Raw genomic sequence first — 72089 nt, 5'->3', positions numbered from 1 at the left:
TCTAATAGCTGAGTAATATTCCATTGTATACATGAACCACATCTTCTTTATCCATTCATCTTTCGTTGGACACCGAGGCTCCTTCCACAGTTTGGCTATTGTGGACATTGCTGCTATAAACATCGGGGTGCAGGTGTCCCGGTGTTTCACTGCATCTGTATCTTTGGGGTAAATCCCCAGCAGTGCAATTGCTGGGTCGTATGGCAGGTCTATTTTTAACTCTTTGAGGAACCTCCACACAGTTTTCCAGAGGGGCTGCACCAGTTCACATTCCCACCAACAGTGTAAGAGGGTTCCCTTTTCTCCGCATCCCCTCCAACATTTGTTGTTTCCTGCCTTGTTAATTTGCCCCATTCTCACCGGTGTGAGGTGGTATCTCATTGTGGTTTTGATTTGTATTTCCCTGATGGCAAGTGATGCAGAGCATTTTCTCATATGCATGTTGGCCATGTCTATGTCTTCCTCTGTGAGATTTCTGTTCATGTCTTTTGCCCATTTCAGGATTGGATTGTTTGTTTCTTTGCTGTTGAGTTTAATAAGTTCTTTATAGATCTTGGAAACTAGCCCTTTATCTGATATGTCATTTGCAAATATCTTCTCCCATTCTGTAGGTTGTCTTTTAGTTTTGTTGATTGTTTCCTTTGCTGTGCAAAAGCTTCTTATCTTGATGAAGTCCCAATAGTTCACTTTTGCTTTTGTTTCTTTTGCCTTCGTGGATGTATCTTGCAAGAAGTTACTATGGCCGAGTTCAAAAAGGGTGTTGCCTGTGTTCTCCTCTAGGATTTTGATGGAATCTTGTCTCACATTTAGATCTTTCATCCATTTTGAGTTTATCTTTGTGTATGGTGAAAGAGAGTGGTCTAGTTTCATTCTTCTGCATGTGGATGTCCAATTTTCCCAGCACCATTTATTGAAGAGACTGTCTTTCTTCCAATGGATAGTCTTTCCTCCTTTATCGAATATTAGTTGATAAACTACTACTTCTAATAGTAGTTTTCTTGACTTGTGATACTTTTGTCTCATTTTTGGAAATAGTATCATGTTGGTCTCATTGAGTAAGTTGGAAAATATTCTTTCCTCTTCAATTTTCTGGAAGGATTTGCATAGAATTAGTTCTTTGAAGCCATTTTTTTTTTTTAAGCAAATGGTCCAGTGAAGTCATTTTTGCCTAGAGTTTTCTTTATGGGAAGATTTTAAGCTAAATATTCTATTTTTTAATAGATGCAAGGCCATTCAAGTTATTGATTTCTCCTTGAGTGAGCATTGATAGCTTGTTTTTCAATGATGTTATTCATTTCATCAAATCTACCAAATCTTAGCCATCATATTATTTATGCTATTTCCTTAATATCTTTTAAATATTTTATATAGTATAGGATGATGTCACTTGCCTCATTCTGAATATTGGAATTTTTTGTCTTCACCCTTTTTTTCTGAAATTTTATTGAAATTCATCAATTTTACTGATTTTTCAAAGAACCGGTTTTTAGGTTGATTTTCTTTATTATTTTCTGTTTTGATTTCACTGATTTCCATTCTGAACTTTATTATTCCTTTTTTTCTGTTACATTTGGGTTTAATCTACTCTCTATTTTTTTTTACAGTTTTTTTTTTTTTTTTTTTTTTTTTAAGGTGAAAGCTTGGGTCACTAACTCAAGATCTTTCAGTGTTTTCTTAAGGTGGAAGCTGAGGTTATTAGCTTGAGGTTTTTTTATCTTTTCAGTGTAGGAGTTCAGTGTTATAAATTTCCCTTTTGATACAACTTTAGTGACATCCCACAATCTTTGATATGTTGTGCTTTATTTTCACTCACTTTGAAATACTTTTTAATTTCCGTTTTGATTCCTTCTTTGATCATTGGTTATTTCAAAGGGTGTCATTCAGTGTTTGTGTCTCTGGAGATTGTTCCAGATGCCTTTTTGATTTTGATTTCTAATTTGATTTCATTTTGGTCAGAGAGCATCCTTTATATGACTCAAATCTCCTTATATTTGTTGAGCTATGTTCTATGGCCCAGGATTTGGTTAATTTTGGTAAATTAATTTCTTTGTGTATTTGATAAGAACAAATGTCTTGCTGTTGGGTGAGGTGTTCTAGAAATATCAGCTGGATCCATTAGTGACTACTGCTCTTCAATTTTTCTATATCTTTGCTGATTTTCTTTCTACTTATTTTATCAATTATTGACATCTCTGACACGAATTGTGGCTTCTTCTGTTTCTCCTTGAACTTCTATCAGTATCCATGGTAGAAGTTCCTGTATTTTGAAGTTCTGCTATTAGGTGCATAAATTTTTGTGATTGCAATGTTATCTTCATGAATTGACCCCTAATTTTATAAAAAGTATGCTATTGTCGTTGATAACACTCTGTTCTGAAACCCACTTTTTCTGATACAAATAGAACCATTTCAGCTTTCTTTTAATGAGTATTAGCATGATATATTTTTCTTTGTCCTTTTACACTTAACTTCTTTGTGCCTTTTAGTTAAAGTGGATTTCTTATAGGCATCACACATTTAGGTTGTGTGTATATTTATCTACTCTTTTTATTTGTAGGTTTAGACCACTTACTTTTAAGTGATTGGGTTTTTATTTATTTTATTTTATTTTATTTTTTTTATTTTTTTGTGATTGGGTTTTTAAATGGTTGGAGTTAAATCTACCACCCTACTTGTCTTCTATTTACCCAGCCTGTTCTTTGCTCCATTTTCCTCTCTTTCTGACTTCTTTTTGGTTGATTAAAAAAAAAAAAGATTATATTTTAGCCCTTTTATTAACTTATTAGTTATAACTCTTTGTGTTTTGCCATTTTTGAGACTTCATTCTTTTGTGTAGAACCAGGTTTCTCTCTGGTGTCATCTTCCTTTTCTTTGAAGGATTTCCTTTAACATATCTTGTAGTACAGTTCTATTGAGGATGAATTTTCAGATTTTGTTTTTCTTTTCTACTCTTTTTATAGTTTACTTGTGAAAGATATTGGATCATTTGCCTTACAAAGTTTCTCATAGTCTGTATTTTGATTATTGAATTTTTGTAGAGTCATTTAATATTTTTTCTTTATTTTTCCATACACTGGTAATTACACATAGATACTTGATCAGATTCAGGCTTGATGTTTGGGCTGAATCAATTCATATGTAGTGTTGTGTATTTTTCATCAGAGGTATATGTATATGGTGCCTATGTTTATCATTTAGCAGTCATTAATTATTGTCTAGATTTATGTAATCCTAAGCCATTGCAAAATGGTACTTTAAAAATTCTATTATACCTTCTTTATTTATAAGTGAGGGTATTCCATAAACAGAACTTACCCCTTTCTACTTGGCTGTCCTGAGAAATTTATCATATAAGAAAGGCAGAACAAGTAGTTAATTCTTCTTCCTTATTTACCGGTTTTCAATATAAGGAATTACTTTTTAAACAGTCTTCCAAGGTGATCAATGAGTTGTTATTTTGCCCTACTGTTATTATTAACTCATGGGTTTAAATTAGTTTTCATTTTTGAGGAATATTTCTGATTTCTACAAGCTTCCATCCTTTTGGGATTCTTTGTAAGTCCACTAAGACTGGGATCCTATTGAGCCACTCCTAAGAAACAGCACCCAATAATAATTCTCATGGTAGACCATTCAATGTGGAATTCCAATACCACTGTATTTGAGAGTCATCTCTTTGTTTTTGGTAACATTCTAGGCATTGTGCAGCACCTAATAAAATACTATATTTTTAAATAATCTGATTTAGGTAATTCAGATGGTATAATTGTTCAAAGGAAATAAATTATGGTTAATGGAAACACTTTTATTTTTATAATCTTTGCTAGCCATATAATTTGGCTAAATGGCACTTGGATAGTTGACTTATGTAAATATAAAAAAAATGCAGGCAGCCCCGGTGGCTCAGCAGTTTAGCACCTCCTTCAGCCCAGGGCATGATCCTGGAGACTGGGGATCAAGTCCCACGTCAGGCTCCCTGCATGGAGCCTGCTTCTCCCTCTGCCTGTGTCTCTGCCTCCCTCTCTATGTCTCTTATGCATAAATAAATAAAATAATTTGCCTAATTGCTAGTGATCAAAGTTGAAACTGAAAAAAAATCCATTCATTTTAGATCATGTCATGACCTACTTTAATTAACATTTTTTTAAATTTTTATTTATTCATGATAGGCACACAGTGAGAGAGAGAGAGGCAGAGACACAGGCAGAGGGAGAAGCAGGTTCCATGCCTGACGTGGGATTCGATTCTGGATCTCCAGGATCGCACCCTGGGCCAAAGGCAGGCGCCAAACCGCTGCGCCACCCAGGGATCCCTAATTAACCTTTTGAAAGCCTGAATAGTAATGGTAATTAGATATATTTCTTTATATTTATTGTATGTACTTAATTTTCAAGTCTGGTAAGTCTTGGCAAATACAGTATTTGTGTCTCAAATTCTTGTAGTGTGTTTAATAAGTAATTTGTATCATCAGTTGCAACTAACTTTTTTTTAAATTTTTATTTATTTATGATAGTCACAGAGAGAGAGAGAGAGGCAGAGACATAGGCAGAGGGAGAAGCAGGCTCCAGGCACTGGGAGCCCGATGTGGGATTCGATCCCTGGTCTCCAGGATCGCATCCTGGGCCAAAGGCAGGTGCCAAACCGCTGCGCCACCCAGGGATCCCCAGTTGCAACTAACTTATCAACTTATGAAGCATTGCCAATTATTTATCCTGGTAAATTTTTAAAAAATTGCAATTGCCTGAACTGGTAAAACCAGAAGTAGGAAGTGAGACCAACCCTGTGTTGTTCTCTCATGAAGTTGCAAACTCCAAAACCTGTCTTCAACAATACCAATAATCTCATCTTGTGGTTGTTGGAAGAATTAAATGAGATAATATAACAGAGTGCCTAGCATATAGTAGTTCTATAAAATTTTTAGTGTCTTTTCTTATTGCTTTCATTGCACAGAACACTAATTTTCTTCCAATTACATTTTCTCAACAATTACCAAAGGAGTGGTTCACTCAACCAACAAATTCCTTTTCAGTGACTGTGCTAGTGTTAACTTGTATAATGTGTATAGTTTATAGCAGTTCTTTAAAGAGACCAGTTTTGAGTAGTTGGTTTAGATAAAAAATATATTTTCTAATGATATTATAGAATCTGTTGACAAATCACTCCTTGGTTAGTGATACATAACTTCTCTATCAAAATTATGGGGCACAGCTCTAGCCTTCCATGTGCTAAGTTACATGGACTGACTCTTTTTATTGACATATAATTGATGTATAACATTCTATTAGTTTCATATGTGCAACATAATGATTTGGTATTTGTATCAATTGTGAAATGATCACCATAAAAAGTCCAGTTAACATTCATGCATGGACTCATTCTGATAAACAGTTACACTGAAAATTTTTAAAAATCTGCAGTAAAGTTATGCTACCCTAGTATCTGTTTGTATTTAAGGTATTTGGAAACTCTAGTTTTTTCTATGACTAGAACATGGAGAAATGTTGAATAAGGGTCTAGTATTATTGTAGCGTATGTAATAAGGTTATTATATACACTAATACATGTCAGTTGATTCCGTTAGTTATGGAGCCCATAGAGATAGGACAATATCCTGTAAACTCTTCTGATCTATATTTGTTTGGGATTGGCTACCTGTCATTTGTTTTTTAAAATTGAATGTCTGATTATGAATTTGGCTAATAGTTTAGTCATTTTCTCTCCTTTCATGCAAACCCTTTGCTTTTTTTAAAAGATTTTATTTATTTATTTATGAGAGACACACACACAGAGAGAGAGAGAGAGAGAGAGAGGCGAGACACAGGCAGAGGGAGAAGCAGGCTCCATGTGGGGAGCCCAATGCGGGGCTTGATCCCAGGACTCCAGGATCACGACCTGAGCCGAAGGCAGATGCTCGACCACTGAGCCACCCAGGTGTCCTCATGCAAGCTCTTTGGACACAAATTTAATTATGCTTTCTTATGCTAATTAAAAATTTCCTTTCTAGGTTTCCTATAAACCTTTCTGGTCTCAGTAGTGTTGTGTTGATGTCTTAGAGCCCATACTTTTGCCGAACTGACATTTAGTTTTTTCAAAACGAGCTACACTGATATACTTTTCTCAACTGTTATTTTAAATGCATCTGAAATAGTATTTATAAGACCTCACATACTGCAGTCAATTAAGCTGACTGTGCTCGTTCTCCACGGGGGTTAGGCAAGTATTGATTCTCTCGATGAAGTTCTCTTTCATCCAATTGCAAGATTTGGACCAACTATTTTTTTTTTTTTTGGACCAACTATTTTTGTATTAGACAGTTTCAGGTTAGAAGGAATTAGCATCTAATCAAACTCTTTATTTATAAAGTCATGGGCAGACTTCTCTGAATTCTTCCCATAGCTACTACCTTCACTGGTCCTAGACTTGGTTATTTCTAGAATTTCCTTTTGTAGCTCCAGTCTAAAACACAAATGAACAAAGAAGTGCATGTGCACACACACCAATCACGAGATTTCTTCTGTATATTATCACATCACCCATTTTTGAGTTGAAATCTGCCTCTGTCTCTCTGCCAATCAGCCTTTAGCCCTTTAAAGCCATTTCTAGCATTTCCCTGCTGCCATGCAGAGCAGAGATCTTTGAACTAATCTCTCTTTGGAACTGGATTTTGAATGTTTTCAACAAAAGCCTGGCTCAGTTGCAATATCTTTTCCAAGTTATGCTGTTTTTTTTTTTTTCCCTTCACAATAATAGAGTGGTTTTAAGTACAGACTCCAGAGTCTGAATATTTGGGTTCGGGTCTCAGCTCTTCCAAGTACCATGATTATTACCTTCCATGCTTCAGTTTCCTAATCTGTGAAATGAGGGTAACAATAGCTTGTACCTTATAGGATTGTTGGGAGGACCGAGTGAGGTTCATATAATTGAAGCCTTCAGATTAGTGCCTGCTACATAATGCTAGCCTGATACCTGTTGACTGTTCCTATTTTCCACCAACAATCTTCTGAGTATTTTTTTCTCATCACTAGAAAGGGAATTGGGATAAAGAAGAGAGCTCCTGGACTGCCGGATTTTTACCTTCTATATCGATCTCATATTTCGTTGGGAATTCTCTCCACAACTCTTATTTACTAACTCCTTTTGTTCATCATCATGTCCTCAATGTCTAGCACTAAAGCCTGACACACAGTAGGCCTTCATCAACTTTTGCTTAATAAATGAATGGATTTTTTTCTGACTGTACTCTCTGACATTGGCCACCTCTGTCCTGGTCCTGTCACTCATTGTTTTGGCCTCATTGGATCTGGTCTGGGTGGCAATGTCCTCTTCTGATCACAGGGAAGTCCAATGCCATGCTTGCGAATCCTGCAAACTATACTTTACCAGAATGTTCTGTGTCTGCAGGTCTTCTGTGCTTAATCAGGGAAGCCCCCTTTCTAAAGAAGGATCTCTTGCTTCCTACGCAGGGTCTGACCTGAAAGCAGAGTCCCCAGTTCGGCAGTCATGACACCATCACCACCTTTATGCCCTGGAACAGCTTTCAGAATATAACTGTCAAGTCATTTCAGTTATCTTCTCTTAATAAGGAAAGGAGCCTGCATGCTCCCCAGGCTCCCCACGCTCCTCCTCTTTGTGTTCTGGCCTCAAGGGACCTGCTGGTTGACATTGGCCATGTTTTGATAAATCTTGTCATTTAGCTGCTTCCATTTCCTGAGTTTTATTTTTTTTTTTATTTTTTTTATTTTTTTTTTTACTTTTTATTTATTTGTGACAGTCACAGAGAGAGAAAGGGAGAGAGGCAGAGACACAGGCAGAGGGAGAGGCAGGCTCCATGCACCGGGAGCCCGACGTGGGATTCGATCCCGGGTCTCCAGGATCGCGCCCTGGGCCAAAGGCAGGCGCCAAACCGCTGCGCCACCCAGGGATCCCCATTTCCTGAGTTTTAATTGTTATTTTTGTTGATGTGCCCAGCACTCTTTTATCACTAGGGTAGGACCTCTTGTGACACCTTCAGCAAGTGACTTAACCACTTGGGCTTTGGCTTGCTTTTCTGCGAATCGAGAATTGGCCTATACGATCTCCTTGGTCTGTTCCAACACTAAAGTTCTATGAGTAAAAACTAAAGAGATAAATTAGGTATTTTCACCTTTTTTTTTTTTAACATTTTTTTCTACTGAAGCCTATGGAAATGTGTGGGTGAATAGAGGACAAAGTTAATGTCCTCCCACTTGGTTTTCAAGCGATTTCTGTGGTCAGGTAAGGACTGGAAATTCACCTCCACAAAGGAGACTGGCGGTTTCTCCTGGCCTGGATACTAGACATCTTCTTAAAACGTCAACCTGCTCTTTCTCCTTTTGGAGAAACTAGTATTTCCTGGCCCTTTCTCCTGGCAGTCAACACCTGGATATTGTACTATGCAATGCACATAGCAGACAGGGTGATTTTTCAAAAAGAGAATTCTTTTTTTTTGTCAGTTCCTACATCTTCCATGCTTCCTACATCTCCCAGCTTGGATTGCTCTAGCTATGTTGCCTTCATTTTAGTTTCTGGGAAACACTAAGTCTTTCTGCCCCAGGGCCTTTGCACGCCTTCCTCTCTGCCTGAGTTATTCTCTCCTGGGCATGCTCCCAGCATTCTCTTTCCTATCTTCACTGGCTCCTTCTCATTTTTCAGATCTCAGTTTAAATGTCATTCTTCAAAAGAGAGCCTTCTGTGACCACCCAGTTGAAAATAGGTCATTCCTGTAAATTCCTATCATAGACTCTAGGCGTTTCCAAAACACAGATTTAATTGTAGTTTGTAATTTGTAACTCTTTGTTCGTTTTTAAATCGATTGCCTGCTTCTGTCATGAGACTATAAGCTCTGTGATGACAGAAACCAACTATTATTTACCTGCCATTGCACACTTATGCCCAGGACATTATAGCTGCTCAGTAAATGCTTATCAAATGGATAGAAAAAAACTATCAGAGCCTCTCCAATAATGTAACCTGTGTTTTCTGTTGATTTATTAGATTTCCTGTGCTTCCTCAGCTAGAGAGATGAAAACGATTACCAGGATGAAAAGCACGTTTTATGGGGTAAGGATTTCAAGTCATTGTCTTTGAGTACTCTGTTTCTTAAAATGTGAAAAATTTCTGCCTTTATCTCTCTGCTTTATCTGCAGCTTGGAAACAAAGGAATCTACAAAGCCATCAGTGAACTGAATATTCTTCTTTCCTGGATTAAACAATTCCTGGAAAGCATTAAGTAATGCAAGGAGCCAAATGCATGGATCTGATTGCTCTTTTGGAATATAATGCGAACCACTGGAAATGCATTTGTAAGAGTGTATTTCTTTAAAAGTTTTTGTACATCTTAGATGATGCAGAACAGACTATGGGAATTTAACATAATAAAGTTTTGGAGATATGTCAGTTGTCATGAGTATGTACATTTTCTTTATTTTCAAGGAATTCTTTCATCCTGAGTGTGTTTTATTATTCCCAAGTACATTGTATAAAGTTAATTTAAAGCTGTATAATCAGAATTAACTCATATAATATTTGTGGAGGAAAAGTGACAGCTTTTAGGGATACAGTATAGTGTTATTGAGAGTTACATAGATGCTGTGTATATGATTATTATCTACTTAAGGCTTGATGATTATTAATTATGCCTGGTATGAACTTAGCTCCTAACAGATTTTCAGTGGTTTTTTTTTTTTTTAAGATTTTCTTTATTTATTCATGAGAGACACACACAGAGAGGCAGAGACACAGGCAGAGGGAGAAGCAGGCTCCCTGTGGGGAGCCCGATGTGGGACTCGATCCCGGGACCCAAACCAAAGGCAGACACTCAACTGCTGAGCCACCCAGGTGCCACAAATGTTTAGTTTAATTAAATAAACTGTTTCTTTCCCCTGGATGTCCTTTCTACGACAGCCTGCTAGAATTTCATCGAGTACAATGGGTGACAACCAGACTCGATCACACAGAACAGACATGTAAGCTAACTGGACTGGTTTACCAGGAATGCCCTTGACAGATAACCCAAGCCACAAGTTCCCAAGCTGAGATGGTGCTGGAGCTTGATAATGCTCCTTCCGGGTGCTGCACAGTTAGGAAAAGTCCATAGAGGCCAAATTAAAGCCTCAATGCAGCTCAGACTCCCCCCCAGGAAACCATCAGTGTTTAGAAGGCTTCCTTGCCCAGCTAGCCCTTCTGTTAATTGAGTAACAAGGCCTGACCTTTGTTTTTGCGTTACCTGGACCTGGCTTCTCAGGTGCAGGGTGCAAGGCATGGGTGGTTGCAGAGAGCAGGTTATGTGATGGCCAGTTGGCTTCCGCAAAGAATTCCTCGGGTCCCTGTGGCACTCGGAGAGCACCATGATTTGGTGTTCTGTGATCTGAATAGGCGGGGCTTCCTCCAAGCCTGTGTGGATTTTGTGCCTCTTCCCTACTGCTTTCCCACCACCCCGTTCCTCTTTTCAATCATATGGTGACTATTCTTTTCACTAGAGACTACCCTGTCTTGGATTATCTCATATTCCAAAATTACTTCTTTGTTTCCTGCACCTTTTCCTCTCTGCCTTTCCCACCAACACCCTGTGGTCCCACCTTTTATCTGTCTTGGTGACCCTGTTATTAGACAGATCCACGGGGAGGGAAAAGTGTGGAGAGCAGAGGGGAATGGTGAGGGGGAGACTGGAAGACTCTGTGTTCATCTGGCGCTGTTGACCTGGGCTTCCCAGGGAAGCTCCCAGGCCAGCAGTGATGGGAAGCCTACTTTGTTTGTTTGTTTATTTATTTCTATTGAAGTAGAGTTGACACCCAATGTTACACTCGTTTCAGGTGATTGGACAAGCCTGCATACTACGCTGTGCTCATCAGAGTGTAGCCGCCATCCGTGTCACCACACAGTGCTATTAGAACACCGTTGACTCTACTCTCCATGCTGTGCCTTTCATTCTTGTGACTTCCTCATTCCATAACTGGAAGCCCATATCTCCATCTCCCCTTCACCCATTTTGCCCAGCCCCCCAACCCTTTCCCTCTGACAACCATCAGGTTGTTCTCTGTATTTAGTTATAGTTCTGTCTTGGGTACCCTTCTTTCTTTCTTTCTTTCTTTCTTTCTTTCTTTCTTTCTTTCTTTCTTTCTTCTTTCTTTCTTTCTTTCTTTCTTTCTTTCTTTTTTCTTTCTTTCTTTCTCTTTCTTTCTTTCTTTCTTTTTCTTCTTTTCTTTCTTTCTTCTTTCTTTCTTCTTTTTTTAAAGATTAATTTGTTTATTTCACACTCAGAGCAAGAGCAAGAGAGTGTGAACACACATGTGAATGCGGGGAGGGGCAGGGGGGAGAGAGAGTCTTAAGGACATTCCCCACTGAGCATGGAGCCCAACGCAGGGCTTGATCTCACAACCCTGAGATCATGACCTGAGTCAAAATCAAGAGTTAGATGTTTAGCTGACTGAGCCACCTGGGTGCTCCTGTGGATCCTACTTTCTTGAGGAACATTTGAAAGAACCAAGATCCTGGGATCAAGAATATACACCCTGGCTTTGCCATGGACTTGAGAGGAGGTGATATACCCATGGGTTCTCGTCCCACTTTTAGGGCGCCATGTCTTCTAGAAAAGCCTTCACGGCTCAGTTTGACTGTGCTGCACTTCCACAGGGCCCTGGTATCAGTCTTGGTTGCAAACCATTCCTAAGCCGTTGCATTACTTCGGGACTTCAGACATCAGAGGGGCTGTGAAATAGTCACTTGCTGGTCAGCAAACTCTAGGTCCTTAGGGTTAAATTTCACTTGTGTCCTTCAATATTTTTTGGTGAATGAATTCAATGTTTTTGTTTATTTCCCCAAATCTTTGGTTTGCCCAGAACAGTCAAAAGGCTGCTAAACTCAGTCAGAAGCACTCTGGAGATGAGAAGGTCATCACCTAGTAAGAAACCAATATCCATTTGTTAGTGCCTGTTCCCAAACAAACTTTGTTCAAATGCCAAGGAAAAAGCATGATTTTAGTGTGTTTGAGTAAAGACTGGTATATTGAAAAGGCAGCTAAGAAGAGAGAAGCTGGTGTGCTTATGCATAACGAGAAAAAGTATGTGGTGGGGTCACTGGGCTCTGTATGAAGCCTTCTCTTCAGTTTACACAGGTCTTACTCTGGATTTTATCAGAATTAGAGATGGTTACGTTTTGGGAAATGGACACATAGCCCCAAACACCCACAAGATGCTCTTTGAACCCTAAAACCATTGAGCATTTATAAGTGAGATTTCTTCTGCTAGATTTTTCCTGGATCATACCTCGGAGACTAAATTTCCTATGAAAATGTGAACGTCGGCTTATGATTAGAGCTAAAGGAGTTTCATCTGCCTTTAGCACAGAGTAGGAGAGATGGAGCCTGAATACCAGGGAGCAGCACGGAATGGCAGGTAGGGCCCTCAGTACGGTTAAGAGATCTGACTAGGCCCAACTTTAGGCCTCTGCCCACATCATCAGAGGGTCACCCATACGAAGTATCAACCCCCTCCCAAGCCATCGCCTCAGCCCTCATCACTGCTCTACACCACTCCTCTCCCACTGACATGCTTGTATTGACTTGTTTATCGGCTGACTCCACCATATCAGAACAGAGGCTCTGTGGGGCAGGATGTTGTCTGTTTTGCTTCCTGGAGGATTCCCAAGCACCCATAATAGGGCCCCAATATGGGACACTACCTAAGCATGTGGTAAATGTATGGGCCCAGGAGAGAATGGATTGAGGCCTTGGTCCTGCTGTCGTTAGGATGTGTGGCCAAAGTCGGGTCACTTCACCTCTTGGGCCTCCATTTCTGGATTGGTCCTAACCGAAATGAACTACCACAGGCAATCTGTACAGATACCTGCCTAACGGGGGACTGAGATGGTCCCTTCCTCCAGCTACCCTGCCTGCCCCCTCTGGGTCTCTCACACCCTCTTCTCTTCCCACCTACCTCCAGGACCCCAAAGTCCTGGAGCCCCAGTTGGCCTGGTTAATTTCTTCTGATCTTTCCAGATCTCATCAAACATTACTTGGCTGCTACTGGTTTCATATGTGCTTTACATCTTTCCAGAACCTACCATAGCCATAACTCTTCTGTGCATCTGTTTCTCTCAGTAGACCCTCTCTGGTTCACTGCAGTTCTATCCAGACCGTGACGCATTAGTAGTAAGTGCCTGATAAATGTTTGTGGCCTGAATTTTCAGTAAGTAAAATACTGAATTGAATGAGATAGTCTCCACGGTGTCTTCTGACTGGCATATCTCCTGCCGTAATTTTTACTGGTTGGTGTGAATCTTGAGGGATGTAACACTACAGCGCTTCTCCACCTGAGTCCCTTCAGAGTACCTGTGCTATTATTTGCAGACCAATGGATTTAAATCAACTTACTTTTTTGCTTGCCCCCTATAAAAGGGGTAACTGTAAATAAATACTCTTAAAGTAAGTTGCTTAAACAGATACAGTTTTTTAGAGATTTTATTTATTTGAGAGAAAGAGAGAGAGAGAGAGCATGGATGCTCATGCAGGGGGAGAGGGAGGAGGAGGGCAGAGGGAGAAGCAGGGAGCCCCACTCAGGGCTCAACCCCAGGACCCTGGATCAGGACCCAAGGCCAAGGCAGACGCCTAACCTACCGGACCACCCAGAGGCCCCTTCATAAGACAGACACATTGTTCTCTAAGGTACGTTCATTTGCATACCGTGTAGAATCATCTTGCAAACCCTGGGCGGAACGGGTCTTACACATTGGGAAACACTGCATTATAATGAATTTCCACTGTCTCATTCTGGTCCGACTTAGCAATTAGAACTCGATCATTGGAACCTACCCACAGATACCAGCGTAGAAAACAAGTCAAGCCACGATGCTCAGGTTTCAAACTGGTTTCAGAGTTCCTGTCATTGTTTCCAGAGCTGGAGGGACGAAAGTCCCTCACCCAGTCAGTCATTCCGCGGCGCCTATGACTGAGGCTCTGGATGGAGGGACGGCAGCCTGGGCCGCGGCCTTCCCTCTGCGGCCTTGGGAGGGCAGCGCCTGCCCCGGGGGCAAAGCTGAGGGCCCGGGGTTCACTGCCCTTCCTCCCGGGGAAGCTTCTGGAGAGGTCAGATGTGTGTGGAGCTGTAGGAACGAAAAGTGAAAGCTCAGTCAGGCTGAATAGAACATCCCCAGAGCAGCCTGGAGCTGTGCTGTGAGGTTACTGCACCTCAGCAGGAGTCCTGGGCTGGCAGTCTTTGACCTGGGCCGGGGGTCACTGAACCCAAACGAAAAGCAATCAGTTCCAGGAAGGTTGATGGAATGAACACCATCTGCTTGTCTCATGGTCACGGCTGAGGTAACAATGATAGGGAAAACTCAGTTCCTCTGGCAAGTCAGGATCTGGGAAGGGAGAGGAGCCCACGGTGAGGTGCCAGCAAAATGGAGACACATACAAAGTGCAGAGGGCTGGAGGCAGGACGCACTGCCCTGAGGAGGTGAAGCCTGAGGTGATTTACCCTGTGGGACTCCACTCTTCCAGCAGGCCTTCCCTGCCTGAGTCCCTCGTCCAGGCCCCCACTCCCAGGCTGCACCCCTCGCACCCCATCCTTGCAGAATAGCAGTTGGCACCTCAGACTGTAATGTTTTGTTTACCTGCTTCTCGCTCTTTCGAAGGCACAGACTGAGTTTTATTCAGCAGTGAGTCCTCCCTACTTGACATGGGGCTTGTCATGGAACAGGCATTCAGGAAGTGTTTTTGGAATGAAATATTGAGGGAAAACCACAGGGACAGTGAGCCTGCAGAGAGGAAATGGATCCGGGAGCTATTTAGGAGATAAAATGGACAGAACGTGGACATCAATGGGCTGGGGTTGGGGAATCAGTATTGAGGAAGTCGTCTAGGATGACTCTCGGGTTTTATTTATTTCTACAGATTTGTAGAAAATGGCGACTCAGAAAAACGCATCGTAATGAGCCTCTGGCATTGCTTTTTGGCTAAATGCAGAAATGCTTTGAGATTTGGAATTCATGGAGCATAGACTCTTATAATTTGAAAGGACCAATTAGACCACATTGTCTGATTTTGCATCTTTTACCAGAACTTTCTTTATAACACTGTTCTCATGTAGCATATGCTTGAGTACTTGCATTTAAGGTGGACAAAATACTGGCTGGAAAAATATCTCTATCTCTAAATAATCCTGCCTGTTAGAAATTTGTTTAGATTGGTCTGAAATCCTCTTGAAACTTGTCATCTATTTTCCTAGTTGTTTGAGGTTTCGAGTATTTCTGTCCCATCTTCCATGGGACAGGTGGATTATTTAGGAGGCATGCTGGGGAAGAGGAGGCTCTCTGCCCCTTCCTCTTAAAGGTTCAGGCTGGACATCACCTGCACCCTGCGTGTGCACAGACCTGGGCCAGAACTTACAGGGTCACATCCAGGTCCAAGGGAGGTAGAAAATACCATCTGCATTTGGGGCAGCCATGCAGCCAGCTAAATCATAGGTTTTTATCTTGTGAGAGCAAGGGGGAAAATGAACATTAGGTGACACACCCAGTTACGAAATACTTGCAAACAGCAATCATTTCCTCTTGTTTCCACTTCAGCTTCCTCATCTCTTCCCACGTAACCTCTTTTCCAGGCATCATGGCTTCACATTTCCCCACCTGTTTTCCAGTGGCAGGGTTTTGGGTGCTTTCAAAACCTGGGACTTATTCTCTTCCAAATGCATTCCCAACTGTTCTTAATGAATCCCTGTTGGGTTCTTGGGCCATGTTTTCTCACAATCATTCTCTCCCTTTTCTTTTTTATGTTTTGTAATGGTTTTTAAAAATTATAAAAATAATATATGTTTGTTGTAGAATTGAAATAGCATCTAGCCAGACATATAAAGAAATTCATCCCCTCTCTCTGCCTTGGTACCTGCACCTTCCCAGTGAGCGAATGATAGTGGTTTGCTAGCTTTTGCCATAGTTTTTCTATTTTGTCAACAACAAAAAATATATATACACATACCTTTCATTTTTTTAGAATTACAGATGGTTTCACATTGTTTATTGCACCCTTCAACTTTTTTCACTCAACACATCAAGGAGATATATATATATATATATATATATATATATATATATATATACACACACACACACAAGCTTTGGAAAGAAATTCATTTTAATAGCTATAAAATATTCCATAGAGTGAGTCTAGCATAATTTATTCAACTATTCCAGTTTGCTATTTTGGTTTTTATTTCATACATAACAGGCTGTAATGAGCATTCATATCCTATGCTTTTGTTTTTACAGGAATGCTTTCCAGAAGCAGGATTGCAGGATCACAAGATATGTTAAATATTGCCAAATTATTTCTTATAATTCTTATATTGCTCATTTCCCCCACATTCTAGCACTGGATATTATCAGTATTTTTCCATTTTTGCTAGCCTGATGGTTGAAAATAGCATCACGTTGTTACAGCTTGTATTTCCCTGACAACTTGTCAGATTGATCATTTTTTCATATGTATCCTCCATTTACATTTTTCTTTTTTCTGAGATATATACCCCCAAATGTCCTATGGTTTATTTACTTAATGATAAGTTTGAAATCTCACCCAAGTCTAACTACAAATGGTATATTGTGATTGGTTTTAACATTTCAAATAGTTTAATAGAGAGAAGATGCCTGGGATAATACATTGTGCTTTCTCTTTACTCATATAAGGTCCACTCTGCTCAGTAAGAGGTTGCTGTGCAGTGGCTTCTCCTCATACCCCCAGGTGAGATTGGGGAGGTGTTGTACCCCAGCTCTTTGCTGCTCCGGGTGTTTGAGGGAGAGCGAGAAGCCCAGCTATAAACTCAGGTGTTTGCATCTGCTGTGGGAAGTAGAGATGGGGACTGAGAATCCTTTAAGGAGAAGGAGACTCCTCTTGCCTATTCTGCTCCAATCCAAAGCTTCCTCCAACTCTTTCTGCTCCTTGCTCTTCAAAATTAGACAACCCATAATCCCAGGCGATTTAGGATAGATCAAGCTTGTCCCATTTTCTCAAGAGTGAACTCTGATGCACTCCTAGCAGCCTTTGAGGACCAGGGATGGTGTAGTGGTGTCCTCTGGAACCTCACTCCTCCCCTTGCATTGAATGTCTTCATGCATCATTGGATTTAAGCTTTTCGCTAATTGGAAAAATTCTTCATAAATAAAGGTAGCTTTCACAGAAAAAAGTGTCTAAGGGAAGGGGCCCTCCTCACCTCCTACCATGACACTCCGCATCCTTTTCCCCCCTCTCCGTAGCATGTATCACTTTTAACATACTCTACAAATAACTTCCATATTATTTTTATTTAGTGTCACCTGCTCTCTCAACTAGAATTTCAGTTTCACTACAGGAGAGACTTTTGTATGATTCTTTTGCAATTGTGTCTCCAGTAGTTAACCAGTGCCTTGTCCAAGTAGGTGCTCAATAAACTGCTGCTGAATGAATAAAGGAGTGAGTGAATGGTGTATTCAGAGATAAAGAGAAAGAGCCAAAGGAGCCCTGTTGCCAAAAAATGCTGAAAATCCTAACCATGGCTGAGTCCTAACCTTACCCTCTATGAGAAGATAGAAACTCCAGCAAGAGAGTGGGTGAAACAGCTTCCCGAGCATGTGGTTGCATTTCTTTTAAACAGAACTGTTCTCAGAGCAGTTGATCTGAAATGAGGCTCTGGTGATTTTCTATTTTCCATTTACCCATATCATTTATGATTTAGTCCTGCCCAGTGTAGATCGATCTTAGAGTAACTTAAACTGAGAAGGTAGATTTGCGGCTTAGATACGGACAGCTACGAGTGACAGCAGCCTTTGCATGGTGAGATAATCTCTTGACTCTTCGGTACTGGTGAGAAAGCATTCTCTTCATAGAAACCAGGTCCCTGTAGCACTTTCTAGCCATGGCGATTTTGAAATTCTGGTGAGAATGTCATGCAAAGTATAAGCTAGAGTGGATGTTGGAGTGCTAGCTTTTCATCCATATATCATGCGTCCCTAGTCACAGCGACAGGTACAGACCTCTGGAATAAGCCCATGATCCAAGAAGGTCCAGTCAGAGTGAATTTCAGGATTCTCTGCTTGGTGGGGGGGGCGGGGAGAGTCTTTTTCCTCCTCCTCCTCCTCCTCTTCTTTCTTCTTCTTCTTCTTCTTCTTCTTCTTCTTCTTCTTCTTCTTCTTCTTCTTCTTTTTTGTCTTTCTCTTCTTGATGAGCCTTAACCTTGACAGGATATAGGCTGAACTATTGCAGTCAAATTGCCACCATGAGGACAGAGCCTGGCTGAGAGTCAAGCTAACGCTCCAATCGCCTACATTCTGGAAATCCACATTCCCCTGGGGTTCTTTCTACCTCACTTGGATCCTGCTTCTCCGTCCCTCAAGTGAGTTTCTATCTGAAAATGACAAATTGGAGGACCCCAGGGCTTGGTCTTGGGGCCTCCTCTAATCCTTGTTGGAGATTGCTATGAGATACAGCCAATGGCTTGAGATACTGTCTGTGTGCCGATGACCCCAGCGATGTCTCCAGGCTGACCTGTCCCCTGAAAGACCGTGCTCACACATCCAGCTGTGTACTTGCATTTCCATGCAAGGCAGCTCAAAGAGAATGTCAAAAGCAAAAATTGTGTTTCCTCTTCTAAAATCAGTTCTTCCTTTGGTCTTTGGCAACTTGGAAATATCAGACAGAAGGACATCATGGTTGGGCACACAGACCCCGGAGCCAATAGAGCCTGCGTTCAAATATTGGCTGAAGTTTAAAAGCTGAATAAGCTTAATCTCTCTATCCCTCCCTTCCCTCATCCATACCATATGAGTGATGGAAATAGTATATATTTTTATTTAGTGTTGCTTGTGAGGATTACAGGAAATAATATGTGTAATGCAGTTAGAGCCATGACTGGCACATAAAAACTATAAAGCATGAGTTATTATTATTATATGATAAATCATCACCTGATCAATTACTAAAGCCAACAATCTGGGGTTATCCTTGACTTCTTCTCTTTCCTCATACCCCAAACCAAATTTATCAGCATGTCCTTTTTTTAAATTTTTTTTTAAATTTTTATTTAGTTATGATAGTCACAGAGAGAGAAAGAGAGGCAGAGACAGAGGCAGAGGGAGAAGCAGGCTCCATGCACTGGGAGCCCCATGTGGGATTCGATCCCGGGTCTTCAGGATCGCGCCCTGGGCCAAAGGCAGGCGCCAAACCGCTGCGCCACCCAGGGATCCCAGCATGTCCTTTTAGTTCTACCTTTCTAACATACTCCAAACCCCCCATTAGTATACCGTGGCCTAGATGTCACTGGCATGTCCGCAAAAGCCCCCCAACTGACTGGTCTCATTGTCTCCACTCACCTCCTGCCCCCAAATCCAGCGTTGTTACAGCTTTCAGAGAGAACTTAAAAAGCGTAAGCCAAAGCATATACCTTCCTGTGTGGTAGCTTTCAGTGGCTTCCCTAGCACAAGAACAAACTATATTACCTGCCCTTGAAGGTCCTGCACAAATTGTCTGGCCTTTCTCACTGACCTCATCTCTTGGCTGACCTGCCTGTTTCTGAAACATTCAAGGTCACTGTCTGGGGTCCTTCTTCTTGCTACCTCCTTTCCCTGGAGTGCCCTCCTCCAGGTGTCTGCACAGCTGGCTCCTTTCATTCAGGTCTCAGCTCAAGTGTTCCTTCTGTCCAGATTCGATCCTGAATATCTCCACAAGAACCGAGGTCTTATCCAGATGGTTTAGGACTCTACCTACCTACTGATTGTTGGCCTCTATCTTATTTTTACCCCCATTCCTGGCCTAGTTAGATTCCTCCTTTGGATTCTTCTTGCTGCCATGATGCTTGCAAAATGCTTATGCTGTGCCACTGAACACACCATATTGTGACTTTTGACTCCCTTGTCCAGCTCTCTTACCCCACCAAGAGCTCAGGATTATAAACAACAACAAAAACCAAAAACCCAAGCTAAATAAAAAGAGTAGGGACTATGCCTCATTAGTCTTTGTATTGTCAACATCTAATGAGAGCATAGAACATAGGAGGGGCTCAAAAAGTTATAAGAATGAATGATTGAAGCATTGTTTATTACGTGGGGCAAAGATTTTGACAAGTTCATCAGACTTAAAAGAGACATGATCTGTTCTCTTTTAAAAAGTAATAATCCTCACAATAAAAGATGTTTTTGGGAAAATGGTTCTTGCTGTTAAACTCGTCACTTTGTGGCAGAAGAGTTCACTGGAGAACATAGGGACATGACATAGATTTGCTTTATCTATATTTTTTGAGTAGATGGTTGATCTTTTAGATAGCTGTCTACTTCCTTTAGTCATTTATGCTTCTCCACTCAGCAATGTCCAAAGGTGTAGTAATAGAAGAATGTTTTAATAGTTTCAGAACATTTTTTTTTTGAAGTCTGGGTCCAGTCTGGAAAAGATCATCACTTATTTTTAGCAGTTTCTGTTCTTAAAGCATGAAACAGGTCTGTTTCTGTTGGTACCGAATTTATTTTATGGCTTCTCTACTTTCCCTACAACAATGCTTTCTAAATTCTGACACACTGGGTGATCTTCAGAAGCGTATTGTGTGTGGCCACCTGGTTAGATGCATGGTCTACTATGAGGCTCTCTGCTGATCGATCTGCAGCTGGGTGATGATACAGATGTATAGCACCATGGAACATGGTGACTTACAGAGCACTCTGAGCACAGTATCTTGTTATCCTGAAATTACCCCATGGCACAGCAGGAGCATTTTCCAAATTGTTAGCCTGACATTCAGAGTTCATCATCAGGCCCTGTCTTCTCACCAGTCCTAATGCTAAGTTCAGCATGCAGCAGTTGTGTATTGTTGAATAGGCAACTGAATGAGTTTACAAATCCATCACCCACCATTCCTTGACATGTATGCTTCCCTTGAGATTGGTCCATTTTTCAAAAAAGCCCCTCCCCCCACCATATAAGATCAGCTTTTTCTGCTTTTAGGATCTCATATATGCTATTTTGTCCACCTGCTATGCCCTCTTGACCCTTCCATTTCTAGCCGAATTCTATGTTTTCTTCATGATCCTTTCCGATCTATAAAATCTCCTGCAGCTACATTAGCCCACAGTGGTTATTCTCTACCAGTTAACTTTCTGATGTTATCAATGATTGGCTATAAATATATCTTGAACTTTCATATGTACCTGGCTTTATTGATATAATTTCCAATTCTGCTGACTTATTCTAATATCACTTTCTGAGCGTTTACATAAATATGGCTATGTTGCTTTTTTAAAAAATTCCAACACTGATTTGTTTTACTTGTTATATGTCAGGCTCTGTTTTACAAGTTAAACAGGTGAAAATACTGTTCTAGTTGGGGAATACAAACAATAAACAAATAGAGAAGTAAATAATAGAGGCAACCTATAGAATCGGAGAAGATATTTGCAAAGAACATACATGTTAGGGGTTAATATCTAAAATATATAAAGAATTCGCACAACTCAGTAGCAGAAAAACAATACAATTTAAAAATTGGCAAAGAAGTTGAATAGATATTTTTCCAAAGAAGATACACAAATGCCTAATAAGTACATGAAAAGGTACTCAACATCAGCAATCATCAGGAAAATGCAAATCCACAACACAACCAGATATCACCTCACACCTTTGAGGATGGCTATTGTCAAAAAAAAAAACAAAAAAATATCACAAGTGCTGGGGAGGATGTGGAGAAATTGGAAGCTTTGTATTCTGTTGGTGGGAATGCAAAATGTGCAGCTTCTGTGGAAACAGTATGGAATCTTCTCAGAAAACTATAGATCAGACTACTATATGATGTAGTAATCCCATTTCTGTGTATATATCCAAAGGAACTTAAATCAGGATCTCAAAGCGATAACACTTCTAAGTTCATTGCTGCATGTTCACAATAGCCAGGATATGGAAACAATCTAAATATCCATTAATGAACATAAATGAATGGATAAAGAATGGATGATGAATGGATAAAGAAAATGTGGTATATACATACAATGGAACACCATTCAACCATGAGATAAAAAAAAACCCTGCCATATGCAACAACTGGATGAATTTGGAGGACACTATGATAAGAAAAATAAACCAGTCATAGAAGGACAAATACTGCATGATTTCACTTACATGAGATATCTAAAATTGTCAGAAAAATTTTTTAAATTGTCAAATTTGTAGTAGCAGGAAATAGAATGGTGGTTGCTAGGGGCTGAAGGAAGGAGGAAAATGAGGAGTTGCTGTCTTGTGTGTATAAAGTTTCAGTTATACAAGGTGAATAAATTCTAGAAATCTGCCATATGACCTTGTGCCTACAGTTTACAATACTGTACTGTACACTTAAAAATGTGTTGAGGGTAAATATCATGTTAAATATTCTTGCTGCAAAAAAAGTACGTTTAGAGTATGTCGGATGATGACAACTGTTAAGAACAGTAAAGGTGGGAAGGGGATCAGGGACAGAAGCAGGGTGGGAGGTTGGTTCTTTTTAAAAGGTACAGTCAGGAAAAGGCTCATCGATGAGCTACCATTTTTGCACGGATTTGAAGGATCCTCCCAATGACTGAGAAGTAGACAGTAAAGGTATTACCGATTTTGTGTTTTTGAGGATTTAGAAATGGAGGATGGAATATTTCAACAAGATCATGTGTTATTATGAAATAGACTAAAACTATAACCTACAAGACCTCACATTTCTCTAAGCTGCCTTTTGTACTTTAGTTTTTCTCAGGTCAGTATGTCAGTTATCTGATGAATTGTAATAAACAACAGAAGTGATTTCTTAACTGGAAAACTATGTTGTCTTGATTGACCAAACTATTTTTCTATGTGTGTAGTGAATGTGTTTTCTAAATCAAAAATTGGGAAACAAACTGAAAAGTTCTAAAATGCTTACAGGGACAATGGGAACAAGTAACTGAAGTTGACACCAAATCAAGAATTTGAGGCCACCATAATCGTACAGATCACAAAGCTGTTCCTTGCTACAAAAAAAAAGAGCAAATAAGACGCCAGTATTTCTCAATCTATTTCATGGAATATTAGCATTTACTCAACATATTAATGTATGCTTTTTTAACTTACAAAAGCGTTTTTTTATTTACAAGTTTGGGAAAATGATGCAAACTGTGTATTTCCTCTCTGGGGTTAGATCTTACAATGGAATATTAAAGACTTGGAGGGTTTCTACATTAAAACGACTCCTTAACTTTGTTTCAACTGTTTCCAGAAGTTGTTTGACCCAAGAATATGTTCATTTTATCAATCAGTAACACTTTGTGTCTTTGTTTCATAGAAAATAATTTGAGGAACACTGATCCACACAAAATGATAATCTTGAGATGAAGCAGAGCTAGAAAAGATTTAGTACTTCTGATCTAACTCTAGATGTCACTCAAGGAAAACAAGAAAAGGATTAAAACTGATTTGCTTTGTTTCTTAAGTAAGATATAGAAGCCAATTTGTTTTTCCTTTACATTAGGAAAAGAGTATGCAGTTCTCACTTCAAATTCTTTCTCTGGATCTCTTTCCTCAACATATGATTCTGCAGAAAGCTCTCTTCTTACAAAAAGAAACTTGCCCCATTCTCACTGTCAACCTCAAGCCACAGCTCTATCATTCTTTTTCCATTGATAGCTAACTTTCCTTCAAGAGGACAGTCTATGGCTGTCCTCTGCTTCTTCAATAGCCATTCACTACACACACCTCTACAAACATCCATCCATCTGTCCATCCATCCATCCATCCATCTATCCATCTATCCATCCATTGGTCCATACAACAAATAGTTATCTGTGCCAGACACAGTTTTAGGCACAAACAACAAAACAGTCTCTACCATCATTGGGCTTATACTCTTTTAATGGGAAATAGCAAATAAACACAAGTATATAATAAGTTGAATGATGATACCCACAGAGTAAAAAAAAAAAGCAAGGTAAGGGTGGTGAGTGGGGAAGGATGAAGATAAATGCTGGTAAGTGTCTTTGCTACAGTGAATAGTCCCATCAACACAGAACCAGTGGAATTAACCGGCTATGGAGATTCATTCAGAGAGTCCAATCATATTGAAGCTCATAAATTTTTAATCAGTAATCAAAAGAAGGAATATTATCCCTTCCTGAAGTGAATGATCAAGATTGTAAAACCAGCTACTATTGTAGTCATCTTGTTACCATGAAGATATTTAGCCTAAGAATGCAGCCAATAAGAGGAAGCCAAAATTTAGAGAATCACAAAGAAATGCAGCTGGCTTCTAAATTAAATGATGCCCCAAACCTGCCATATGTTTTAGTCGAGTGTTATAATTAATCCCCTCCATTGTTTCAGGCCAGTTTGAATAGAATAGTTTGTTACCTGCAACCAAAATCTTCCTGACTCTACAGTTTAGATTTCAAGTCTCACAGACATGGGATCTGTGGGCCTGGATACAATTTTGGGAATTCAAAGTTATTCTTAGAGATTCCTTTCTCATCCCTATTTCTGTGTCACTTCCCTCTCTTTGGACAGTGATGATGTTCCATCAATGCCCAGGTGCCAGTTTCTAAGGCCCTCTGGCTGCTTACAACTATTATCAGCTTAGGGGCTGTGACCCAGATAGCCATGGAGCCTGGGCTACATATGTCCCAGGAGACAACTTTGGAAGTCTCAATGGGCTGTCAGGGCTAGCTGTGGGGCCACCGCAGCATACTTGGGCAAGCTGTTGCTGAAAGCACATATCATCTTCGTAGCACTCCAGAATCCTCTGGGGCAGTGAATGATCTGGCAGCCAGGCACTGCTTCTTACAAGCACCATCTGCTATCCACACTAGATCTTCTTGGCTAGCCTTTTCCCTGATGGGATAGCCAGGGAGAACTTTTCAAAGTGCACATTACTATCATGACATCCACCTCCCTTACCCTTTAGAGGTTTGGGGAATCATTTAATTAAAGCCTTCAATGGCTTTTCCTTGCTTCTGTTATAATAAGAAAGCTCTATAAAATGGTCTCCAGGAGGGCTGGCATTAAGATGAGGCCAGAGGAGCATCTGGTATGTAAATTTGAAGGAAGAACTCACTTTCAGCATTGTGCAAATGGTACTTGCCCGATCCCGAGCATGAGTATCTTTTTACATTTTACACCCCATCCGCTCATTCTGGCCCTGGCTTCCAGGGTATTGTGTGTTCTCATTCAACTCCATCTTGCAACACTGTTCCCTGAAATGTTCTTGCTCTTAGTCCCTTAGAGTCTCAATTCCCTTTTGTCAGGAACATTTGTGAAGGTCAGAGCTGAAACACAGAACTTTGGCGTCAGCCTGTCAGAATGGAGAGTGGCTTGGAAACTACTGGCATATACCTATTAATGTGTGCAAGCATTAGCCCTGGGAGCTTTCACATTCTGTTCTCTTTCTGTGAAACACATTTATTTCTTCTTTAAATTTCTATTTTTTAATTTTTATTTTAAACATTTTTAAAAATTTATTTATTAATGAGAGATACAGAGAGAGAGGGGGGAGGCAGAGACACAGGCAGAGGGAGAAGCAGGCTTTGTGCAGGGAGCCCGATGTGGGACTCGATCCCGGGTCTCCAGGATCAGGCCCTGGGCTGAAGGTGGAGCTAAACCGCTGAGCCACCAGGGCTGCCTGGCCAGGTGCTACTTTAAACACTTCATAAATATCAACCTATATAATCAACATAATAATACCATTATTTTACCCATTTTACAGATGAGGGAACTGAAGCACAGAGTATAAATAGAGTACACAAGGTCACAGAGTAGCTGGCCAGCAACGATTATTAGCATCTTGGATTCTAGCTTCAGGTTCATGCTCTTCACCGGCCCACTGAGCCTTAGCAACCTCTCTCTCTGATCAGAAAAGAGTAGATCAGAATATTAAGTTTCTAGACAAGGCCTTTGTTCTTTAAGAAGCTGTGTCACTAGAAAGGCCAAAACAGAAACATAATGAATGAAAAGGGAAATTAATGTAATTTCACAAATAACTAAGTAATTTTTATTGTTCTCTGGACTTCTAATGCAAAATTTCTTACACCTAATCTTGTATTTTGTTAATATCTTAGCCGGATAGAAGGCGACCCATGAATTACACCTCTGTGTCCTCAAATACAAGACCTAAGAAATACAGATAATCCAAAAGAAGAACTTCTCTTTCTTTTTGGAATGGTAGCAAGAAACAAAGGTATAACTGCAGAAAACTTTCCAAATATATATGAAGGACCTGAATTTGTAAATAAATATGGTCCAGTCAAAATAGAGGTAGTTAACTGATCTGAGGTTGATGACCAATTTTGTAAATACCAAGATAGGCAATGTCATAAAGAATAATCAATGGGTCTTATTGCATCAAATTTAAAGAATTGTACTAAAAAACCTCCTTTCAGCAAATTTAAAAGATAAGAACCATATTGGAAAAGATTCTTTTACAAATCATGACAAAGATTTAATATCTTTAATACATAAAAATTTCTTCTCAACCAGTAGGTATAAACAGTGGAATAGATAAATGACATGAGCCTAAAAGGATTTTCTATTCAAAAAATAGCACGTAGGGATGTGTATCAGTTTTTTTATGGTCACAAAATCCTGTGTAACAAACATCCACCATCATTCATAAACACTCATTTGGATCTTAAGTCTACAAGCCATTTGGGGTCCACTGACCAAGGTTTGACTTATCTAGATGGTATTTTTGATGTTGGCTTGGCTCTGCTTTCAGTATCTGTCTCTTTATCTGAGGATCTAAGAAGACGAATATAAAAATGTGAGGTCTCTTAATATCTAAGCTGTTGAGTTTCAGGCTCAGAACTGCCAAATGGCATGTCCTTTTTATGTGATTGACCACTGCAAGTCAAGTCCAAAGACAAGTGGCAGGGCAATATTTCTGTCCTCTTTAGTGGGAAGAATGTTAAAATCCCACGACAAAAGGTGTTGATGAAAGATAGGATGAAGAATTGGGGCCAATAACATTAATTACAATAAGAAATAACAGTTTGGAAGCTGCTTCTAAGAAGTAAGCTGTGAACAAGGAGTAGACATCAATGACTTGCTTTCATTTGCAAGGGCTGCAGAGCACGTGCTGGAGGAGAGTACTGGAGGGCGGGGATGGTGTGGGTGGCCTGCATTCTGAGGGGTAGTCACATTTGACAGGGATACGAAGTATCAATTCACTATAGGGTTTTAAAGAGAACTTTAATGCAACATTGCTTTGAAGTTATTGGAACATTAGTGAGATCTTGTCTTAAGGCCACCAAAATAAATTCTTGATTAGGTGAATCTTGGATAGGATGGGTTAATTTTCCAGACCCTTCTCTCATGTGAAAATAAGAGTAACTCCCAAAGGAAATAGGACGCAAGCATCTCTTGACAGAGTTTTATAATCTGCAGTAGTTATACTTGGATTAATAGGGGAATTTTCATTGACTGGGCCCTGGTTAATCACACCATGGGCTACTGGCATGGCTGAAACCTTCCTTCGTGGAGCAAATAACAATGACAAGTTCACCGATGTAGAGGACAGAGAGAACAATCTCACTGAGCTTTGATTTTTGAAGTTCCGTGTGAGGACTGTCTTTTGATAACGCTGTGTAACAATGCCCAAATCTCAGTGTCTTAAAACAGTGCCTTGTTCGTAGGCCTCTGAGTCAGTTACCAGCTGCTGCTCTGGTTTCAGATACACTCCACACATTTCATTGTGCAACCAACAGGCATGTCCTTCTAACGGCGGGTGATGGAAGCACAAGAAGCCGAGCCCAATAAATCACAGAAGTATATTTTTAAGCTTCTGTTTGCATAATGTCTGTTAAAGTTCTTTCTATTGGACAAATTTAGTTATATGGCCAACATCACTATGGCAGAAAAATAAATTCCACCCAATCTGGTCATCATGATACAGCAAAGAGGCAAAGATTAATGATTCTAATGTAATGACAAAGTGAAGAATTGATGTAATAATCTACTCTACTGTGAGGGCTTTACTGAGCTGCTGGAGTTTATATCCACTCACCTTCATATGATGAGACTAGCCCATGATGTGTAATCCCTTGGTGGCTTGGATGATAGTTCTTACTTTGATTCGTTGTGCCAGCACCATCTGTGAACCTTGCTATGGTTGTCCTGTCTGCCACCAATGTGCCAGAGTTGTCCAGCCAGTTGTGACCTTGGGGAAGGCATTGCCCACGAAGCCAGAGGACCATTGTCTTACCGAGACTATAACTCTGCCCTTACCCTCAAGACAGGGATTCAGGTTCCAGGTAATAAGATATTCTCAATTTTAGAACAGAGACCAGTTTTGGGGAAATGAATCAATAAGAAGTTGTAGCCCACAAAGCCTTAATTTTTACCCAGTATTATTTGTAAGGATAAAAATCACAGGAATTATTGCCATGGTAATGTGTTGGTACTTTCTCTTGTAGCTTCCTCTCCTGATACAGCAACTTACTTGAGGAGAGCAGGTGTCCGTGAATCTTAATCTCTTAGAGACCTGCAGTTTCACTCATCTCTAAGAGGAGAAGAGATTTGGGGGAGGGAGAAGTGATGTGGAGTCAGCTGTGCTCTGCCTTCTGTAGCATCTTTTGAAGTGGTGAAGTGATGAGTTAGTATTTATATATTTAGAAATATTAGATACCATCTGCTGCCAATGATGACCCTGGTGTCCTGGAAATTCTAGATTTCTCTAGACAGTGATCATCTCTGAGCCGACTAAGGGGGATATCTTTGAATGTTCTGAGGTTGTGCTACTACATCATTTCTATCCAGGGAATCTGGGTCATAACCCCACTTCTGACTGTCCAGATTTTTATTTTATTTTATTTTTTATTTTTAATTTATTTTTAATTTTTTTATTGGAGTTCAATTTGCCAACATATAGCATAACACCCAGTGCTCATCCCGCCAAGTGCCACCTCAGTGCCCATCACCCCGTCACTCCAACCCCCTGCCCACTTCCCCTTCCATTACCCCTTGTTCATTTCCCAGAGTTAGGTGTCTCTCATGTTTTGTCACCCTCACTGATATTTTCACTCATTTTCTCTCCTTTCCCTTTGTTCCCTTTCACTAATTTTTATATTCCCCAAATGAATGAGACCATATGTTTGTCCTTCTCCGATTGGCTTATTTCACTCAGCATAATACCCTCCAGTTACATCCACGTCAAAGCAAATGGTAGGTATTTGTCGTTTCTAATGGCTGAGGAATATTCCATTGGGTACATAGACCACATCTTCTTTATCCATTAATCTTTCAATGGACACCGAGGCTCCTTCCACAGTTTGGCTATTGTGCTGTCCAGATTTTTAGTTTGAAGAGGTACTCAATTCATTGGCTACCTCAAAGTCTCTGATATTGGTTCTTTTCCCTAGTTGTCTGTTCATTTTCAATGCACTATTTGTTTATGCAGCATATATTTATTGAGTGCTTATCACATGCTAGGTATTATTTTAATACTGGGGAACAGCCATGAAAAGAGACAGTACCCCCTACCTCAGGTGCTTACAATCTACTGGAGAAGCAAAAAACAAACAAGCAAGCAAACAAACAGCAACAACAACTACACAAATAATTTCAGAATGTGGTAAGTGCTATGAAGGAATTACCAGGGTAGTATGATACCCATAACTGGCTGAGGTGGGTGGGTACGCAGGGGGTTATTTTAGAAAGGGTGCTCAGGGCAGATTTCTGAAACAAAACAACATTGATATTCCAGCTGAGACTTGGAGGATCAAAGTTGAGACAGCCATCTGAGTTGCTGAGCAGAGGGAGCAGAGGGACCCTAGGCAGAGGAAACAGCAAGTACAAAGACTTTGAAGAGGGAAAGGTTGTGGAGTGTTCAAGAAGCAGAAAAGGGGTGAGGGCAGCCGGTACATAATAAATGAGAATGGGACAAACGGGGCTGGAGGAGCATGCAGGAATCAGATCATGGAGAACTGGGAGGATCGGCTGAGGACTTAACATTTTTTTTGCAGAGTAAAAGACATCTCCGAATGGTTTTCTTTCTATGAATATTTTCATCTCTTTACTATAATATTTTGAAACTTGCAAAAAAGGTAGAGAGACTATTATAAAAATATTTAAAAGAAAACAGACAAACTTTAATATACTTAGCATTCAGCTTTAAAAAGCCTCAACATCTGGCTCTTGGTTTATCTGTATTTCCCACTTTCCACCTCAGATTATTTTATCTTATTATTTTGTTTTGTTTTGTTTTGTTTTATTTTATTTTATTTATTTTTTTATTTTATTTTATTTATGAGAGACACACAGAGAGAGGCAGAGACACAGGCAGAGGGAGAAGCAGGCTCCATGCACCGGGAGCCCGACATGGGATTTGATCCCGGGTCTCCAGGATCGTGCCCTGGGCCAAAGGCAGGCGCCAAACCACTGTGCCACCCAGGGATCCCCCCACCCCAGATTATTTTAAAGGAAATTCCAGATATCATAGTTTTTATCTGAAAATATTTCAATCTGCCTAAGAAATAAGGACTCTTAAAAAAACAACTGGAATATTACTATTCCATAAAAAATTGTCATCAATTTATTAATATAATAAAAATTGAAAATCTCATCAATGTCTTTTTTATAGTTGGCTTGTTTGAATCAGAATCTTAAACACATGGTTAGATATATTTCCTAGATCTATAATGGTACCCACATGCTTCTCTTTCTCTTTCTCTCTCTCAACACCTATTTTTTGAAGAAACCAGATCATTTGTCCTATAGAATTTTTCACTTTTGCCCTTTGCTGCTGGCATCCCCATGGTGACGTTTAACTGCCTACCTTCCCCAGGATTTCCTGTAAACTGGTAATTAGATGTGGGGGCATAACCAGATTCAGTTTCAAGTTTTTGGCAAAAATACTTGATGGTGGTGCCTATTGCATCATTCAGAAAGCACATAATGCCTTATTGTTTCTCTTTCTTGATATTAAGTTAGATCAGTGGTTTCAGGTGTTGTCAGCCAGATAAAATCATTATGATCAGAAGAGTGGAAAGCCATGATTTATACTGTAGAGATCACTCTGGCTACTAAGAGGCAAAATGACTGTGGGCAGGGATGGTAACACGAATATTTAACAACCTGTTTGACATGGGTTTTGATCAGCCACAGTGGCCTACAGACATCCCCTCAGCCTCCTTGTAGGTGCGGAAGCTTGGGAAGCAATAGGAAAGCATTTGCAGTGGTGCAGGTGAGAGATGGTGGCAATATGGCCCAAAAAGGAGGCAGTGGAGATGGACAGAAGGCTGGATTCAGGGAGCTCTGGAAGGATCTAGGGGTGCCTGATGTGCGGGCAGTCATTTCTTCCTAGCAACTGTGTACTCAAGGGACTCCTAATTCGAGCCCCATGTGACTTATTGTTACTGTGTTTGCCATCCCTGTCCCAGAGCAAAGCCTCATCCTAGAAACAAAAATGTTCATCCTCATGGTGTTTTTGAGATAGATACCAAGTGGGTAGAAGAACAGAAGAATCAGCATACCATTAATGGAGAGAAAAAAAATCGATTGGATTTCTCTTCAAAGAAAAAGAAAAACATTTAAGAAAGCAACATATTAATATGATAGGTGCTGTGTTGAGGAGATTAAAGGGAGAAAACTTAATAAATATATAGAAACTCACTCTAGTGTTTGCTCATTTGTATTATTGAGGCAAAGTAAATATCATAAGTGTAAAATTCACTGATGACAAGTCTCAGGTTGCTGCTTCCTGCTTAGCTCATCTCCTAATGAAAAAATGGTGTGTGTCACCATAGTGACTTTAACCACAAGTGAAGAACTAAGTTCTATTTCCTAGACAAAAGTCGAAGAGCCAATGTTATTCACTTTTTTTTTTCTGTTCATGTGTAACATCTTGGGAATGGCCAATGACACTTTCCTACTGAGAAAGAAAATTTTCACGGTAGTGGTAACCACAGGTTCGGATGATTCCTCACATTACTACATTAGTAATATCTTTTGTTCTACACTCCACACAAGGGAAAAAAGTGCGGAGAGCAAAACCACAACCTCAGCTGTCGGTGGAAATGATAGTTAATGGCATCTTGCCGCTGCATCAGAGGGCCAATTCCTGGTAGAGAAGATTCTCTTGAATGAGGTTTCCAAATCAATGGATAAGAGTGAGCTGTGGCAAAAGTGAAGTGATCCAATTGCTTATCACACTTTAAATATAGATTGATTTTGGGGGGGAGTATCATAAATCTGCTTATAAATAAGCATGTACATATAAATTATAGAAATAAACATATATGTGAATCCTAAATAACTCAGTAAAGTCCTAGGTGTAGGATCAATTGTGCTTTCCAAAAATTATTTCAAATATTTCCTTTTTTTTCCCTTTTTTTTTTTTTTTTGGTGGGGTATTTTGTTCTTATACATTTATACATTGTCCAAGTTTTCCTGGGAACACAGCAAGTTTGCCACCAGTATGGAGAAGCACACTTGCCTTTGTGGCAGGTGGCTCTCGGGGTGGACACATCACCAGCGTCGGACCTGGTGTGACCTGGCCAAGAACACAAAACTCAGTCACATCTGGGGTGTGAACAAGTTATGGCAGAAACAATTTTGGGCCTCAACATATCAATTTTGAAATCTAAAAGCCTGTATTGGAGAGTTTAGTTCATGTCCTTAGGCGGCCTCTCTTTCTAAGAAGGCCTTCCTCCTAGGACTTCATCTGTAGGTATTAATGAGATGTGACATCCTCTTCCCTAGGTAGTCCAGAAGGAGCCGAGAGCTCCTGCTCCTCTGGGAAATAAGACCATGGTTTCCTCAACTTCCATATAACCGTTTGCAAGAATGAAGAGGGGACCCATATCTCTGTGTTCTTGGTACGATCCTCAATGTTGCCAGCCTCTCTGCCCCTCAGGCTGTGAGACCACCAGGGATAATCACCTGGTGCTCTTTATCACTGTGTAAGACTGATGCACAGGAAGCCAGGACTCCCAGGTCACCTGTCACCCTCAGAATTTCATGTCCATACTGGCTCTTACCTCCTTTTCTCCGACCTCATCTCCAACTTTTGACCCTTCTAGTGCGTCCTCTGAACTCACTGCTAGTTGCCAGAAAAATCCCTTGTATCTTTAACTCTGTCCCTGAACTTCACCTTCTTCTGTAACTGACCTGACTCTCCCCTGGTGACCTGGCTTCCTTGCAGCCTTCTCTAGATATGGCTGTTTTCTCTCCTTTTCTTCTCAGACCCTGAGGCATGGAGGTGAAGGGGGCTTAGGTGCCCTTTTGGATTTATAAGCCCCCAGGGTTTCTGTAAAGGGAAGTTTGAAGAACCTGCAAGAAGGAAATGCATCCACACCATTTTCCCTAAAACCTATTAGCTTCTTCTAAGTATCAGATCATCAGACTCTGTCACCCACTAGTCCTCTGATGCTCATCATATACTGATCTTTCAGTCACTCTTCCTCATTCTAGAAATATTCTCTCTACAGGTTCATTGTCATTCTGTCCAGCAGCCCCCCTAACACAAACTTCAATGTTCATATAGATGGTACTTAAACATACTGGTCTCTCAATTCTACGAACCCCCTCCTACCTAGATGTTACCTTTGATCCTACCTTAGCCAAGTGTTTCTCATGGGCAGACTCCACATTATAAAATAACAATGGAGCCCCCACTCCCACATTATCTAAATTTTATAAATCCTACTCTATGACTTCCCAGCTTATCCCCTCTAGATCCCACTCTAGCAATTACTCAACTTCAATGAGATTGAAAACCCATTAATACTAGCATCTTTTCATTGTCCTTCACCTCCTTTATTTCTTTACTTCTCTCATATTTCTTCCATCATTTGCTCGTCTCTTCTTACATCATATTATCCTGGCAAAAACCTCAGATTATAGGGGAAATATTTATATAGAACTTGCATCAGAAACTAAAGTTTTCAATAATAATATGCCATTATTATATTTGCCAATAATGCCATTATTATTATTATAATCACCATCAGCAGCAGCAGCAGCAACATCTTAGCGCACTCTGTGCCCGGCAGAGCTCTAAATGCTTTAAAACCATCAACATGTTTGTTCTTCATAATAACTCATCTAATGAGATAGGTGCTATTAACTTGCCTATTTTAAAATTGAAGAAAGGAAGGTCCTGAGAGGTTAAGTAAGTAACCAAAGTCACATAACGAATGAGTAGTGGAATTAGGACCTAAACCACTGTTCACTGGCTCTACTGTCTGGGCTCCTAACTCCTATCCCATACTGCCTCCCAATTTGGGATTCACTCAGTAAAAAATATAAATCAAGTCAAAACCAAAAAAGAAAAGAAAAAGTAGATGTGTTTATGTAAGAATGTTAAGTGCTATCCATGTAGGGAACCAGCACTCCAAGTACTTCTAGCAGATTCCCTGAAGGTGGCTTTCTGGAGTTACCTTTATGTGTCGCCAGCATGAAATGCTCTACAAACTCATTGTGCAGCTCTTAGGATGATTTTTCTACTTCTCTATTTCCCTCCAATTATAGGGATGGATTTTTCCCCCCTACACTTGTTAAAATTGCTCCATGAATATGACACTTCTGTTCTCTCTCTGCCCTCTCACTCATTGTGCCCTGGGGGCTGGAGTGTCTCATCTGACTTGGGAGGACAAACAGAGCAAATATATCCCAAATTCTTTCTCTTCTCTCTTCTTTTCCTCCTGGGAGTGAACTCCTGTGGGGAACACAAGTTCTGTTCTGCTCTCCCAGGGGCTTGGAGGTGGTGTCCATCCTACGTAGCAATGCTGGCTGGCTAATCTGTAGCTCTGAGGTTTAATTTTAGGATTTCCACTTACCTAGAGGTTCTAGCCACATTCACTATTATTGGCTCAATCAGCAAAAAGGTAATATTTTGCTTTTCCATTTGTTCCCTCTTTTGTCATATATATTTAAAAGATTCATTTATTTATTTTAGAGCAAGAGTAAGAGAGAGAGCAGAGAGGGGCAGAGGGAGAGAGAAATTCTAAGCAAACTCCCTGCTGAGCACTGAGCCGAGGACAGGGTAGGATGGGGGGATTGATCTTACTACCCTGAGATCACAACCTGAGCCAAAACCAAGAGTCAGATGCTTAACTGACTGCACTAACAGTGGCCCCACTTTTGTTTAATTTTTTAACTGGCAGAGAACTAGGAGGAAAAGAGAGATGCTACTTGTTGGGTGTTAGTGGACTCCAAAATTCACTCACCTTATAGCCAAAATATAGCTTTTCCTTCTTACAGTTTCTTCCCTTTACTAGATCCCTGGGGGCTTATAAATCCAAAAAAGTAGTTGCACAATAAAGTGGCTCTGAATGACCATTTCTTCTACTGCTGCTTGGTATCACTGATGAAGAGCGACCCTATGCTGCATGAAGGCAAGGCCACTGAAGCAGTCCAAGACAGATGATTTCAGTCTCCCTGTGATGAGCTACCCAAGCTGTCCCAACTTCAGTTCCCAACCTTGCTGCTCTTAAAGTTCCGTTCTTTCAGTCTCCACACCAGGCCACCTCCCAGGTTCCCCCCTGGTCCAGGAGCACTTCCTCAGAACTGATTCCAGCATCTGTGCCTTCAGGCACAGAATCACCCTCCTCTGCCATGAGATCCATTTCAGGGCTATGGAAGCTTTTCCTTATTAAATTATCAAAATGCAAAGATCTGCTATTTGCTTAATTTTTGTCGTTCTGTGTTATGGTGATATTTGCCCTATGCTGATTCTCTGTGACTGCTTGATCATCTACAAAATGGGATAAAAATAGTACCTACTTCACAGGATTGTCAGAAGATTAATGATTTAGTATATGCAACCGGTATATATGTGACAATATCATTACAATTTCTTTTTAGAGAAGAGAGGATGTTCCTACTACTTTATAAGTAATTGGCAGGGGACTGTAATTGACCATAATTGGCCATCCTCTTGGGGAACTGAGTAGAGATGATGCCAGCACCAAGAAGGGAAAATACAGGAGAGGAGGATTTGGGAGGATAGACTATGTTTGAGGTGATTTCCTGGAAGACAACTTCAGTAAGCTCAGGTGAGTGTATGTTCCCTGCTCACAGCTGCCCCCTTTCATGGAGATCCACCAGGCATCTGGCAGCCATGTTATTTATTTATTTATTTATTTTTCCAGGTATAACAGGAAAACAGAAGCCACTTTAGATATTTCACATACACAAGATTTTAAGAAGGGAATTAGAGTTTGATTCAATCAATGTTTTTGGGAACTATGGTCAGGCAAGCTGCCACTGACAATGTCAGCCTATAGTACTGAGCTGTGTGGTTTTTAAGACCAATCTTGAAGGAGCTATGAATCATAAGAACCTTGAGAGGCTTCTATGGATCACATCAGTCTGTGGAAGTGATGTAGGAAATTCTCAGGAAGCTTGCCCAGAAGCTACTTTGAACATCTTATCTGTCTATGTGCCTGCCTCTAGAGAATAATGGCCTTCCCTCTCTTCTACCTTTTGAATCTTGTGCATGTGCCTTAATTGGCCCACTCTAACCAGGGAATATACGTAGAACAGGATTCTGGGAAATGTAGTTTCTGGCTTTAATGCATCACAGAGGAGTGAGACTTTAGAATGCATACGGGTTCTGCAAGGCTGATGGCAGGTGATGTCCCTACTATTTTATAAAAGCTAATTGGTAAAGGACTATAATTGACTGTAATTGGCTGTCTTCTTGGGGGACTGAATAGAGATGATGCCAACATCATTGAAGAGAACACATAGGAGGCTTGGATGGATCACTTAATTACTTTGGAAATCCTGATTTATGATTTGGGGTCTCTGCCTCTGGCTGGAACCACAGGACAAGTAAAAACTCCAGAGCTGCGAGGTGGCCACCATTTGTCCTGTGAGGAGAGAAGCAGACAAATATGCATTTTTGTGGAAGAGAAAGAATGATTCAAATGTGCACAGAAAAGCGGAGATGAAAACTCATATAGCCTATGGTCAGAGAAAGCAAGAATGAGTTAACAGGTCTCTTGAACTATGGTTGAACTTTCAGCCTTGGATTCTCTTTGCAAAACCTGGGTCCTTAGAATAAATTTCTATTTATTTATTTATTTATTTATTTATTTATTTATTTATTTATTTATTCATGTAGGACAGAGAGAGAGAGAGAGGCAGAGACACAGGCAGAGGGAGAAGCAGGCTTCATGCAGGGAGCCTGATCTGGGACTCGATCCCGGGTCTCCAGGATCAGGCCCTGGACTGCAGGCGGTGCTAAACCTCTAAGCCACCCGGGCTGCCCAATTATCTTTTAAAAAATATTTAATTTAAATTTAATTTTGTTGCTTAAGGTAGCTCAAGATGGTCTTCTAATCCTTCTACATAAAAGACTTAAGCAAGATAGCATCCTATCAGTGGTGTCCACATGGAAGTAGGATGGGTGGATCGGAGGTTTAGGAGAGAGTTTTCTGCTGGGGGTAAATTGAGGAGCCCTGGGGCATACAGAACTAGCAAAACTGTAAGAATAGAGGAGCTCAGACAATGGCTTCTTTATTCAAAGGTAAGTGACAATGTGGATATCAAAAGACTTGTAAATGGATCTTTAAAATATTTTAGTGCTAGTACAGAAAAAAAGATAGTCTGTTCCATGAATAAATGAATGGAAGTGTAGTGTGAGATAAAGTCGGAAGGATAGATATTATGAATAAACAGATTTTACTTAACAAATACTAAGATTAAAGTGTGTTTACCTGCGAGAGTGCTTTTCAAGCCTTGATTTTTGGCATGCTCTTGATAATGAAAAAGTCTAATTTATTTTTTGTTCTGAGAATGCTGTGCATTTTTATGGTACTAGGTTATAAAACTTAAAAATTAACAATTAAATTTTAGTATGTACTATCTTGAAAGCAATATTTTATGTGCTTTTTATCTTAGGAAGTAGATACATTCCTATGTTCAAAAAACAGAAATTTCAAGGCTCTAATAACCTATTTTGTCTACATGCTGATGCTGAAATAGATCCTGAGTTAACAGGATATAAGTAACTAAGTTTAAAATAGCCACTTGTTCTGAGGTAATTTGTAAATTGAATGTATGTGATAGACACCAATTATTTGTTTGTCGTCATCTTTCCTTATCCTATAGAACCTGGCTTATGTTGTATACATGACCCATTGAGGATCACCGTTTTTTAAAAAAGATTAATTTATTTGAGAGAGAATGAGAGCGCTCGCTAGTTTGTATGAGCCAGGGAGAAAGGCAGAGAGAGAGAGAGAGAGAGAGAGGGAGAATCTCAAGCAGAGTCCCCACTGAGCGTGGAGCCAAAGAACAGCCATCCCAGGACCCTGGGGTCATGACCTGAGCTGAAATCAAGAGCCAGATGCTTAACTGACTGAGCCACCCACATGCCCTAAGGATCATCATATTTTTATATGACTCTATGGTTAATTAATTGTTTCTGGAGTGAGTGCTTGACTCAGGTTTTCTCTTGGATTTTTCTGGATGACTGTGGAACCTCCTAATTGGTCTCTCAGTTTCTACATACTTCACTAGAGCCTAATTTCCTGATTATGTTAAAACATATGTCGTATCATTTTACTCTTTTGATCAAAACCCAACACAGACTATCCTATTACCCCTAGAATAAAATCCAAAATTTTTTCTCTAGCTACATGCTGTGACCCCTGGCTATTTCCCTTCATGTCCAGCCACCTCACCTTTCATGCTATAACTCAACTCTGGTTAAAAAGGTTTGTCCTCAACCCTGGAGGACATTATGTCAGTGAAATAATCCAGACACAGAAAGACCAGTACTGCATGATCTCACCTATATGTGGAATAATACATTTTTAAAAATACAAACTCCTAATGACAGAGAGTAGACTGGTGGTTAACTAAAATTGGAGTATGAGGAGGAAGGGGATAGAGAGAGAGAAAAAAAAGGAAAGTAGAAGTTTGGTTGCCAGGAGCTGATCCATATCAGGTTATGGGTAGTTATCATTTTATGGGTACAAATTTTAGTTTTGCAAGATGAAGAGTTCTGGAGGTGGATAGTGGTGATGGTTTCGCAACACCACTGGTTGTACTCAAAGCTGCTGTTAAGCATTTACACTAAAAAACGCTTAGGATAGTAAATTTTATGTCATGTATATTTTACCATTACAAAAAACATAAGACAGCACTATCTCCTTTTCCTACTTTAGTTTTTCAAACAATAATCCCCTCCTGACATTATATTGCACAGCTATGTGTTTATGTATTGTCGATCTCCTCCACTAGAATACAAGATCCATGGGACAGGGGTTTAGTTTCTTTTCTTCTTATTGCTCATCCGCAGTGCCTAGAATGATTAGACATCAATGAGTATTCGATGAATTGGTTTCAACGTTTCAAAGTGGAATTAAAAGAGAAAGTCTATTTTAGGGGACAAAATTCTGTGAAATATGAAGCTTTGGAGGAATGTCTTGACAAACAGGTTTCCCTCCAAGTGAAGGAAGGAAACTGCCACTATTACCCCCCCCCCAAAAAAAAAGGATATAATGGAAATAGAAAAATACTATTAGGGAATAAATTAAAGGAGTGTTAAGAGAATTTGCCATTGTAGATGCGGCCAGTGCCTTGCCCGTGTCCTCTCAGGAGGCTCCCTTCCCACTTGCCCACTGCATTGAACCATAACAAGTTACTCCTGAGGGCTTCTTTGGAAGTGCCAGGAGGGCAATGTTCCTGGGTAAGAGGAAGAGAGTTGGAAAATAAATACCCACGCTTCCTTGCCTGTTGGGTAGGACAACTTCAAGGTGTGTTCTATGCCTCACCCAGAGAGGTCTTTTTGGGGGTTGAGTCCCAGTCGTCCACAGTGGCTCCTGTTTGTAAACCCCCTCCCTCCATGGACTTCCTCCCACTTCTGAGTCATGCAGATGCTCCCTGCCCATTGCTTCAGGCATTAGCACCCAAATGACCTTGGCTCAGCTCTGTCTCTGATGTCACTCAACTTAATATAGTCTTCATATATTAAAAATCCCCATTGAACATGAACAAATAAATTAAAAATGAAGAAATGTAAAAATACAACTTATTGTAAATCAGTTTACAACTGAAAAAAATGAAACTAAAATAAAAATAGTGAACACACATCATTCTTACTATATGCCCAGCATTGTTCCAAGAGCTTCATGTGTAGCTTTCTGATTTTCACAGAAACCCCATGAGGTAGATGCTATTATTATCAGCTAAATTCAGAGAAATTAAAGAACGTCCCCACATTTACAGTAGCTGGTAAAAGATGGAGCCAAGATTCACATGTAGTCCTGCTTCTATGTCTGTGCTGTTAGCCATGATACTATATTGAAGAGATCATTTTTAAGAATAAATGTTCATGGACAGCCCGAGTGGCTCAGTGGTTTAGCGCCGCCTTCGGCCCAGGGTGTGATTCTGGAGTCCCAGGATCGAGTTCCATGTTGGGTCCCCTGCGTGGGGCCTGCTTCTCCCTCTGCCTTTGTCTTTGCCTGTCAATCTCTATCTCTCTGTATCTCTCATGAATAAAAAATAAAATAAAATAAAATAAAATAAAATAAAATAAATGTTCATGAATGTCATGCTATTATGCAAGTATTATGTACAATTAAATTGCCTATATATAGGATATATATATATATATAATATTGAAAACTAATGACATTTAAGATCACTATAATCTCAAGGAAGAGAGGGTCCTCATATACGTAGGAGAAGTTATGACATGAACACTTTCCTTATGTCCCATGCAAGTTCATAAGTGTGGTTTGTCATAAGCATGTAAGCAGCCCCTGAGGTTGGGGTGATATAGCTCTTATGAAACAGTGAGCAGGCATAGTATAAAGCTACAACTCAGCATGTATGATGAGGTATCACCCTATTACCTAGATGGCCTTGGCACTAAACTGCAGCTAAAAAATCGAGATGGCTTCAGGCTTGCAGTCCTGGCTAAGTGACCTTGCCGACTCTGTCCTCCAGGCTTGATGGTCAAGACCCACTGGACACTCATGCAGGGCACAGAGGGGACACTGACATAGGCAAGGAGACTAAGATACAGAGTAGACCTCCTGGGACCTTAACATCTGGTGAATGAGGCAGGGATATAAGGATAAGTTGACATCTTTTTTTCTTTTTTTATGAGAAAAGCTTCAGGTGACCTTATCCAGAGCGTTCAGCTTCATCTGGATTGACACACGTTTGCACAGTGTCTCTTCCTTGCCTGAGCCGTTGCAGCTGTGGCAGCCGGTGTGACTACCTCAGAAGAGGGAAGATGCAAAACAAACTCTTGAAGCCCTGGGAGCTCTGCAGGTGTTTTGCTTAACGTTCTTCAAATGAGAGGAAGTCAAACAGCCTCCTGCCTCAGTGACAGAGAACGCTGCCCTGCCACACCGTCGCCTTTGCCCTCTTGCAGAGGTTGAAGTGTCTATGAGTGGGCCAGACGCTGTGCTAGAGGGAGAGGAAGTCGAGGGGGATGAGAGCAATTTCCTTCTTTCTTGGGTGACCCACAGGAAACAGAGGGGAAGTCGGGTCGAAATGGCTTAACACCTCTGTCCTGGGAAATCCTATCAGGTGACTGAAAAGAAAACTTAACTCGCCAAGTCACTGCTCTTCACCAAGAGATGGAAGGCACCTTGGGGGAAACCCCCGACCACAGGTCTGTAGAACCGAGAGAGGCTGGCATTGCCGACAAGAAGACTAGAAAAGTACTTCTTCATGTTCACCCTGGAGTGACACATATTTCCATCTTGAGTCTTTTCACTTTCCTAATGGAAGTATAGACTGAATGTGATATGTCATTTAGATTTCCCCTCTTGTGACTGGTTTGGCTGGGTTTTTTGTTTTTCGTTTTAGGAAGAAGACAATCGGAGAGAATGCAGGGTGTGTGTGTGTATTTTAAAGGTTTCCTAATGAAAGCACAAATGCAACCAGCATACCAGTCATGATCAATGACTCTAATTAGCAAATGATGTCTCTAATTTTCAAGAAGTGCAAATCATATATCATTCAGTTTGAGGATGCTGAACCTTAATTATAGACATTGACAAATGCTTAGAGCTGTCTGGAGCAATAAATCTGCTATAATTAGAAAAGAAGCAAGATTATCTGAAGAAGAAAGAGGATAAGGACTTCATTTCATTGATGTTTCTTTTAGAAATGAAAAGAATGGACAGAACCTTTAAATGTTAGTCACCTCGGATCCTTTGTGGAATGAGGGAAACTAAAGTTAAAATGAGCAAGCAAACAAGTAAACAAAATATAGGAAGAAAACAAGAAAAATATAGGAAGTAAAGGTGCAAAATTTAAAAATTCAGTGAGTAGCAAATAAACACAATGGCCTTAGAGACTTTTCCGATTGGAAAAGTCTTGGGGTGCCTGGGTGGCTCAGTAGGTTGGGTGTCCAACTCTTGATTTTGGTTCAGGTGATGATCTCTGGGTGATGAGATCAAGCCCCAATTCAGGCTCTGCAGTCAGCAAAGGGTTTGCTTGAGCTCCTCTCTCTCCTTCTCCCTCTGTCCCTCCCTCTGCTTGCTCTATCTCTCTAAATAAAAAAAAATTTAAATATTTTAAAATAAACAAAGAAAAAGTCTTAAGAAGGTGATCCTCAGAGGGAAGTATATGCACAAACATACTTCAATGTGAACAGTAAATAGGAAGTCAGGTTTAGGAGCAATATAAGTCTGAGCACACAGTGACAGCATTTGCTTTAAAGCCTTTAAAATACATTTAAAATTTTATTTTAAAATATGAAATACACCTATGTGTTTATTTAGGTGAAAACTGGGGTCAAGGTATGGGGCTTCAGGAGCTGTATTAGTCAAAGTAATTTTTTTTTAATTCATTTATGATAGTCACACACACAGAGAGAGAGAGAGAGAGAGAGAGAGAGAGGCAGAGACACAGGCAGAGGGAGAAGCAGGCTCCATGCAGAGAGCCCGACGTGGGATTCGATCCCGGGTCTCCAGGATCGCACCCTGGGCCAAAGGCAGGCGCTAAACTGCTGCGCCACCCAGGGATCCCCCTAGTCAAAGTAATTTGAATGCCTCCAAAATGTATTAATGGCCAAAACCTAATAGAAGTTTTTTCTTTGTCATGTAATGTCCAAAATGAACATATCAGGGAAGCAGGTATCTTTCCTCTCAGGAGCACCAGGATCCTTTCTTTCTGTGGTTCCACCACCTTCAAGACTTACACTGGGAGGTCACCGTGCATATTTGTCTCAAGGGGGGAAACAGAGACGGAACAAAGAAGAATGCACTTAGAGGGTGGCAAACACCACTTCCACTCACACTCCAGGGGCTAGAACTCAGCTCTGTGTATACACACTATGGCCAAGAAAGCTGGGAAATCTGCTGTGTCAGGAAGGAAAAAAATAGGCTTGGTGAACATCAGGTCAGTCTCTGACCCCAAAGTCTTCCCAAATGGAATGTGCACAAGCTGATTCAGTAGTGAGCCGTTACTGCAGTGATGAACCTCTTTGTTCTGTTCATGTGTTAAAAGGTCCAGGGATTGTCCTACAATGTTAAAAAGAAAGACATTTCAAAATTCCACTGAAGGTTATACCATTCCATGAGGTCCTCTGAAAGTTCCTAGAGAGGTCATCCTTCCTCTTGTGGCAACCAAACATCTCTCCCCTTCCTAACGGCACTCTTGTTTCCCTTTGGAGAGTCTGGTCACCCTCCATAGGTGTAGTCAGGCTGGCAAGTCTGGGTTTCCTATACTCTCATGAAACCCAAAGGGGTACCTGGGAAATCACTCTATCAGATTTTCTCCCTTCTCATCACTGTAGGATTGACTGTCAAGGGGCAGCCAACTGACCCAAGATGAGCCAATGGGTCCCACTTCTCCGGGGCTAAGGTTTGAAATGAAGATAGGAACAAAAGCTTTGGAGTTTCCTGATTCATTCCTTCATGGTGCCCTGAAGAAGGGTGGAGTAGTTTCTGGGGCTGAAATGTGGGCTCGCGAGGTAGAGTTTACCTGTTTTACACGTGGTTCCTCAGCTTTGTTGTCTACCCGTGAGCTCCTCCATGTACCTTCAATAAATGAGATATTTTAAGTAAAATTAGTCAGATTTGTTTTTTAATAGGTGTGAACAAAGATCCCTGAATGATATAATATTGACTGTGTCACATTTTCAGGACCAACTGAGGGGGCAGCAGGCATCCTGTGATGGAGTGATGGCTTGTTTGTAGCAGAGTGGCTAACGGCAAAGCAGAGGATTCAGCTGCCCTTAGCTTTGTCCCTTATTAGCTCGGCGACCTTGGATGAGTTGGTTAGCTTCTCTAAAAGCCTCGCTTTTGTCCTCTATAGAATGAAAATAAATCAGTCTTTCTTAGATGATTGTCTTAATCAAGTGAGATGATGTGCATAACGTACTTACCTTGGGTAGCCATTACTTACTATGAGGTGCCATTATTTTAACTGGCAGAAATATTTCTCAACACAAACTCTCCTCTCTTCGTTTAATTTCCCTGAAGCTAAATACAGATGTACTGAGATTTTTTGCCCTTTGCTGTCTTCACACTGAGGTTAGAAGCCTTCAATTTACGTGTTGTTTTGACTTACAATGGCCTCAGCTAATTTGAGAAATATTATAACATGTACGTGAGGCTCACCCCAAGTAACCACAACAAAGTAGCAGTAATGACTACATATATCACTTAAACAATATTTTAAAAATATTCTCTGCTTTTATCAAAGTAATACACGTAGAGGCATTGCTGTCTTAACACATCCTATTTTGAAAACTTCATGTCCTGCAAAATCTCTACAAATAACAGGGCTTATGGGGACAAGTAGGTTTGGGACAGGCGATTTAATACCTCCCCAGCTTTACAATCAGAGTATTAACAAAAACAAAAATTCTAACCAAAACACAAAGATCGTTAAATCTCTAGAGAAGCTTCCACCTATCATCACAGTGAATCAGTTCTTGGTAGCCGTAAACTCTGGCTTTTGAGATGTAGGAGCTGAGGACCTTTTGCTAGAAAGCACTTTTATCCCAAGCAAAATCCATTTGGGGTGCAGCCATTTTAATTCATCCACTGTTAGTAAATAGGAGGAAATATCTTTTCAGTTTCCCCACCTGTCCTTGCTGCTTCCCAGAGAATGGAAAGTTAACAGTTCTTGAATCCGTGGGACCAATCACCCCCTGTCCTAACATAAAACACTTGTGTAATTTTTGACTTTTTTCTTTAAGATCTTCATATCACAAAGGCTTTCTTGTAATGGTGAGAAAAGTTGTACTTAATTGCCTTTTCCCCTAAAACTGGGAAAAAACCCAAGATGAACCAAAGTGAATTTCACATTTTATCAACATTATTTCTTACTTACCAATTGGGTATGAGGCAATCACGTATATGATTATATATGTTATTTTTACATTTTATATATGATTGTATTATATTATACGTCTCATATATGATAGATAATGTTATAGCAGAATGAACTGTGTAAAAAGAAAATAAACCAAACAAACAAGTAGTGTTAACCCAGTAATGGATTAATCTTGTCCAAAGAGAGAGGTGGCTTTTGCCTTCAGTGGCTGGGTGGTAACCTCTAAGTCCTGCTTGATGAGTATCATTGTTTATCTGGGGCCATGTCCAGATAAATGCTATGCTAAAAATGTGATTTGTGTTGGGGAGCTTGGGCCACAAAGTATCACCTTTGACCTCTGGAAGGGCTGGGATGGAAGGTCAGTCATGCAGGTAGTCAACTATGTCTATAAAAGCCCCAATGTAAGTGTTGACACAAAGGCTTGAGTGTCTTCCCTGGTTGACAAAACTCCATGCATACTGTCACATATCATTACCAGGAAGAGTGTGTACTCATCATGCCTCCACTGGGAGAAGACAAATGGCAGCTCTGAGCAGGGAACTATCCTGGACCCTGCCCTATGTGCCTCTTCCCTCTGCTGGTTTTAATCTGTATTAAAATTTTCCTTTTAATAAACATAGCCTTTTGCATAATAAACCATGAATACAATGCCTCTTCTGTGCTCTGTGAGTCCTTTTAGCAAACTGTTGAAACTGAGGCTGGTCTTGGGGACTCCGAAACCTAGCAACGGCTATAAAGCTTATAACAAAGTTTTAAATTCATTTCCGAAATGCACTTCTCTAAGGTAATAAGTTTCAGTTCATTTAGCTCAGTTCTTAGATCAATTTCTACTATATCACTAAACATTTTTTACATTGAATTTTCCCCATTTTTAGATAGCATCAATATACTTCCTTCTATAGAAAACTATGATTGACTTATTTTGCGTATATTTAGCCTCCCCCTCCCCTATCTTTCCTTCATAGCTATTTTACATTTTTTTGGAGTTAAGTTTGATTATTATGATTAGTTAAATATTGTTCACAATATTTGTTGTACGTTTTTGTATCTGTTTCTTGTATGATATTGGTTTTTCTTAGGGTTAATAATTGGTGTTATTGGGTTGGTTTTCTCAGCTTTCCACATGCCTCTCACTAATTCACCATCTTCCAGCCCTGATCTCTGACAGGAATCAAATTTTTCTATAGTATAGGCAAACTATAATACCTTAATTACTTTTTTAAAAAGATTTTTTTATTTGTTTACTTGAGAGAGATTGAGAGAACACACGAGAGAGCACAAGCATGGGGAGTAGCAGAGAGAGAGGGAGAAGCAGGCTTTCCACTGATCAGGGAGCCTGACATGGGGCTTGATTCCAGGACCCTGAGATCATGACCTGAGCTGAAAGCAGACACTTATCCAGCTGAGTCACCCAGGTGCCCCTTAATTACTTTTTTCTTGGATGACATCCTCTGGTTCTCCTTGGTCCTTTAGTTTCGACCAGTGCTGGTTGCTCTGTAGGCCTGCTGCACGACTATCTTCTTGGGACTACCTTTGTAACTTGCTGGAAAATCTCCAATTTCCTGTGTTGGATTCTCTGTTTCTTGGATCTCAAGTCTTCTTCCTTGATTGATTTTTCATTTTGGTTAAACGTTTTCTCAACTTTCTCAAAACCCTTCATGAGAAAGGGTACATGGGAAATAAAGCTATGAGAGCTTAAATGAATTAAAAAATGTCCTCATCCTAATAGTTGATCAATAGTTTGGCTGAGTATAAAATTCTACTCTGGACATTACTTATTCAGATTTAATCAGATATTTTTTTTTTCAGATTTAATCAGATATTTAAAGGTAAAGCTCCATCAACCTTTAGCTTCCAAAATTGCTATTGAGAAATTAGATGACATTCTACTTCCTCATCCTTTGTATGTGACCTGCTTTTCTTTCTTGAACTTTGAGGATCTTCTCTATATCCAAGATTCTCTGAAATCTAATAATGTAGCCTGGAGTCTATCTGTTTTTATCCACTTTGCTGGGAATTCATTAGGCTTTTCATTTTGGAAGCTAATGTTTTTTAGCTTGGAAAATTTTCTTAAAGAATATCCTTCACAATTTTCTTCCTTTAGTGTTTTCCTGTCTCTTTCTGGAGCTCCTATTACTTAGGTGTTGAACTTCCTGAATCAGCTCTTTAGTTTTCCTAATTTTCTTTGTATTTTTCCAGTTCTCAGTCATTTTGCTCTTTCTTGAGGAATTCTTCAACTTTATCTTATAGCTGTTCTATTGCTTTTTAAACTTCTGTTGCAATAGTTTTAAATTCTAAAAGGTCATTGTTCTCTGTTATTTCACGAATCTTCTCTTACTTTTTGATATTTTCTCTTCATTTTTTAAAAACTCAGCTTTGTCTCTTTTTCCTCTGAGTTTATTGGTTTTTTTTTTTTTCTTTTTGGAACTTTGTCTTGACCCTACAGGGTTTTCCGAAGTGCTTTGTGGTCATATATGTTTTTGTGCTTAATAAGAAGGTCCCAATTATTGGAATGGGTACCTTATATGCGTAGCTAGAGCTTCCTGACTTACAAGCATCCTAGCAGGGTGATACTTGAAACTGTTATGTTTTTCATTAGGGGAAACCCTAGCTGTCAGTATGTCTTTTCCTTTGGGCTAGACAGTTTTCTTAAAGACAAATCTTTAGTTATTTGCCTGGCAGTTACTCAGTTACTTGCCACACTGGAGAAATCCAAAGTTGAAGTTTGTTATCACGTGCTCAACCTCTTTCCAGCTTTTATAACTTTATTGACATTTCTCATCTGCTGGTATCTAGTTCTTCCTGTCTTTGACTTTATAGACTTTTTATTACTTTATTATTATTATTATTATTATTATTGTTATTGGCATTCTGAAAGAAGGTAGAAATAGCATATGTATTTGATCTTCCATGTTTCATCTCCATAAAACATATGATCTCCACCATCACTGTAGCAAGGGAAGAGAGAACTAGAAGTCTTCCCAGGGGTTCAGCCTTCAGCCCAGAAATAACACACATTACTTAGACTTAACTTTCCTGGCTGGCCAGGAAAAGTTACAAGATCCCATTTAACTGGAAGAGGCTGTGAAGTGTCCTGTGTGTCAGGAAGAAGACTAGATTTGGGTATTGGAAGATGGTAGTAAGGTTGACCAACATTTATCCAGCTCTTACTATACGTCAGGCATTACACTACTACACATATTGATCTAATTTATACTCATGATATCATTCAAGAGAGTTACAATTTATATCACCTTTTTATATATGAGGAAACTGAAGCACAGAGATTAAGTAACTCGTTTCAAGTTAACAGATAGTGAGGAGCAAAGTTATGACTGAACACAAAAGCCTGACTCCAGAGCCTTTGGATTTAAACACTGCATTATTTTTTCTCATATTTAATTAATCCACATTAGTTTATTGAGGAATAATTTTATGCCAGACACTGTGATAAGTATATAGAAAAAATATGAAAGAATCTGCATAAAAATGTTAACAGCATTTACTTATGGATAGTAAAATCATAGATGATTTTTTTCTTGTGCTCTCCTGGATTGTCTGGGTTTTTATTTAAAAGATCCCATTAATTTTATAAGCCATGAAAAAGTATCCATTTAAAAACTTATAGATGGAAATTTGGTTCAGGTACTTCATGAATTGGTTCAAGGATTAAGGGCACAGTAATAATAACTTTTCAAACTCTGGCTTAAAATACTTATTATTTATTAAATGGCTATAGATTCAGAATTCCTCCTCCACATAGCCTGAGGAAAATCTAAATCTACTGTTCGGAACTTTTATGATGGCAGAGAGGTTTATCTCTTTTGGAAAAATGCACGTTTTCAAAGCTTAGTGCCATTTTAGGGACTACCTGGAGGACAACTCACTTTGTGGGATTATTGGGAAAAGAAGCACATGGCCTTTAGGATTAACTACAAACTGTGAAGGGTTATTCCTTATCTGACCTTACAAATTCTATGTATCTTTCAAATCTTAGTTCAAATTCAAAGCTTAAATTCAGAACATGAGTTACTAATGAACTTCCTCAACTTTTCCATCATTCAGACAATTACTTCTCTTTAAATCCCTAAGTCTGTTGGAGCTTATACCTCATGCACCTTAGTTCTTAGTAGTCTTAACAAAAGTAGTTCTTTGTTAAATCATAGTTAAATCATAGTCATAGAAAAATAGAATGTTAGAAATGGAAGAAAACATGGTTCATTGGGTCCAACTCTTCTTCCAAAGATGATATAACTGACAAATAAGGCATAAGTAAAGTCTTTGCTTAAAATTCCACCTCATACTAGTAGCATATCTAGAATTTGCTAGACCAGAATTTGAGACTCCTTCCTATTAGGCCAAAGATCTTTCCCCTATATTGCTTCATGTGTTGTAATGATTTTCTCTACTACTAATGTTCTTGGAGGAAGAGATAGGAAATGTGTTTCACTTCTTTGTAATTTGAAAGAATTCATCTATCAAATCTAGGTAAGAGGCATGGCAACAAGCAAACCTTAGCTCCAAGAAGGGAAATAGATAATGAAGCATTAATGAATTAGCATTAATTGTGTAGATTTTTAGACCTGTGTAGATTTCAGTGAAGAGGATTCAGAGGTCATGCTTAAACCTTGACATAGAAAAGAATGCCATGACCAACTAATGATATCGGCCATAGATACAGGAAGAGAGAATGCAGTGCATATGTCAGCCATGGCATAATAACCCGTCGTCTTGTACTGTATGAACCCCTCAGGAAGGAGGCACATGGAGAAAAGAAGGATATGGATACATACTCAGTATCCAGGATGGAGGAATCAATCTTAGTTACCAATGGGGTGACATATGCTCCTGCTAGATTGTCTCATTGTTAACTTCTTTGTAACCCCTAAAACTCTAGGCATATAGTAGGTGCTCAATAAGGACTTACTAATAGATTGAAATTAGGATATAAACAAATATTTTCACAGCAGAGTTGTCCCATCTTTCTTTGATTTCCCTATGCCAGTCATGGTTTTTGGCACTTAATAGGTGCTTTAAAATTCTTGATGTAATAGCAACATGACCTTCTAAGCATGGCCTTAATCTCTAGGTTATCAATGTAAAATCCCACCTGACTTAAAATTGAGAATATTGTGAGCTGATGTCTCTATTACGTTAGCGTCTTCTATATTCAAAGTTGCCTAGACACCATGAAAGAAAAAGGGGGATTCAGAAAACTCTAACATATGGGATTTTATGAGTCAAATTGCGGGGAAAATCTGACTCCGCATGGACTTCCATTCTGTATGTCTTTCTTCTTCCGTAGGTTCACTTTGCGTGATGTCAGGAGTTCCAGGAGCCAAAATAGTGTGGGGGCATAGATCCAATATTGACTCATACTCGGTGGAAGAAATCTACACCAAAGTCTGGATGAAATAATTTGGTTGTAGGTGCTAGGGATATGTCTGCTGATCACAGAGGAAAAAGGGTAACCAAAGTGTAAGTTTTGTCTTACCATTACCTACTCAGTTAAGAATGAGGATTGCATGAGATACGATCAAAAATTTTGCTGACGCCTAATGCATAATCATAGCCAGTTTTCAGAAAGAAAGTCTAGCTGAAAAGAAAAAAGAAAGTTTTCAGCCCCTTCGTTTTAGTAATATGGTCACACTTGGGCTCCTGGTGGGTTTGTAAAACTTTTAAAGGGTATCTTGGTGGTGAATTATTCTGCAGTCTCAGTGTTGGCTGAACCAACGAGGTGTGAAACCTCTAGTTTGCATGTGTAACATAAGGTGTTTTACAGGCAGAAAAGAGAAAAATGTCTTCTTTGGTAAAGTTGACAAGACAGGAAAAGATCACAAAAGGAAATACTATTGTAGTGACAACATTCTGAACCAAAGAATCATATGTTGAAAGATGAACATCTAATAGAATGTGATTCAATTCTAGCCTGAGATACAGGACCAGTAACATAATTTGTAGAAACCAGTGTGAAATGAAAATGTAGCGCCTTGGTAAAAAATTATTAGGAATTTAAAAAAGTAACGAAAGAGCATTTAAATTAAAGGTAGGCTGTTCCAAGTTCAGGATCTTGATAGACTGTGTTTCATGTCCATGAAACTGGGCCTGATGGGATGTCTGATAATTTTATTTGATTTGTTTTTTTAAAGATTTTATTTATTTATTTGAGAGAGAGGATGAGAGCATGAGTGGGATGGAGGGGAGAGGAGCAGAGGAGAGGGAGAAGCAGGCTCCCCATTGAGTGGGGAGCCCGATCTGGGGCTGGATCCCAGAACCTTGAAATCATGACCCGAGTCAAGGGCAGATACTTAACCAACTGAGCCACCCAGGTCCCCTAACTGAGAATCTTAAAACTTTTATTTACAGTCTTACTACTTTTTAAGAAATTAAACAATGACTATTATCTCACATATTCTATGGGAAAAAAAATCCCAGAAACAAAAGACTGATAGGATACAATTATTTGAATCACATATCTAACACAGTTATAGACATATACAATAATCTTAATGGATATTGATTGATTGGAACAGGTAGGTTAAGGAAAAGATCTTGGGTCTAGACTTGGCTCTACTTATCCAGTTGAAGGAATTTTCTTTTTCAGTTGAATGAATGTAAGCACATCGCTTTGTTTTTCTAGGTCTTGATTTATAAATCTAAAAAGTAAGGGAATAGACCATAGATAATCTCCCCTAATTCCATAATTCTGTACTGTGCTTGGTCATGTCATCAAATTATTAGAGCTTAGATTTTAGTCATGTAGTTATTAATCCTAAACATCTGGCCATATTGTAAACATATTAGTCATAATATATCTATAATTTTGAAGAGGCATACCCAATTTACAAATACTCAGATAATGTATAATTCCCAGTTATGGACCCTACTGTTCTTAACTCCTCACCCCATATTTCAGTGGATAAATCAAGGGATGGGCAAGACCAATCTTTCTTTTTTTTAATTTTTTTCAGCATATTAATCTTTTATTTTATTTTATTTGTAAATTTATTTTTTATTGGTGTTCAATTTGCCAACATATAGGATAACACCCAGTGCTCATCCCATCAAGTGCCCCCCTCAGTGCCCATCACCCAGTCATCCCCACCCCCCGCCCACCTCCCCTTCCCCAAGACCAATCTTTATTCCTTTTCAGAAAGTTGGGAATATTCCTTCCAGTACCTAAAAGTTTGGCTGTTGGTTTCCTAGATGGTGGTGAGTGTCTGCAGTGTTTCAAGGTTCTGAGGAGTCTTTCTTGCCACTATGGCACTGTGTGAGCACAATATCTGGGCTGCATTTTTTTTTCTTGAGGAGAGCTACAGTAGAGCTTTGCGATCAGCACTGTAATTTCCACACTTTTCACTTGTTTAACATGAGGCTTTTGTCCCACATACAGGTTCTGATCTTGTTTATTCTTCGGGAAGATAGCCCCTCAAAGAGTTTTCTGGCCTTTTATACATAACATAATAGATGAGATTGTCCCAGTAAGCAGGAGTTGGCTAAAGAAGCATAGTCTCATGTTTCCAACATTGACCATAAGTCCCATTTAATTAAAACCCAGTTTCCTACAGATTAGGTCAGCATTATGTTTAGAACTTGAGGGAAAAGAACTCAGAGTAGACCTTCAAGGAAGCATTTAGATTCACATTTATTGAGAGCTGTCTATGGGTACATCTCCATGTTAAGGTGCTTTTAGAGAACAAAAGGTTACAGAAGTAATACAACAATTTTTGGTTTTAAGGAACTTGATCTAACAAGGGAGGTAATACCTGAGTAACTCTGAGAACGAAGAGCCAGGGCTCTTAAAAAAAGTATGAAGCAAGTGTGAGGCCTGAATGGAGGATATGAAGCTAATTTTAATAAGGAAAATTTGGGAGAACTTATGGAGATAATGGTTTTTAGACTGGGCTTGGATAGACGGGTACCACTCTGGGGGGCAGATAAAGGGGAAGGGAATCAAGGCCTAAGAAATAGCGTAAACCAAAGTTTAGAGTGTATTCTTTTTAGGAATGACTGGTCATCTAACCTGCCTAAATAACAATAGAGAATTTTCATTGGGTGCTTACTGCATGCCAGGCAAAATTCTTAGCACTTCATATATATCATGAGATTTAACTTTTAGCTAAAGTCTGGAAGCAGATACTAGTATCAGTCCCATTTTAAAGATAGGGAAACTGAATCATAGGAGAGTTAGGATGCTTCCTCAGAATCACATAGCCAGATAGTAACGGAGCCAGGATTCAAGTCTGTATCCATAACAAAATATTCCAGTGTATACAGAGCGCAGGATGAAGTGCAAGGTGGGCTGGAACCAAAGAGTAGAGGGCCCTTCTGTACCATCCTGAAGTGTTTTACTTCATAAATGAATTAATGAAGGAGAAAGAATCCTACTTTTTCTGTTTCTTTCTTTCTTTCTTTCTTTCTTTCTTTCTTTCTTTCTTTCTTTCTTTCTTTTCTTTCTTTCTTTCTTTCTTTCTTTCTTTCTTTTTTTTGTATGTGGAAGGAAAAGAAATAAAAAAGAAAATAAAAACTTCTCCATTTTTAATGGCCATTTGGAACAATTGATCATCTGAGCTTCGCTGTTCAATATGATAGCCTCTAGCCACATGTGGCTATTGAGCATTTGAAATATGACTAGTCCAAATTAAGGTGTGCTGTAGGTATAAAATGCATGCTGGATTTCTAGGATTTAGTATGACAAAGAAAGGTAAAATTATCTTATTAGTAATTTTGTGTGTTGATACATATTAAAATATTTTGGATATAGTGGTTTAAATGCAATATGTTTTTAAAATTATTTTTACCTGTTTCTTTTTACTTTTCTTCTTCTTTTTTAATCTGTTTAGCTTACATTGTATTTCTGTTAGGCAGTGTTGGTCCAGGGCAATGCAAAGTTGTGGTAGATATTTTACTGACCAACTTTGATGAAGGACTTCCTTACCACCTTGGTCTTTTAACCACATTCTTTCCTTGCTTTTTGATCATTTGCAAGAAAAATCTTAAAAGGCATCCCCTTTTTGAAGGTTTGAGTTCCCTTAGAATTTCCTTTTTTACTTACTTCTGACCACAAACAAATTATCAATGTGCTCTATGGATGAGGACTCAACAATTTACAAAGGCAAAGGATGGAGGTGCAAAAAAAATGTTTCCAATCCCTGAATGGTGTGAAGTAAAAGTGCTTTCAAAGGATCCCACAAGAATGGCACAGAGGGGCATAATGGGTCTGTCTCATCGTCAAAAGACCCAAGGAGTTGAAAGGAAACTCTAACTACAACACCAAAATGCCACAAAACCATAGTTATTAATACAAACTAGCATCTCTGCCTATCTGTCACCATCTCAGCTAAAAAAAACTTGTGAAAATACGTAATCCTGAGGACTTCAATTAGGTATAAATACCAGCAGCAGAAGGAGATGCAGTACATTTTTCTGATTGTCTACAGGTTGGCTATTAGAAAAGAAAGATCAGCTGAGTCCTTTGGACCTGATCAACTTCATCCAGGAGCTACTGACTTCAACTACTTCGGCCTAACTCTCTGAAACGATGAATTATACAAGCTATATCTTAGCTTTTCAGCTTTGCGTGATTTTGTGTTCTTCTGGCTGTAACTGTCAGGCCATGTTTTTTAAAGAAATAGAAAACCTAAAGGAATATTTTGTAAGTATGATCTTTTAATAACATTTTCTGTGGTTGAAATGACTGAACGTTGACATAGAGTGGTCTCTCTGATACGTTGCCATCTCTAGGCCATAGTCATCTTGAGAAGACTTGGTGTTTTTTTGACTATTTACCAGATGCGTTCTTTTTGAACTACATGATCTGGATATTGCTTTTACTCTCTGCTCAACTTGCTATAGAGACTTAGGGGACATTCACGAATCTTCTAAAAGATGGGAATAGTATGGGTATAGATGTTGATAGTTTTGTGGTGAGAATCCATTCAACTGTGAATCCATAACTGTAGTTATGCATAGTGAAACAATGATTACCTATTAATTTCTGATTTCTTGGAATACTAGGGTGGTGCTAAATAAAAGGTCAGGATAGGCATTAGATGTGGCAATCTGAAATAATCAATTAAGAATGTGAGATCCTTCAAGTTTTAGCTTAAAAAATTATATTTTTTTTCCAAAAAGTAGTTTTAAAGTTCTAATGCCCCATCTACATTATCTATGAATTACTCTTGAATTCAGTTACTTGCTGAGATTTCATAAAAGTTAAAATCTGGCTTATATAAAAATTTTTGTCTGTTTTGTTTTATGAGCTTTTAAAATGTTATTTATGGTGAATTAAAATAATTTTTGCATTTAAATATTTTATAATTTATCCAAAATGTAGCTATTATAATTGTAGCTGTTATTTTCAAGCATTCACAAGCTATTTTATTTTCACATCATCAAGCCACACTCACACTTGCACACACACACATTTGGAACTATTTTTTAAGGCTGATAAAATACCGTATAGGAGGGCATGAGTAGATGTTATGGAGACGAGGACCATAAGGGGGCAGTATTTTATAGTGAGATGATTTTGTTGATTTTTTTTTTTTTTTTTTTTTTTTTACTAGGCTTGAAAATACTTCCTTTTCCTTACTATCATTATTTGGGAAGTATCACCAGCCTTGTTGAGTTCATTTGTAATATTGCAGCTTAAGGGATACACTAGAAAGCTAAAATAGCATGTTGGTCTTTAGTTATATCCAACATAACAGCTTAACTAAATAGGGTTGAAAAGAACATGAGCCAATATTGTCAGCCATGAAACTTGAAGTACATTTTTAGGGAAATTAATGGACTAATTGTAAGCCATTTTTCTTTCTTTCTTTCTTTTTTTAGAATGCAAGTAATCCAGATGTATCGGACGGTGGGTCTCTTTTCGTAGATATTTTGAAGAAATGGAGAGAGGTAAGCTGAATATTTCCATTTAGCTGATTTTCTTGTTGCTTATTCTCTGATGCGTGAATTTGCAGCAACCTCTCTTTGTGCTCTTTTCTTCCAAGGAGAGTGACAAAACAATCATTCAGAGCCAAATTGTCTCTTTCTACTTGAAACTGTTTGACAACTTTAAAGATAACCAGATCATTCAAAGGAGCATGGATACCATCAAGGAAGACATGCTTGGCAAGTTCTTAAATAGCAGCACCAGTAAGAGGGAGGACTTCCTTAAGCTGATTCAAATTCCTGTGAGTTGGTCTTAATTCTTTCTTTAGTTTCATTGTAGAGGCTCTTTCAAAATATTGAATTTCCAGAAAGTAAATCAAGCTACTGGGTACAGTTGTTAAAACTCTTAAACGAATCCATGGCTAAAACTCCTTAGTAATTCCATTTGTGCTTTTGGGTGATTTTGCCAAGTATGGAAATCATTTTATTTTGTGATTTGGGGAAATGCTGGCATTGTGTCTACTGTACAGGGACAGGTGAATGGATACATCCAGTGAGGAGGTAGTAGTCAAGGAGCCGAGGGGAGTATTGAGAAGCACTTCTCTCATTGTTCCTGGTTTGTGTGGTGGAAATTCTGCTTCAGATGGAAAGAACAGGGGTGTTGGGAATGGAGAGGATTTGTGCCTTCCTCCCAGCTTGTCCACCAAGGAATCTGGTGACTTCAGATGAATCACAGGCTTGGCCATGGCTCAATTTCCTCATCCTGAAAGGAACCTTTGGGGTTCACTCTAATTTCTATAGTATCCTTTGCTCTAAAACCGTACAATGCCATGGATAGAAAAAGAGAAAGAGATAGCAAAAAAAACTCTGGCCTTTGAAAAGGCACTAGGTGCATTCTCTTTCTAGACTCTGGTCAATCTCTCAGATGGTACAGCCCAAGTGGCAGCAAGAGTGTTTTCAGAGGAAAAAATAGAATTTATACCTTTTGAAGAAATTATTCTCTCAGCTTTTGGATACTAAACTATCCTAGCTGGAGAAATCCTTAGGTTCTCCAGCGTTATCTCATGAAACTGCCTAGAGTTGTTAAAGTTATGGCTTCCAGAAGCTGAAAGACCTTTGAAGCATAAAAATAAATCACATTTTCCAAAATTTTATCTAGGAGACAAAGGCCCCTAGATTCCTTTGGGTTTGGTTGTGATGTACAAGATTTGAATGAGAAAGGGCAGGGTCCTGTGATGACTTGGTCCTCTCAGGTTTTGTGGCAGCTGTCACTCTTCCTGGGCTTGTCTCTCATCCCTTTCAGATGAAATAAATGCGTGTTCTTCAGGATTTCTCTAGCCCCGAGTATATTAAATGGTACAAAAGTGGCCCTAGGCACATCTCTTAGTTTCTTGGTGATACTTGGAACACTGGAAAGTAAAGTTTATCACTGGCAAAACCACAGATGGTAGAAACTTTTTCCTACTCTGCTTTAGCTGGGTCTTGAAAAAGACCTCTGGGTCTCATCCTTTTGGAAGCTCCACGCCTCCTGCTTCACAATGTGGTTTTCAGTAGGCTCTCAACCATTGTCTCCTTTGGCTCAATTGCTAATATTTAAGAATGTTATGCTTTTTAATAATCTGTCCTGAAGCCTAGAATCCCTCTAGTCATTCTCAGAAGTATAGCAAGGTGGCCGCAAGGTGGCCGCCGCAGTGTTTCCAATATTAGAAAGAAACAGTGGCAGAACCAAGAAGAAAGTAAATGGTCCCCATTTCATTAAAAGTGAATTGACCTACATGGTCCTGTGGTTAGAGTGAGGAAATAGTTCAGTTTGCCAGGATAGAAAGATGCAGGGAAATTTGCTGTAATTCCTAATTTTAAAAGTTTATGTCAGTAATTGATTATTGGCATATAAATATGATTAGTGTTTATTTTTAATCCCATTGTGGAAATGATGAAACTGACCAAATTTGAGGGAAATGAAAAATTACAGTATTCATCTGTCTTAGACTTGGTGTTTACAAAGTACTGAACCTCTGTTGGTGGTTCTCAAACTTTGGTGAGTAACAGAATTGCCTGGGGAGCTTAGTGACCACACAACTGCCTGGGTCTTCTCTGACTTCATGCCTCTGGGTCTCTGAGTTCTTCATTAGGTCTCCAGGTTATTGTGCAACACACCAAAGGTGAGAATCGTTGACCTATAGTAACTCATTTGATACTTACTGCAAAGACTAAAGTACAAGGTGGGTAGAATTGTTAGGGAGCCTAGAAATAATTGTTCAGATGAGAAAACAAGGTTCAGAGAGGTTAAGTGACTGGTTCAAAGTCAGAGTTATTTCACACACAGGATTCAAACCCCTATATTTTGCCACTCCACTTCAAGGCTCTTTTTACAGTTTTGGTAAGTCTGGCAGTAAATTTAAGGATATATTATGTACTCCATCGTATTACAGCATGACTAGCAATTTAATTATAATTTTAGTCTTAATACGTGAAGAAACCACCATTGTATATTAAGATAATATATTGCCAATGAAAATCACTTGTTTTGAAGGAATACTTCCATTTTCATGATATTAACAGCATAATATCCTGGTGGCTTGTGTGCCTGGCATTAATTTTGCTGCTTTCTTTCTCAATAGGTGAACGATCTGCAGGTCCAGCGCAAGGCGATAAATGAACTCATCAAAGTGATGAATGATCTCTCACCAAGATCCAACCTAAGGAAGCGGAAAAGGAGTCAGAATCTGTTTCGAGGCCGCAGAGCATCGAAATAATGGTCATCCTGCCTGCAATATTTGAATTTTTAAATCTAAATCTATTTATTAATATTTAATATTTTACATTATTTATATGAAGAATATATTTTTAGACTCATCAATCAAAGTATTTATAATAGCAACTTTTATGTAATGAAAATGACTATTAATATATGTATTATTTATAATTCCTGTATCCTGTGGCTATTTCATTCAACCCCTTCTCGCCACTCCCCCCCACCCGAACCTCTTCCTTTTTTTTTTTTCCTGACCGACTAGGCAAGACTGTGATTTCAAGGCTTAATCTCAGGGACCAAGTAGGCAGCCAACTTAAGTAAGATCCTGTGGGTTGTGCATTTATTTCACTTGATACAATGAGCACTTATAAGTGAAATGATGCATTCCAGTTGCTGCCTACTTGGGAACATGTCTGCATGATGAGCCACTGCTCTAGAGGCATGTCAGACGCCACTTGAATGTGTCAGGTGATATGACTTGTGTCCTGATTAACACATAGCATTTCTTCTCATGCCTGGTGCTTCAGAATACCACTGACAACTATGACTGTACCCAATGGAAAACAATTAATTTGTTTAGTTCATCAATATTTAATATATATGAATAAAGTATAATTTCATAATGATTCATGCTGTGTCAAACTTTTTCTGGGGTAAATGAACTATATACTCTAATGAGTTAGTAGGAAGAAAGTCATTTTTTAGCTGTGGAAATCTTAGAATTGAATGAAGTCCCAAATGTGGTATTTCTCTCCACTGGCAGTTTGTTGGCTTCCACTGCTTCATCTGACAGCTGTTTGAACTATATTTCCAAAATATAAATTTAATTACGTTACCATTTACTTCAGTGAGTCTGCCATGGAAAGTAGTCCAAATTATTTAGCTTGGCACACAGAGATTTATGTCTACCACTTGCTCAACTCCCTATTTCTTTACCTAAGAATCCCCTATCTCCTCTGACTACCTTGGGCAAGCACCTCTGCATATGGAATAGTGAGTGTGAGCTCTAAGGAGAGCTCAGAATCTTGGTCCCACCATTATAGGTAGTATAACTTTTAATGAATTCCAAGCTCCAGTTTACTCATGTGATAAAGAATAATGGTGCCTTCCTCATAATATTATGGTGCAAGTTCATCCTTTTGCTCAAGAAATATTTATTGGAGCAACTACTATGTGCCTGATCATGTTCTAGGCACTTGATATACCATCATGAATAAAAGAGACAAAAATCCCTTCTGCCCTTGGAAAATTTAAAATTTTAGTAAGAGGAAGACAGATAATAAACCAAATAAAATGTTGGTAAATTTCATGGTATGTTAGAAGGTGTTAGGTGCTATGCAAAAAAAAAGTCAAGCAAGATGGGAGAACTGGGAAAACTGTGAATAAGAACAAGTGAGTGGGCTAGATGTTTAAATGGAGTGATTATAGTTTACTTTATTGAAGAGATGACATTTGAGGAAGCACTTATAAGAGGTAAGGGAGATAGACATTTGGATTCCAGGCAAGGGGAACATCCTCGCAAAGCCTCTAATGTGGAGATTTGCCTTGTATGGTAAAAGAAAAGCCAGCAGACCAGTGTATCGGAGCAGCATAAGTCAAGAATAACTTTTCTTTTTTTTTGCAACTGAAAAAATGAAGCTGTTATCAACTGAGATGAGGAAATGAGTGAGCAGGTTTGGGGAGGAAAGCCAGAAGTTCACTTTTGAATATAAAGTTTAAGGTGTCCATTAGAATTCTAAGTGGAGGTACTGAGAAGGCAACTGGCTAGAGCAGTCTGGAGTTGAGTGAGAACTCTGGACAATTGACATGAATTTGGGAGTGGAGGCATGCAGACCTAATACCATCTGGACTTCTGCAAGTCATGAGTTTACAGAGTAAAGAGAAAGAGTGCAAGGATTGAGTCTCCAAGCATGCCATCAGTAGGAGGCTAAGGAGAGCCCTGTTAAGGAGACTGAAAAGAAATGGTCAGTGAAATAAGAGGATAATCTAAAAAGTGAGACATTCGGAAAGCCAAATGAAGAAAGTGTTTCAGGAATAAACTTTAGCAAGTGCAGAGAGGTCTATTCAGATGAGGACTGAGGACTGACCCCTGGATTCAGCAACACGGAGGCCACTGCTGATCTTTGACAAGAGCAGTTCTGATGTAGGGTGAGGTCAAAAGCCTGATTGCAAGGGGATTAAGAGACATTAGAGTTGACAAACATGAATAACTCTTCTTAGGAGGTTTGCTGCAAAGGAGAGCAAAGGAAAGTGTAGCTGTCAAGATAAGAGCGATCAAAAGAAGTCTTAAATTTTTTGGTTGTTGTTCTTGATGGGAGAAGAAACTGCATGTCTATGCATTGATGGAAATGGTCTAAGGAAAAAATAATAGATGATATAGGGCAGAGAGGAGAACTGCAGAACTGGTTCCAGGAGAACTGCAGAGTGGTTCCAGGACTAAGTAAGAGAAGTCAACTGAGGACACAGGAGGCACTGGCTTTATGCAGGTGCATAGAAAGTTTTTTGTTATTATAGGTGAGAAGGTAGATTATGCAGATTCTGATGTTGGCAGGTGGCTAAATGTGATGGTGAGAAGTTTTAGAAATTTTAGTTAGTTGTTTAAAGTTTTCTCAGTGAAAAAGGGGACTAGAGTTCACAGAGGAAGTATTGGGGGCTTGGGAGGAGCAGAAGAATGAACAGATCAAGGGAGTGCAACATGGATTGCCAGGTAGCTTTAAGGGCCTGTTGGAGGTCCACAGTCCATGAAGTTAAGGGACATCAATTGGTGTAATTGTTTTTCTTCACCTATATAGAACTGTGGGTGAAGATGCACAATAGGCAGAGAGTTCCATCCAGCAGACTTAATTTGGCCAAGGAAGTAGCACAGAGAAAGAGAAGACAAGGAGGTCATGGGATAGTAAATTGGTGGTAAACCGAGCTGGTTAAAGCGGGGAAGGAATATATCCATGCTGCTGATGGAGGGTGAAGAAACAATTAAAAAGAAAGGATATCTGCTCTACCTCCAGGCCCCAAAAGATGAGAGAGAGAAAACCAGCCATCATTTAAAGGGGATTATAGGGAAGCACTGTCCTTAGGGGGACTCAGTTTATCTTTTGAGCATGAGACAGTTGAGGTGTGATGGATTTAAAGTTGGTGCTAGACTGTGAATTCTAGAAGTGAGTAGGGATAGGAGAGGAGGTCATAAAAGAGAATGTACATAAGGATGTGTTGTGAGTCTTAGACTTCTTATGATTACTGACATAAACAAGAATAATGGATATAACGAGATGAGTTTCCTTGTTTTGGTGGTAAGCTTGTGAGCATCAAGGACAGAAAGGGGTAGGTGCCTGCGCTTCCTTCTCAACTATTTCACTTAACTTTTCACAACAGTAGGAAATAGTAACTAGTTAAGTGAAGTAGTTCATGTAAAGGGCTCAGTTTAATCCTCGATAATAATCAGTGGTCATTATTTTGATTATTGGGTAGCCAAGTAACAGTGGATGAGACTTGATTCCCAAATTTTCAATCTTGATGAGGCAAGATTGAAAATAAATTGGTCTGCTCTTGGCACAGCTGCAACTGATATGAACTGCTGTTGGTGTCTCCACTCATTAGTACTTAAGATTGATCAATGCAAAATGTATGATATCTACAGATGGAGAACTGCTGTGAAATTATCTTGTTTGGACCATAGAAGCAGGCCATACCTCTGTGGAAAGGGAGAAATTCCAACCATCCATTTTCTTGAGAAGTGATGAATCATGAAATGGGAAATGAAGCCCCAGGAGGTGGGCCATGGTTTAGGGCACCATAAGCCATTCCCCTCTCTGAGGTTGGTGTTAGTTTGGTACAGGCTTTGAGACTATATTAGGTGATGTGATGGAGGCTGGGAATGAGACAAAGAAGATGCTGGAAGAGAACTTGAGTTGGCCTACACAGTGGTTTTAAACTATTCTCTATATGGCATGTTTCTTCCATTATGTGTATACCTAGTCTAAGAAGTACTATGGGGTTTCGAGAAGGGAGAGCCTGTGCTTTAGACTAAAGTTTGTGCCAGTAGGGGCAGTCATCTCCTTTAGCTCATGAGCAGCAGGGGCAGTTGTCAAGACCTGAAATGGGGGAACCCTCTTGTACAAAGTCCCACCCTTAGTGACTCCCTGAAATAGCTAATATACTTTTTCTTCCTATTCTCCTCACTCTTCCTACCCCTTCCCATCCTGAACAATATAATCCTAAAGCAATTAGGTGCATCGGAGTAAAGCAGGCATCTACCGTTGTCTACCACGGGAAATTAAATTCCAAGTAAGATGAGAAGGGTGTACATGCAGAGAAAAAAATCTGGTGTGGGTGAGATTAGAGACTAAGAAGAATATGGATAATGTTCAAGGGATAAGAAGTATATTACTTTTCTCTTGCTGTCGTGATAAATGATAATAAACTTAGTTGCTTAAAATAATGCACATTTGTTGTCTTATTATTTCGGATTGCTCAGCTAGTGGCCTCCTCTTCTTCCTTCAAAGCCAGCGGCTTAGCATTTTCTAATCTCTAGCTCTCTCTTATTCTGACACTCTACCTCCCTCTTTTAATGGCCTTTGTGATGACATTTGGACCACTTAGATAATTCAGGATAATGTCTCCATCTCAAGATTTTTGCTTTATCCTATCTGAAAATGTCCTTTTGCTATCTAAATAACATTAAAAAATGCCAGGAATTAGGACACAAACATCTTTGCGTGTGTGTGTGTAGGGGATGGTGGTGGTGGTGGTGGTGGTTATTCAGCCTACAAAGGGAGGCAACACAAACTATAGCACAGTGACATAATTAATAATGGGATAAATTGAAAGCTGTTGCTACATGATAGGATGCAATGAAAGGAACACAGCATATCTTCTGTGGTATCTCTGTGAAATATGTATAACCTATTCTAATCATGAGAAAACAGGGCAGCCCGGGGGGCTCAGCGATTTAGCTCTGTCTTTGGCCCAGGTTGTGATCCTGGAGACCCGAGATCGAGTCCCACGTCAAGCACCCTTCATGGAGCCTGCTTCTCCCTCTGCCTGTGTCCCTGCCTCTCTCTCTCTCTGTGTGTGTGTGTGTGTCTCATGAATAAATAAATAAAATCTTTTTTTATTTTATTTTTATTTTTATTTTTATTTTTTAAATCTTTAAAAAATAAAACATTATACAACACAAATTGAGGAATATTCTACAAAATAACTGGCTGGAAATCTTCCAAGTATCAAGGTTATGTAAATTAACAGTATAGGGAGGACCAAGAAGCAGTTTTCTGTTGAAATGGATTATACAGATATGACAGCTAAATGCAATGCACATTCTAGACTAGATCTGTTAGGTATAAAAAGCATTTTTAGAACAACTGGTGAAACTTGAATGAGGTCTGAGGATGAGACGGTGGTAATACATCATTTTAAACTTCGTGCTTTGGGGCAGCCCTGGTGGCGCAGCGGTTTAGCGCCGCCTGCAGCCCAGGGTGTGATCCTGGAGACCCTGGATCGAGTCCCACGTCAGGCTCTCTACATGGAGGCTGCTTCTCCTTCTGCCTGTGTCTCTGCCTTCTCTCTCTCTCTCTGCATCTCTATGAATAAATAAATAAATAATCTTAAAAAATAAAAAAAAAATAAACTTCCTGCTTTGGATGGTTGCATCATGGTTATGTAGGAAATGTCTTTGTATGGGTAACGTACACTAAAGTATTCAAAGGTGATAGGGCATCAAGTATTCAAAGGTGATAGGGCATCATCAGGTGAAGAACTCACTCTGACATGATTTAGGGAACAGAAAGCTTTTCTAACTCTTTTGTTAGTTGGTGATTGTTTCAAAACAAAAAATATGAAAAAAAAAAAAACCCAATGAGATTATTTCAGAGCCACAAGCTGAAAATTCTTGAGTTACTCTGTTACAAGCATACTAGAAAACTTAGAATTCCCAGGTATACATGTGACAAATTGAATTTTCCAAAGATGACCACACCAATACTCCACCCCCATGCTATTCGTAGAAGGGGACTGACATTTTTCCCACTGAGAGGTGAGGTATATGTGTCTCTCCTAAGTACTGGGGCATGAACTTGTTGGAGTGGAGTGGAGGGGAATGGAGTGTATGGAGGGGAGTGTACGGAAGTGATGTTTTATGACTTCTAAGTCTAGAATGTAACTTTCCTCTGGCTTCTCCCCCCACCGTCCCATGAGACATTTGCCCATTTGCCTTGGGAACCCACCATCATGCTGAGAAATTCAGGCTGCATGGGGAAGCCATGTGAAGATGTTCCAGCCACCAGTCCCAGTGAGGCTTCTAGTTAGCACCATCATCAACACCAGACATATGTGTGAATAAGCCTTCAAAAGATTCTAGCTCTAAACATTTGAATTTTCTAGCCGAGTCCTCAGACACCAAGATGTTTGTGATTAAAAAAAAACAAAAACAAACAACAATCATGGCAGACTTCCAGTTTCAGTTCTGACATATAAAGAGCTTGGAAATTATTACTCCAGTCCTTAGAATAAGAAAAGCTGAGCAATTGAAAAATCTATGACTTTTCTTGGGCCCATCAGAGAACTGAATTTGTAGGATAACCTGCTGCCACAAAATCAGGAGGGAAAGGCAAATCCTGAGAGCCACAGCCAATATCTGCTTATAGGAGGCAGAAAACACTGGAACCATCAATTGGTGACAACACTTAAATCGTTAGAGGCAGAGTGTTAGACTAACTGAGAGAGTAACTCCTGACGACTGATGTTTTAAAGCCCCCTGCCCCCAGTTTCATGGGTTCCTATGAACCTCCTCAGATTCTCATGGTGGAGCTCTGAGAAAGATTTTCTGTGGCTCCAGCAGGGAGAAGGGAAAGAGAAATCCTAGTCACATGTGTCCAGAAACAACGGCCTTCTCTCTAGGGGAAAAGACCTTACCAGAATCTTATAAGAGAGCCACGGAGGATGCTCCTCTGACTCCAGCTTCCTCTGGTCTTCCTGTCTCACCTAAAGCTGTGTAAGAAGAAGCACATGTGAGGATCACAGTCCTAAGACACAGTCCCACTAAAACACTGAGATTTAATGGGAAGATCACAGAACACCCTCCCATTTCCCCACACCTCACTGCATACTATTAAGGCTCTGGTAATATTAATGGATCACAATTAAAGAGCTTGTATGACACAGACTCACTCTGAGAAATGGTACTTAGGGAAACACTAAAGAAAGACAAAAGCAAAAACATTAGATGCATTCAAAACCTTTGGCATGCCAAAAGGAAGGCAAAAAACACAAGTTGAAGAGATAAAGCAAGTGTCAGAACCGGACTCAGATATGAGATATGACACAGATCTCGAAATTATCGGGCAGGACATTTAAAACAACTACAATTAATATGTTAAGAACTCTAGTGGATGAAGTAGACAATATGCAAGAACAGATTGGTAATGTCAGCAAAGAAATGAAAATTCTAAGAAAGAATCAAAAGGAAATGCTATAAATAAAAAGCATAGAAACAGAAATGAAGAAAGCCTTTGATGGCCTCATTACTAGATTCAACACAGCCAAAGAAAGAATCAGTGAGCTTGGAGATGAGTAAATAGAAACATCCCAACCCAAAATGCAAAGAGAACAAAAAAAAAAAAAAAAAAAAAAAAGGAAAAAATTCACTCCAGAATGAAACATCTAAGAACTGGGGGACAATTTCAAAAGATGTGACAAAATTGCAGATCTTCAAGAGCATCAAGCAAATTCTCATAAAACTATATATGGGAATATCATATTTAAACTGCAGAAAAATAAAGACAAATAGAAAATCTTTTTTTTTTTTTGAGAGAAGGAAAGAGAGAACACATGAGTGGAGAGGGAGAGGCATAGGGAGAGAGAAAGAATCTTAAGTAGGCTCCACACCCAGTGCAGAGCCTAACGCAAGGCTCAATCTCTCATGACCCTGAAATCATGACATGAGCTGAAGCCAAGAGTTGGACACTTAACCAACTGAGCCACCCAGGTGCCCTGACAAATAGACAATCTTGAAAGAGGCAAAGGAAAATAAAAACTCCTTACCTGTGGAAGAACAAAGGTAAGAATTACAATAGACTTCTTGTTGGAAATCATGTGTATTAGTTTTCCATTCCTGCTGTAACAAGTTATCACAAATTAACTTGCTTAAAACAAGACAAATTTATTATTTTATAGCTCTGGAGAGCAGACGTCCAAAAACAGTTTTAGAGAGCTAGTATCAAGGTGTTGGCAGGGCTGTGTTTGTTCTGGAGGCTCTAGGAGAGAATCTATTTCTTTGCTTTTTTTTTTTTTTTTACATTCTAGAGGGTGTCTGCATTGCTTGGCTCATGGCCCCTTTCCTTCATCTTCACAGTCAGAAACATAAGGCTGAAGCCATCTCTCTAGTTCTGCTTCTGCATCCCTTTTCTACTTATAAGAACTGTTGTGATTACAATGAGCCACCCAATAATCCAGGGTAATCTCTCCATTTAAAAATCAAGTGATTACTAACCTTAATTTTATCAGCAACCTTAATTCTTGTCCCCCTTTGTATCTAACAAATTCACTGAAGAAGACAAAAGGTATGCAGATGAGAAAAATGAAGATCTCACAGTTGACATGATTGTCTATGCAGAAAATCTCAAGGAATTGACAAAAAACTCTTGGAACTAAGAAGTGAGTATAAAAAGGTTGCAAAATACAAGGTTAACATGTATAAGTTGATTACTGTCCTATATTCCAGATATAATCAACTGATCTTTGACAATGAAGTAAAAGCACTTCAATGGCGAAAGGATAGACTTTTCAACAGTCAGTGCTGGACAATTGAATGTCCACATGGAAAACCAAAAATTATCCTAGACAAAAATCATGGCATCAATACCCATAAAATGCAAGAATTAAAGAAATTTTGGATCCAATGTAAAAGACTTGTTATTTTTTTATATCCTTTGCATTGTTGTTGTCTATTAATTATGCGAGTCTTTCTGGGATACTAGAAGACTTACACTTGTGCATCCTTTGGTATTCCTTTGGAGGGAGACAGGTACCTGATGCTGATAAGATGTATCAACTGGACTGATGCTGCCTTGGAAGCCAATTTCTGAGGGACAAGATTGTAATTTCTACCTTGTTTGAAATGACAATATGTAATATGGTCTATTGAAACTAGCAAAAGGAAAAACGACTAAACTCTTATTTATGAGAAAGGAGAAATAAACAATTAAGTTGGAAAGAACATGGAATCATTATCTTTTTTTTAAAGGGTCATTCCTGGGCAGCTGGGTGGCTCAGTGGTTGGGCATCTGCCTTTGGCTCAGGTTGTGATCCCGAGTCCCACATCGGGCTCCCTCAGGGATCCTCCTTCCCCCTCTGCCTGTGCCTCTGCCTCTCTCTCTCTGTGTCTCTCAAGAATAAATAAATAAAATCTTAAAAAAAAATAAAAGGTCATTCCTTGAGATAACTCTGTTCTACCCTGAGTGTTCATGTAAAACAATTCATTAGGCACCTCTAGTACTTAGATTTTGGTCTTCTTTACTGAAATACAATGGCTCCTAAAGAAATATTGATACCATATTTGGAATGGAAAAATTCAAGTTGAGCTCAGGGTATTTTGTAGCCTGTTTGTTGTCTAACATTTTGTTGATATTACTATCATTGTTGTAACGGCTATGCAAGTTGATTTTATGCTACCTTATTTATTGAGTACTTGGTATATGCTAGGCTCTACGCTGTACCCTTTATTATTACTGAAACTCTTGACTCCTCCAAAAAAAAGTACCTTTTGATTAACCAAACCTAAGTTTATTAGACCTTCTGCATAATGGAAAGAAACCTTGAAAAAGTCTTACTAATGTTGCAGAAAGGGAAGGTCAATGATAGATATTAATAGGGCTTAGGGAGTGTGGGCTCAAGTGGTTTGAGAAGAGTCTTTCAGTGAAAGGGGATAGAGTTCGGGGAATTTTGTGTTATAATAGTTTAGGTCTGGTGGAAATAGTGAAGCAAGTTTCCACTAAATAACAAAAATTTACCCAAGTAAAATTTAAAGAGCTAATTGACTTTATTAATCAATTCATGAATTGGGCAACATCTAATCTAGCAAGTAGTGGGGAGCTCCAAAGGGCTGTAGAAAGGTTTTTGAAGGCAAGATAAGGGAATCATAAGTAGAGAAAAAAGATTATTTCAAGTGAGATCACCTCTGTTTGAAGAGAAACGGTAGTAGGTAGATTATCTTCCTACTAATAAAATAAGATTATTTTATCTTCCTTTGGGGGATGAAGAGGTCCCATGTGACATATTACTTTATTGGTGCTGACCAAATAATTCCTGACTGACCAGTGAAGAGTACATTTTTAGGGAGTTGGAATTAAAGTTAGGTTAAGTATTAAATCCCAGTTTACTGACTTGAGGCCTTACCCTAAATGATGCCATTTGAACCTGTAGTTTTCTTTAATAGTTCTTGAAGGAAGTCTTCATATGTAAGCAGTTATTTGATTATCTGTTTACTCAAGTGAGCAATCTATTTTCCTGAGAAGGTTGTTTGTCCTAAGTTGATTTTTGATAATTTCCTAAAGCAAACAATGGAATTATTTACTGGTTTATAACCTTACTTTCCTAAAAAAGAATTCCCTGGAACAAATTGTTAAATCACTTGACCCAGGTGGTTTCAGGTCTCATTCCCACTAGTTAAACTATGTGGCTTCAAATTGTCTCAGTTCTCACTATGACATAGACGTCATGGGTATCCTATGATCTCTCAATCCTGTATTGATGTGTGGGGTCTATTTCTGACATATTCTAACCCAGACATAGAGCTTAGCTCCTCAAAATAACACAAATGCATTAATATTTATTAATTCAGGATACATTCTAAAGGTTTCATAGGGCATTCTCGAGCAAGAAAAACTATCACATATTTAGAAGATTTCTGTTTTCCAGTTTTTCCTTAACTGCACTACTGCAGGGCATTAAGGATTTTCCTCTTTCCTCTATGCAGAACCAGTTTCTTTACCAACCAGTATTTCCTTGCAGGAACTTTCAGTTCCTCACTCTTATTATAGAGAGTTTTTTTTTTTCTCTTTCTTAAAGTTTGACTGGCATGGAATCCTTTCCCTGGGGCTCAGCTTCCAGTCTAAGGCTTATCAATCATAAGCAAAATCAGATTTCCCCATAAAAGAGTCATTGTACCAACTTACTAAAAAGAGTATGGTTTTCCTTTTTAGTTTTACTACCTTTTTAGAATTTTTTAAAAAGATTTTTTTAATTTATTCATTAGAGACAGAGAGAGAGAGAGAGAGAAAGAGAGAGAGAGAGAGAGAGAGAGAGAGGCAGAGACACAGGCAGAGGGAGAAGCAGGCTCCATGCAGGGAGCCCAACGTGGGACTCGATCCCCGGACTCCAGGATCGCTCTGGGCAGAAGGCAGGCGCTAAACCGCTGAGCCACCCAAGGATCCCCTTAGAATTTTTTTTTAAATATTTTATTTATTCACTTGAGACAGGCATTGAGAGAGAACATGAGGGGAGAGGGAGAGGGAGAAGCAGGCTCCCCGCTGAGCAGGGAGCCGGACATGGGGTTGGATCCCAGAACCCCAGGATCGTGACTGAGCTGAAGGTAGAGGCTCAACCATCTGAGCCACCCAGGCGCACCCCACTTAGAATTTTTGATGATAATTTTGGGTGCTAGACATCATCAGTAATTACTCTGAATGGATAGCTGATTGAAAGAATTGAAGAGAATTGAGGTAATCTTGGCTTATCTGTAATGTAATTGGCATCTGAGAGCTCATAAAGAAGGAAAAAATAACTTCTTTCTTTACTCTTCTAAATTGTTGACTCCTTGTTCCTTTTTTTTTTTTTTTAAAAAGACAGATCAACAAGAGAAAAGCATATTGTTCTGGTTCTAGATGGCCTAGGAAGAACTTGAACTCACCCCAGCCACAGAACACATCAAATTATTCCTATTAACAGAATAATGCTTCCTGAAGAAGAACTGAGTGCTGACTGAACAGCTACTGAACAACCAAAGAGAGAAAGAATAGCAAGAGAGCTGGAAACACTAACGAAGGGAACAGGCAGCAGTGGGAAGGGGTAGTGCTGAGGTACTGGGAGCAGATCTGTTAGTCCTTGGGCACAAAAAAAACTAACTAACATAGAAAACAGGTTTTAAAACAACTGGTTTAATAACAACTAACATAGAAAAGAGACAACCTTAGGACTCTGTCAAGTGGTGGAGGAGCTGTGGGAAAGCTCTCCTGGTCAGAGGGACTGGAGACTGATATGGTTTCTGTCCTCACCCCACCTCAAAAGCCTAGACCAGAGCAGAGTCTGGATAATGTAACAAGTGGGTCCAGTTGTCTCAGTGAGCTTGATATTTTGGCCAGGTGGGAGTCCTCAAGCCCACACCAGCTCCAGGGACACTAAAGTTCATCAATATAAAATTGACAAACCCTTAGCTGGACTCATCAAGAAAAAAAAAAAAAAAAGAGAGAAAGGACCCAAATAAAGAAAACCAGATATAAGAGAGGACCAGTAACAACTGACACAATAGAAATACAAAGAATTATAAGAAAATATAATGAAAAATTATGTGCCAACAAACCAGACAACCTAGTAGTAATAAATAAATTCCTAGAAACATAATCTTCCAAATCTGAACCAGAAAGAAATAGAAAATCCAACCAAACTTATTACAAGTAATGATATTGAATGGATAATTAAAAAACAAAAAACAAACAAAAAAAAAAAACAACCAACCAAACAACAACAACAAAACAAACAAAAAAACAAAAAAACAAAAACCCAAATAAATGTTCAGGAAAAGATAAATTCTCACGTGAATTTTACCAGACTTTTAAAGAAGAGTTAAAACTATCAATAAAACAAAGACAGCCCACTGAATGGAAGAAGATATTTGCAAAGGCCATACTGATAAAGAGTTACTATCCAAAATACATAAAGAACTTATAAAAACTCAACACTCAAAAACCAAATAATCCAATTTAAAAATGGGCAGAAGGCATGAACAGACATTTCTCCAAAGAAGACACACAGCCAACAGACACATGAAAAGATGTTCAATATCACTTTTCAACAGGGAAATGTAAATCATAACTACAATGAAATATTATCTCACACTTGATAGAATGGCTAAGATAAATAACACAGGAAATAAGTGTTGGTGAGGATATGGGGAAAAAAGAAGGAATCCTTGTGCACTGTTGG

General features: G+C 39.3%; 2 protein-coding genes across 2 annotated transcripts in view; both read left to right on the top strand.

The window, feature by feature from the left end:
• Nucleotides 1-9395, top strand: part of IL26 (interleukin 26) — a 16092-nt gene extending 6697 nt beyond the window's left edge. Inside the window, exons 4-5 of the mRNA XM_077913180.1 lie at nt 9013-9078; nt 9165-9395. Coding sequence (XP_077769306.1) covers nt 9013-9078; nt 9165-9251 — 153 coding nt within the window. The 3' untranslated portion in view covers nt 9252-9395. The remainder of the gene's footprint in view (nt 1-9012; nt 9079-9164) is intronic.
• A 45275-nt stretch (nt 9396-54670) lies between these two features.
• Nucleotides 54671-59524, top strand: IFNG (interferon gamma). The gene is made up of 4 exons (XM_077913179.1): nt 54671-54917; nt 56099-56167; nt 56263-56445; nt 58765-59524. Exons 1-4 carry the CDS (start codon nt 54804-54806, stop codon nt 58897-58899), a joined length of 501 nt encoding a protein of 166 aa, XP_077769305.1. The 5' UTR covers nt 54671-54803; the 3' UTR covers nt 58900-59524.
• The last annotated feature ends 12565 nt before the right edge of the window (nt 59525-72089 follow it).

The sequence above is a fragment of the Canis aureus genome, chromosome 11, assembly GCF_053574225.1.
Source record: "Canis aureus isolate CA01 chromosome 11, VMU_Caureus_v.1.0, whole genome shotgun sequence".
NCBI classification, from domain to species: domain Eukaryota; kingdom Metazoa; phylum Chordata; class Mammalia; order Carnivora; family Canidae; genus Canis; species Canis aureus.
Note: the sequence above shows the minus strand (reverse complement) of the source record. Positions and strands in the feature narration are given on the sequence as shown.

Excerpts from the sequence above, each read along its gene's own strand:
- IFNG (XM_077913179.1), top strand. The coding sequence starts at position 54,804 with ATGAATTATACAAGCTATATCTTAGCTTTTCAGCTTTGCGTGATTTTG. Across the intron at positions 56,168-56,262 it reads TTTTGAAGAAATGGAGAGAG|GAGAGTGACAAAACAATCAT; the intron begins GTAAGCTGAATA and ends TTTTCTTCCAAG. Across the intron at positions 56,446-58,764 it reads TTAAGCTGATTCAAATTCCT|GTGAACGATCTGCAGGTCCA; the intron begins GTGAGTTGGTCT and ends CTTTCTCAATAG.